Source organism: Benincasa hispida, unplaced genomic scaffold (genome assembly GCF_027475165.1).
Source record: "Benincasa hispida cultivar pf3 unplaced genomic scaffold, pf3_genome.v1.1 HicScf113, whole genome shotgun sequence".
NCBI classification, from domain to species: Eukaryota; Viridiplantae; Streptophyta; class Magnoliopsida; order Cucurbitales; family Cucurbitaceae; genus Benincasa; species Benincasa hispida.
Window position 1 is genome coordinate 1 of NW_028325444.1, and position 69,273 is coordinate 69,273.

The 69,273-nt window shown below is 34.4% G+C and overlaps 1 protein-coding gene and 1 long non-coding RNA gene across 2 annotated transcripts; both read right to left on the minus strand.

Moving 5' to 3' along the window:
• Positions 1-7,818: 7,818 nt before the first annotated feature.
• LOC150031567 (uncharacterized) lies at positions 7,819-41,915 on the minus strand. The gene is made up of 4 exons (XR_016525733.1): positions 37,912-41,915; positions 37,557-37,658; positions 15,090-15,706; positions 7,819-8,152 (listed from the first exon to the last, which is right to left on the minus strand). It is a non-coding gene; the product is annotated as an uncharacterized LOC150031567 (long non-coding RNA).
• Positions 41,916-52,235: 10,320 nt separating this feature from the next.
• On the minus strand, positions 52,236-53,097 carry LOC150031568 (small COPII coat GTPase SAR1-like). Its single transcript, XM_090308869.1, has 3 exons — positions 52,795-53,097; positions 52,548-52,679; positions 52,236-52,467 (listed from the first exon to the last, which is right to left on the minus strand). The coding sequence occupies exons 1-3, from the start codon at positions 52,906-52,908 to the stop codon at positions 52,453-52,455; spliced, it is 261 nt and encodes an 86-aa protein (XP_090164995.1). The 5' UTR covers positions 52,909-53,097; the 3' UTR covers positions 52,236-52,452.
• Between the last annotated feature and the right edge of the window lie 16,176 nt (positions 53,098-69,273).

Below are 69,273 nucleotides of genomic sequence, written 5' to 3' on the forward strand. Positions count from 1 at the left end.
TTAGAGGAATCAGTGGTACTTAAGGAGTGAGATGTAACTACAGGGGCAAAATGGTAAATTGGCGTAGTTGTACTTACGAGCATCTGTGAAGGGTCATCGTACTTGTGATTGGTTATATCTGATGGACACAGAAATATATCCGAATGGAATCACTGACAGTTAACGGATGGTGGATCTCGTTGCTAAAGAGTCTAGTTAGCTATTCACGTACCATTGGAGCTTCGAGCCACAGGTCCATTAGGTCACCTGGGTAGCTTGGATAAAGTAGAGAACCAGTGTTTTGGTTAATTTGAAATGTTCAAATTGACAAGAGAAAGTTCAATTATATATGATATAATTAGACTGGTTAATTATATATGATATAATTGGTTAAATGTATGAGGTACATTATTTTGGAGGAAATTAGATATAAATATGATTTATATCAAGTAGATGAGAAAATACTATAGTAGATATATGATATCAAAATATAGGATATATATATATAATATGATTCTATTTATTATTTAAATTAATCGATTAATTATTTGATAATTAACTAATTTGTCCACGTTTGGACATGGGAAGTGGGCTGCATAGGTTATGGTAACCGATGAATTAAAAATGAAAATCGTTTTCATTTTTCACAATCATGCATTCATATTTTCGTCTGCGCGTAATAGAATTCGTGAAAACGATTGCGAGAGCCTATACGATAGAAGCTCTTTCGTCTAAACGATTGTCTACCTCACCTTTTCTCAAAACGATCGTATATGTTTTTCTTAAACGACCGTTCAGCCTTTTATACGCGATCATGTAGCTATTCTATACGATAAGCATTTCCACTATACGATAGCACAGTTTCATCTCCCACTTTCTTGTCGTCTACACAGCGTATTGTCATTCGTCCTCTACCAAACTCACCAAAGCCCACTCATTGGGTTTTCATGCCGAGGATACCTGGGTTTCGTGGTGTCGTCCCTGCTGTAATGCTCGTGCTTGTACTGATCGTGCTGTTGCAGTCGACATACCCACCGAGTGTTGGTAGATCCGTTGGAGGGTTTTTGCTGCTTAGGGTTCAGACGTGCGAAGAGAGTCTTCAACTGGTATAAACCCTTTCCCTGTTAATTATTGTGTTCTGAGCATGCCGATAATTAGGTTTATATGCATAACTGTTAGTGTTGAATGTATATCTTTTGTGTTTCGATCACTGTGAAATCTGGGCGATCTGAACCCACTCATGGAACTCTCAGTATGAGATCCTTCAATTGGTATCAGAGCCAGGCTTCTGATACTCCGATTTCATCTGTTGCACTGAAATAACGTATACATTCATGGTGGTCGCATTTCTACACTATTTTCAATGTTAAATTTGTTATGGATGTGCCGGATTAATGGACGTTTTTGGGATGATTTGCCTCGATTTGTTTAATTCCTTTTACATTTGCAGTTGTTTATAAACGCCCCTGTGTTTTTAGGTATAAATAATTGTAATCGAGTCTTTATTCAAAATGTTTAAAGTTTTGAGTCATTTGTCGAAGATATGGGCAAAGGTTGCGGCTCTTCGAGGAAGGAGGCGATCTAGGGTTGATCGCATCGTGCAGAAGAAGTTCTACGCATCGTATTCCATCGCATCGTGAAGATGGAGTATGTGATCGCGGTTGAACACATCGGTTAAACGATGGGGTATGCAATCAAGAGTTGGTCGTATCGGATTGACAATCGGGCACGCAATCGCTGAGTATCGTTTAATGCTCGCGCTAGATGATCGGTTAGGTTAGCAAGCTTCATCGCTTAGTAACTGACTAAATGATCGCTTAGCATCGCAAGGTAAATTGTTTACCAAGTTGCACGCATCGATTAGACGATGAGACGCTCACGTATCGTTTAAAGCGCACTAGACAATCGTTTAGGTTAGCAAGCTTCATCACTTAGTAACTGACTAAACGATCAGGCTTCGCATGGACGATCAGGCTTCGCAGCCTCGTCATCGTCTACGTAATCGTTATCTTATGTTCCTATCGTCTACTGCGTGCTGAACGATCGTCTACCTGTTGGAGTTTGCTACACGATAAAGAACTCTTGGCGGTTCAAGACCTGGTTCGCCTGTGAACCAATTTGCTAGATGAAAAAAATGTAATAGATAGGGTTTTTCATTCTTGTTTTTGGTTTAACAGGCTCATCCCCGTCCATTAATCCTTTGTTTATTACATGCGATGTATGTTTTATATGTCATATGGTATGCACATATAGTAAATCCCACCTTAGGTTATGCAATGCTCATGCATCATCTCTTTATTGTATTTTTTGTAATTTAGAGAAGCATGATTTTAATTATGTAAGAGCATGCTCATGCATCATATAATATAACAGTTATATTTATGCATGCATAAAAAGCATTGACATGCATTATCTTTATATTATAATAGTTATAGTATAAGGGTGAATGTTAGCATGTTTGTTTGGTTATTACGCGTTATATAAAAGTTATAGTAATGACCAGACATTGCATGAAGCATGACACATAGGTTAATTTATAAATGTTATAAATACCTCGTTATGCTTAATATTTTTTAGTTGTTTCTTTTTAAGAGTTAAAGAGAAATTAGAACTAAAAGAAATAAGAAGACATGCATGCTCACATAAGTTTAATTCATGGTTTTAAAATGTTTAAAACATGGATCACATAGACCTAAGATCACGGTTCTAATAAGATTAGCAACCCTAAGGCTTTAATCTTTTAATCAGTTTAATAGGATTAAATTGGCTAATAAAAGGTTAAAGTGTAGCAAATCTATCTATAAGGGACCTTTTGTCTAAGGCGGGTTCTATCTAGGTTGGGGTATTTAAGTTGACGGAAACATAACACCCCTACCTGGGAACTTACCTGGAAAGATGAATTTAGATAGATTTGATGCATGCATGCAAGTTAAGGACAGTCCATTAAAGTGTTTAAAAGTGACTACTTGAACTTGTTCATATTTCATAAACAAACGTTGTTTATGAATAGAGTTTAAAAAGATGACTTAGACTAAAATCAGTAGCCAGATTGTCTAGGTTAATGAATCCCTAGGTAGAACATTCAGTAGGAGGTACTTGGAGCATAAGATGCTTCACTTAAACCTTTCACTTTTCTCTTAAATAGTCCACTCCGTGAGATCTATCCTCGGCCTCGTGGCACCTTTGGCGTGACCCCCCAACAGATGGTGTTTGGGTAGGTCAATATCAAGGTGGATGGAGAGAATGTTCATAGTAAGTGGGAGCGGGAAGTGTGATAGCATATCCTTCGATCTCCCTCGTTAGGTTGAATAAAGTTACTGCGCATCGCCTCGAGGCACCCTGGGAGTGTCCCTCTAAAGGATGACAGTTTTACGCGTTTCTATATATGATCTACTGTAAGAGGATAAGTAACTTAGTCTCTTGTCCTAATCTGTCTTTTCTCTACGGTAAGCGCATTAGGGTGGGACTCTGGACCAAAAAATGGTGGCTGTTAGGTTCAGTTCTAAGAGTTGGTTCTGCCTAATGGTTGAGAATGTCTCATCCCAGTTAAGGGGCAACTGATAAACCCACCGGTGGCATTTGTCCTGACTCATTGAGGCATCATTGCAAAATAGAAATCTATAACTTAGGGTACTTGAAACTGTTTTGCAAAACTAATTGGTTTAAAAGTGGTTTAGCAAAAACTAATAAAGTTTTGTTCGTATTTTCAGCAACTTTTTCAAATGGCTACAACCACTTTATCGTTGTTAAGCGCTAAAAAACTAACTGGCGACAATTTTTCAACATGGAAACACATGATCACGACGATCCTAATCATCGAGGATTTCATGTTTGCTCTCATGGAGGCTTGTCCTCCTATTCCAGCTCCAAATGCCACTCGAAATATTCGAGAGGCATACGAGCGATGGACAAGGGCTAATGAGAAGGCCCGAGCCTATATCTTGACAAGTCTTTCTCAAGTCTTAGCCCGTGAGATCATGAAGTCCCTGCGGAGGATTTTTGGACAACTATCTGAACAGTTTATGCATGTGGCTCTTAAATTCATATTCAACTCCAAAATGCAAGAAGACACCTCTGTTCGTGAACATGTGCTAAACATGATGGTCCACTTCAATGTGGTAGAGTTGAATGGGTCTACCATCGATGAGGGCAGCTAAGTTAGCATAATCCTGCATTCTTTTCCGGAGAGCTTCCTACTCTTTGTTAGCAATGTGATTCTTAACAAAGTGAAAATATAACCTTACAACTCTCCTCAACGAGTTGCAGACATACCAATATTTACTGAAAAGTAAGGAGAGGCAGATGGGTGAGGCAAATGTTGTTGCATCCTCTAGGATGTTCCATAGAGGTTCGACCTTAGGTACGAAGTCTGCACCTTTTACTTCTAATTCTGCAAAGGGGAAGAAGAAGAAGGGTGATAAGGGAAAAGGGAAGGCACCTGTTAATCCACTGCCTTCGCCCCGAGGAGGCGTCCACCAGTTGCTAAGGGAAAATGTTTCCATTGCAACCAAGATGGACATTGGAAGAGGAACTGTCCTCGGTATCTGAAGGAGAAGAAAGCAGCCAAGGGCACCCCCACGGGGCCCGATAGCCATTTGGGGCACGACTTTTTCTCATTGTTCTGAACCCCTGGGTCTGTTTTCAAATTTTCGCCAGCCGGAAAGTTCGCGCACAAAAATTGGTTCCCAGGGCACCCCCACGGGGCCCGATAGCCATTTGGGGCACTAAACGAGCTCCGTTTGCAAAACCGTCTTCACGCACGGCTTTCTCTCATTGTTCTGAGCCCTTGGGTCCGTTTTCAAATTTTCACTCGCAGGAAAGTTCGCACACAAAAATTGGTCCCCGAGGCACTCCTGCCGGGTCCGATAGCCGTTTGGGGCACCAAACGAGCTCCGTTCCCAAAATCGTCTCCGCGCATGGCTTTTTATCATCATTCTAAACCCCTGGGTCCGTTTTCAAATTTTCACCTGCCTGAGTGTTCACGCACAAAAATTGGGCCACAAGGCCATGGTATGTTTTCTAAACTTTTAATTCACTTGCTCTAAGTCCAAACATTGTATACTCATATCTCCATCTAGGAAGTTTTGGACTTTCAAGACAACATTGACTCAAAAGTTCATACTTCCATTTAAGGTCACCCTTGGTCTTGCAATTTCCTCCCCAACAATATTCTCATATAGAGCAAGATCAGTGGACATCGTTCGTCAATGAATGATTGAGTGAAGAATGGGATGTAAGTCATTCACAATAAATTAAATGTCAACATTATCATTAATTTGATAGGTAACTTCAACTAGATTTGTTGTACAGGAAATCAGTCGTCTTCAAAAAGAACGACGTGCGAAATGTGTATATAATCATCACATTTCTTGGAAGGGTTATGCGAATCTTGCCCAATAATTTGTAAGTTTTTCTACTTTAATTAAATCTTTTACTCTAATATGTTTATGCTAATTAAATATGTATGTTCATGTAGAACCTATCGAATGATCCTTCTTATCGGGTGACTTTATGGAAAGAAGCAAGAAAAGGAAAAAATAAAGAATACTTTGATGAAGCTACTTGAGAATGTGCCAATCAAATTGTATGTTTATATTGTGCAAAGTTAAGATGACATAATATAATGTTTAAAACTTGTGATGATATAGATATTGTGTGAAAATTGTAATATGGTTTACAAGATAAATCGGCTAAAGCCTATGAAGGTGAAGATGTTTTGACCAAAGCATTGGGTACAGAGGAACAGGTGGGACGTGTTAGAGGAATGGGTGATTTTGTTTCTCATTCCCAATATTTTAAATTAGTAAAACCAAAGTCCTTAATGAGCCAAGAAATTGAAGGAGGCTCTAGTGAAAAAAATGTTTGACATGGTAAATTGTCAAGAGAAAGAACACACAATAGACAATCTCATTAGTCCAAATCATTTGTTGGAAGTGTTGCACTAAGTGCATTTGAAGAAAAAGATACTAAGAAGATGCCTAAAGAAGATATAGAGATAATTTATTTGTTGTGACTTTTGAATTTTAATCATATTAGACGTGTTTAACCATGCATGACATAAGTTCTTTTAAATTTGGTAAGGGGACACCATGTCACTTGGCTATAGGAACTGTAGATAATATTATTGCAATAGCCACAACATTTGATGATGATGTGTCATGCTTAACTGTTAAAGTTCTGATTGACATTGCCATTGGAGAAGATTTGCCTATACCAATTCATGTGAAGGGTAAAATAGAGTCCTTACATCAAGCAATGGGCAACTTCGTAACATGGCCTTGTGAACTTGTAGTTATGGTTGACGAGAAAAAAAGTATGCCTCTTTTTCAGTATATGAGTTTGGTTATTTATTATTTTTCCTACTTTGAATTTTTGTAACTTTGGTTATGGTAGGACCATTCAACAATTAAGAGCTTTCGCCAGTCCTGCAAATATACTGATGCCAATGGTACCATCAAACTCTTGAATGGACATGCCATGCATAACATGAATGATGTAGACATGATCCGTATCACTTTGGACGAGCATATAACATGGAAGAGACAATTTATTTATTTAGGTTGCGATGATCTGATCCAATGTTGCAATATGGTTGAAATAGGCTACATGTGTATTTTGACATACATTGCGTAAGTATTACTCATCTAGATTCACTCATGTATACTTTGTTTCATGTTTAAATAATAACTTTTACTTTGTTTAGGTATCTTTGGGATGAATGTGGTCGTGATATTACGAAGAAGTTTTTTTATAATTGATCAAGCAAGAATACCGCCACATGTGAAGTCTCAAGATATTTGATCCAGAAATTTAGTCAATCAACTAGAATTGGCTAATTTAGACCAATTTGTCCTTATTCCATATAATACAGGGTAAGTAAATACAAGTTCTTAAGTTATTTTTAATTTGCATTATACACGTACTAATATTTCAAAATTGTTACTTATTATAGTTATCATTGGATATTGATTGTAATCAATCTACAAGAAAATTGTGTTTATGTTTTGGACTCTCTTCGAAGTAAGGTTCAAGAGGATTTTCATGGAGTTCTAAATATGTAAGTGTAATTGAACTTTCTTAGTTCTTAGTCGAAGTATTTATGTTTAACTAATGTTTTCAAACTACTTAGTGGATTGAAAACATGGCAAGCCAAACACGATCTCCAACACCATCGGTCTTCTCAAAAATTGAAACCTATATAGGTAAATTTGCATTCATTTGTTAACCATTTATCTAACCATGATCTGTTTATTGGAAGATTTATGTATAATATTTTTGTGTTTATGGGGTATTTGGTGTTAAGTATTCATGGAATTAGTACTAACTGATATTTGTGAATGAGAGAAATGATAGCTTGGTGTAAGTATTTTATGAAAGTCTGTTATTGTTATGCAAATATTGGTGATTAGTGTGTTTATTTCATATTTGATGAGTATATGTAATGGATTGGAAATATTGATTCTTGTTTGTAGATAAATTCATAGGTGGAAGACAAATATTGATGGCTTGCCATGCAAATTTTTGTTTATATACTTTTTAATAAAAAAACAATGACGGACATTTCCTGATCCAACACGAGACATATAATGTCGTTTTTAACTTCTTGACCGAAAAAATGGATTCGACAACGGAATTTAAAAAAAAGGACAATAATTGTTAAAACGGATAGATTCTGAGCTTCAATGTCAGTTTAAAAGGCTTCATTTGATTCTTGGTTTTCAGTTGCAATCGACATTAAAAGGATTTAATAACACTATCTTTAATGTAGGTAACAATGCGCTAAAAATGAAGAAGATGAAGAGGAAGAAGAAGTACACTAGTGTTTTAACATGGTTCGACTAAGGGAAAAGGCCTACTTCCATGGGAAGACGTGTTTTTGAAGAAAATGTGAGTACAACCTATTTGTTTTTTCTTTTCTATGTATAAAAACATTACGTACTGAGAGCTCCTTTTTATAAATGTCTAAGGGAGATCAGTTTTTACATGAATTGTATAAAAGAAAGAACACGTAGCCGTTGGATTTACTTTTTCAACTCTCCACCTTAAATCTAGCTTTATATTTTCTTCAAGTGTCTTCAGATCTGATCAATATTATCCTTTTCAGGTACGTCAAAGCCTATCAGCTCGAGGTACTTTTGGCGCTTTAACTTCGACACAGGTTTTGGGAGCCTGTCTGCAAGATTGTCAAAAGTATGATGTCACACCCCCTCCCTAGCCTTAGCCCCCAAGACTTGGAAAGGAGCATGAGGATATACCAGTAGTATTCCAAAACAACATTTTAATTTAACATTTCTCCCCTTATCTATTAAAGATTTTAACATGTTTACAATAATCTATCTAACTTTCATACATAGAGTTCAATTTCCTATTTTCTCCCCTTATCTAACTTTCATACCTTTTTTAAGCATGCTAACTTATGTAGTCCGGGTATAATCTCAGTTTCCATAGAAATTTCACAAACAATATCATGGTAAACAACATAACATCATAAGCATGCATTTTGCACTTACATATGCATTTATCCACATATCAACGCATAGAACTAAGTAAACACTCACCGCAAGCAAGTTTTTCCACTAAAATCACCTTGAGAATATTTTCCTGAGAAGTCCTCCATATCAATTAAAATTCCCCAATTAATACTTGTAATATCAATAGATAATGTCAAAATAGCCAAAATACCATTATATAATGAAAATACCAGCCTACTCTACTCCAATTTAGGCAAAATCCTAAAATTAGCAGGTTATTTGGACTGTGGTAGGCATATGGGCATTTGGATGTAGGCAGGGTAGGCGTGCTATGCCGCACAGAGGGCTGATGCGTTGGGCATGCATAATGGCCTGTTGCGCTGGGCGTGATGCGTCGTACGAGGGAGCAGCTGTGCTGGGCTAGCGCGCGGGATGCGTCAAGCGAGGCACGCGGACGGACGCAGCGCTGCAAGACATGCGCGTAGGGTGTGGGTTGGCTGTGCATCCAGGCTGACTCAATACCTCATCAACGCAACCTTTGTTTCTTTTGATCTTCAATTAACTTGGCAGCCTAAGAACTCAAATGTAACACTCTAAATATGCTCTCAACACAAGTTTTTTTTATGATGGTATTAATAAATCCCTTTCGTCCAACCCCTCTATTTATAGCCATTCCAAACTCACCTCTTTGTGACAACCCAACTCCTATTTGTCTCTGGAGCTGTCAACACTTAGCCTACCCAGCCTAGCCTTGAGTTGTTCTCATCTTAGCTTGCCAGCCAAAATTCCCTTTTTTGCATGAAATCTCCTTCACCCACCTTCTGCTTAGTGTGATAAGACTTTCATTGCATGAAATCTCCTTTGTCCACCTCCTGTTAGAACTTTGTGTGATCCTCCTTTTTCTACCTAAATTACTTAAATACTTAAACATATTTCTCTACTTAAATTGTTTAAGACTTATGCTCGTATAACTATTGGCATCTTTCCTTAGAGTTTTTCCACCAATTAGCCTTACCTTTTGTCCTTAACACATAGCAACTCACCCTTCCTTCATCAAAGTCCCATTTAGCCATCGCATGAGTCGGCCATCACCAACGCATAGAGTGGCCGCGCACCCTCGATGCATGGCTTGCTAGGTATGCTTGCTCGGCCTACTAAGCATGGATGCACGGTGTTGACCATCGACCCATAGGTGTGCTGCCTAGGCGATTGCGCGCTTGGCCGCATAGGCACGTTCGGTCGCATAGGCGCGCTCGGTCGCATAGGCGTGCTCGGTCGCGTGGGTGTGTCTCGCCGCATGGGTGTGCACTTGGCATAAGGCATCGACGCATGGCTGCTCGGCCGACTTGGTAGCGCTTGACGCATAGGATGGGCGTCCGACGCATAGGTAGGGGGCATACATGTTCGACGCATGGGCTGCGCGCTTGACCTCGACGCATGGCCTGTGCACTTGGCCTAGACGCATGGCCTGTGCGCTTGGCCTCGACACATGGCCTGCGCTCCTAGCATGCTCACTCGACGCATGCCTCCAACGCATACCGTGCTTGTGTCCGCATGCCTTTGCGTTTGTTGTATGCAAGCCCTTGGCCATTTTTCAAGTCTTCTTCCTTCCATTCTCCTTGCACTCTTGTGTTCAACATATTTAAGCCTCTCATATGCGTTTGGTCTTTTGGTCACCTTTTTGGATAATTTAGTATTAATGTTTTTCACTCTTTGTCCCAATATCCTTACTTAGGATTTTTCTTCTCTATTTAACCTTCCACTTTAGATTTAGTGTTAGGGTCTTACATATGAATCTTTAAAATTTGTATCTCTCCATTTTTAAGTAATACCTATGTAGAACCTATTGAATCACAAATTTAGCTGCAAATCTTCTCCAAATCTTCTTGTGAGCCACCTCAAGATCTTCCCTACTATTCTCTTGGAGTTTTAGATTGAGTTGCAGGACTCAAAATAAGCTTGAATGAAGGGCATTTGAAGAAGAACACACTAATGCACCACTTGAAGAACACTTTCTTCAACTCGAATTTTTTAACAAAAGCTCAACTGATGCATGCTTGAATTCCACTTCAATCTTCTCTATATATTATAGGACTATCATGCAAAGGAGAAGCCTGCATGAGATGCAGTTCATGCTTGGAGTATTGAAGCTAGAGTCGAGTGGGTTTGGTGTGAGCTACTTGAAGGTGAGTGGAGAAATCCAACTTTTCTCTTTTTTCTCTTTTTCGATTTTTTCAAATTTGATTTCTAAAATCAATTTGATTTTCAAAACTAAAAATTTTATTAATTTTACAAAATTAATTTCATAAATTAATTTTTCAATAAAAATAATAATAAATAATTAATTAAACAATTTAATTAATTCCAATTAATTCAATATCAAACGTTAAATTAATTTTACATAAAATCCACCTTCATGAATTTAATATTTAAATCATATTTAAATATTAATTAATTCTCTAATTGCGTTTAATTCAAAACTTAAACACACAATTATATCTCATATAATTACTAATTCCCTTAATTCTAATTTGAACATTTCAAATTAACTTATCACGCTGTTCTGAAGCTAATCCATTTACGAGCACAGAGGTATCTTGTGGACTACAAAGCATGGACTCCAACGATCCGAGATTAATTGACTAAACTTCTTACACCGAATTAACTCCAATTCGTTAACTAATGGGTCACTCCACTAAAGCCCATAGTTGCACTCTCTCCACTGTAGACATATTATGTCCATTCAATATAACCATGATTAGTAAGTTAACCCTTCACAAGTTATTCGTGATAATGGCTGGGTCAAATGTCCGTTTTACCCCCGAGATTACCTCTTGTTCTTTAAGTCCCACTAATCCTCTAATGAACAATTGGTTTATGATCCGATCAACAAACTGAGTCCCTCTCACGCCAATGAGAGGGTGGGACCCTTGTTCAAGACCCAGAGTCAGCACTTAAGGGAAGAATCTCTCTTATGTTAATTCAACCATTGAACCATTGCGTGTACTTAAAGGACCAATTATAAGAAGCAAGGCAAATAAGATTCAAGAGGAATTCACACTACATCTTCAAAAACTAGCAAATTCAAAGAACCGAAAAATTATTTTGAGAATTTTTTTTTATATAATATTACATCAATGAGTCAAGAAGAGAATGGCATGAAGATGGCACGGGAAAAGTCCTATATTTTGGAAGATGACACGGTTGTCAAAAAAAGTGTGTAAATTTTGTGAAGAAAATGCTGTCAAGTGTGCACTGCATGGGGAAATATGATGTCAAACTTTGTCAAACATGCATATCTACTTTGCCGCCTTCTAGAAGAGATATTTAAGGCAATTTGAAGCTTTCTACGTCCTAGTTTATCATTTAGACTTATAATTTAGTATGCAATTAAGTTTCAAGTTTCTAGATGTTATTTTCTACAATTTATAAATAATTGTATTTAAATGACTTTTGAATTTCTTGGTCTATCCACGACCATTTGGCCTATAAAATGGCTTGTAATGTTCTTCAAAACTCAGATTATCCATAGTAAAAAAGCTTGTACTTATTCAACCCTTTGATGTTGTCTTTACTTTCAAATATTGCTTTAGATTTGATGTTTAAATTAATTCATTGGATTAGTCTTTATTAGGCTAATTCTGTTGTCTTAGGATCTAAGAGTGACAAGAATAAGTCACCCAACCTTACTTATATACTATAGATCATTTTGACTATTTGCTTGAACCTGATCCACTTTTATGTCTCTACATAAAGTTCAAGTACTCATGTAATAGTCATGAATCTTTTAATTTATTGGATTTATTTCTAAAACGAAAATAAGCAATACATATATTCAATAACAACTATTGAATTTTCATAAATAAGTTTTATTGTTTACAAACCACGAGTTTTAAGACATAAAACCCAACACCCAATGCCTTTTGCCATGGTTGGACATATGTCTGCTCACAAGGCTAGCTAAGTAGGATAGATCAGGTCTTGTTGAGACCATGAGGTATATCAATAGGATGCTTGATTAATGCTTAGGGTAGATGAGCCTCTGTCTCTCATATTGTCAATGCCTCGGATTTTCCTTTATTCACCTAAGTCTTTCATGTCAAATTCTTTGCTCAAAAGGCCTCCATGCAAGGAGCATATCATCAGCATATAAAAGTAAGTAGCCATTTCCTTTATAGGTGGTAGAGTTTATATATGCATACATGTCATGAAAGCTCCTTTGAAACCCCGGGCTAGCAACATAGTCATTAAATCTTCTATACCAGCATCTAGGGACTGTTTAAATCCATAGATTGACTTGTTCAAGAGGCAATACAAGTCTTATTTTCCCTTAACTTCATAATCTTGAGGTTGTTGCATATAGATTGTTTCTTCTAGATACCCATGTTGGAATGTTGTTTTTACATCTAGTTGATCCAATTCAAGATCACGTTGGGCTACCAAAGATAGAAGAAGTTTGATTATAGTGTGTTTTACAATAGGAGAGAAGATTTCAGTATAGTCAATATCTCTGAGTAAAACCCTTAGCAAATATCTTGCCTTATATCTAGGCTTCTAATCTTTAGTGATACCCTCTTTTAGTTTGAAGATCCACTTTGATTGAATTAGTTTGCATCCTTTAGTAAGAGAAGTAAGAGACCAAGTGTCATTAACCTTTAAAGAGTCAATTTCCTCATTCATAGCCTCAATCCACAATCTGGCATCAAAACCACCCAAAGTTTCTTCAAAAGTGGTTGGTTATTGATCATTAGGAGCCACAGTGGCATTCAACACAAGATTCATGTAGTTTGTGTCTGCATATCTGGCTGGAGGAACTATATTCTTCTTTTTCTATCCCTTGCTAGAGAGTATTGACTTAGATTAGGAGGACATTCAACACCCTCTACATGAACACTTGATGCTTCCTCTATCTCTTCTATGTTAGAGTTAGGATCTTGTTCTGTAACATTCTCCACCTCAAAATTAATGGTATAAGTTGTTGTTTCTTCTTTAGGACTTTTCTAGGTATAAGTTGATGTTTCCTCTATCTCATTTTCTCTAAAGGTAACATCCCTAATGATTATAAATCTTTTCTCAGTGGGATGCCAAAGTTTGAGCCCCTTCACACCTTCCACAAAACTAACAAACATAAACATAGCAGCTCTAACTTTAAGTTTCCCTTGATTATGATGAGCATACCCAACACAACGAAACATCTTAAGGTCATTTAGATTGGGAGGGTGTTTGGTCCACTATTCTTCAATTTTAAGATATTTAGGGAGGTGTGAGGACTTCTATTTAGTGTACAGTAAATAGGTAGTTGCTTCAGCCCAAAACTTCTCTTCGAGGATGACATCTGACAAAAGAAACCTTACTCTTTCCATGATAATTCTATTTAGCCTCTCAGCTACCTCATTCTGTTGAGGGGTTTGCTTCATTATACTGTGTCTTGTTATTCCATTTTCTTTATAGAAAAGGTTTAAACTCCTCACCATAGAACTCCAGACCATTATCAGTTTTAGGGTATTTGATTTCCTTTGTTGCCTATTTTTCTATCATTGATTTCCATTCTTTAAATTTTCCAAAAACCTAATCCTTTGTTTTTAGAAAATACAACCAGCTTTTTCTTGAAAAATCATATGTAAAGGATGTATATACCTTGACCACTTAGGCTTGGAATTGAGGTTATCCCCCATAAGTCTGTATGGATGTAGTCTAGCATGCCCTTTGTTGTATGCTATGCTTTGATGAATGAATGTCTTTTAACTTTTTCCAACACACGGTGTTTACATAAAGACATTTTATTACTGATCTCCTTGGGCAAAATTCCTTGTTTGGATAGGGCATTAAGGCCTTTGGAGCTAATGTGAGACAATCTGTTGTGCCATAGGTCTGCCTCTGTTAAATCTGAGGTGAGAACAACATTAGCTTCTAAGTGTCTTTATATTTTCTTCAAGTGTCTTTCAGATCTGATCAATATTATCCTTTTCAGGAAAATCGAAGCCTATTAGCTCGAGGTACTTATGGAGCTTTAACTTCAACACAGGTTTTGTGAGCATGTCTACATGATTGTCAAAAGTATGATCTTTTAAAATTTGTATCTTTCCATTTTCAATTTTGTCTCTGATGAAGTGATATTTAACATCAATGTGCTTGGTTCTACTATGATATTTTGGACTTTTCGAGAGGTGAACGGTGCTCTTATTTTCACAGTAGATATTAACTACTGTTTGATTTAATATGAGATCATTCACCAATCCTTTAAGCCATAAACCTTCTTTGATTGCCTCTGTAAAAGCAATACATTATGCCTCTATTGTTGATAAAGTCACTATTGATTGTAGGGTGGCTTTCCAACTAATTATATTTCCCTTAGTAGGAATATATAACCCAATAAGGATCTTCTTTTGTCATTTTCCTAAGCAAAGTTCTTAGTCAACATTCCCAAACTAGGTTAAATTCAGATTCCTCTGACCTTTGATAGGTTATTCTAGCATCCTTTGACCATGTTAGATATCTTAGTATGCACTTAGTGGCTTCCCAATGAAGGAGTATATCAGCATGCAGCGGAAGCAACAAGGATCAATAAGCATTCTAATTCACTAATTTGGCTTTAAATAAAGCATGCTCATATAATAATAAGATGGTTTCAAGTAATACCTTTGTAGAACCTATTGAATCACGAATTCAGCTGCAAATTTTCTCCAAATCTCCTATGAACCACCTCAAGATCTTCCCTACTATTCTCTTGGAGCTTTAGATTTAGTTGTGAGACTCAAAATAAGCTTGAATGAAAGGAATTTGGAGAAGAACACACTGCACCCACTTGAAGAAAACCTTCTTCAACTCGAATTTTTTTAGCAAAAACTCAATGGATGCATGCTTGAGTTCTACTTCAATCTTCTTATATCGCAAGACATCATGCAAAGGAGAAAACTGATCGAACCAACTGATCTCGCTGGATCTCGCTCACTGAACTGATTCAATCTTACTGTTGGCTCATCGACTTGCTTGAATCTTGCTAAAACTCGATCTCTCGTTGAAAACCGGCTCAATAATCTCGCTCAAACTTGATCTTTCACTCCTTGCTCGAAATCTCGCTCGAAGTTGATCAAGATCTCGCTCGAACTCGATCTCTCCCTCGAAATTTCATTAGAATCTCGCTCGAACTAGAAATCTTGCTCAAAATCTCGCTTGAAAATTCCATCAGAATCTCACTGGAAATGAAATCTCGCATGAAACTTTGTCAAATCTCACTGCTCGATCATGGAATCTCGCTGGAAATATAAAAAATAAAATTAAAAGAAACTAAAACAATCTCGCCCAATAACATTAGAAAAACAATAATTACCAAACAATAGTAGGACACGAATTAAAATGTCTAAAAGAAATTTAATATATAATAATCTACTAAAAAAGAAAAGAGCTAGATAAGTGTAACAAAAATAAAATAAAATAAAAAGTAAAACTAGAAGATCACTCACATAAAAAAAGAAAAAAGAAAAAAGAAAAAAGGAGGAAAAAGAAAAAAAGAAAAAAAGCAATACATAATTTTTCAAAAGAGGTAAAGGAAAATTTTCCTGAAAAGCAAGGTGCAAATGTTTACTACAAGACAACAAGCATAAATATAAAGATGACCAAATCTAACCTTCATTAACCACCCTAAATTTCAACCACATACATAATAATAATCTTCATATGAAAATAAAATTAGAAAAACAGAAGGTACACATTATAGCTAAAAAAATAAAAAAACAATAAGGTAGGGATAAGATGAAATAGAAAATTTGATTCTCGATCAATTAATTTTTCTTACACCACCTCAAATTTACTGAATATAAGAGAGATAAAGGGCAATTACATTCTTAAAGAGACAACAATATAGAAGTAGAAGAATTACTGCTCAATAATATTTGAAATAAATAATGTAATAGAGAATTTACCTTAAGAGCACTAAAGTTAACTAACAAATTGAAATAACATATAAATTTTTAAGAGAAAAAAGTTTGAAATGTTTGACTACTTCTTTTATGAATTTTTTTAAAAAAAAATTAAAGAGAAAAAAAAAATTGAGAAATTATTTTTGAATGAGGTTTTGAAACAAAATTTAAAGTAAAAAAATTGGAAAATGTTTTTGGAAGAGAGTTTTCGATAAAAAAAAAAAAAAAAAGGAACAACAAAGTTTGAGAAAATATTTTGAAAAACAAAACCAGATTTGAAGTGGAAAAGATTAAGAATTTTTTTTTTTGGAATGGAGTTTTGCTGAAACAAAAATTGAAAAGAAAAGTTTGCGAAAATGTTTAAAAAGAGAGTTTTTCGAAGAAGAGAGTTTTTGAAAAAGAAAAAGGTTCGGGAAAATATTTGAAAACAAAAAATGTTTTGGAAAGAGTTTTTGCAAAAGGATTTAGGAAAATATTTTTGAAAGAGATTGAATGTTTTATGCAATGAATTTTTGCAAAAAAAAATAAAAAAATAATAATAATAAAGAAAAAATAATGATGAGATAGGGGTTTTGAAAGAAAACTTAAAAGTGGAAATAGTTTTGAAAGAGAGATTTTTTTCAAAAGAAAAATTAAATTGAAAAAACGAATTGAGAATATATTGTGAAAAAAAATAGTTTGCAGCAAATATTTCAGAAATAGTTTAAAACCCAATAAATAAATAAATAAAAGCTTCGAGAAAATATTTTGAGTAGAGTTTTTGAAAGATAACGCTCTTGAAAAAAAGGAAGAAAACAGTGTGAGAATATGATGAGAGTTTTTTTTAAGGAGAAAGATTTTGCAAACAAAAAAAAGGTACAAAATTTTTTTTGAAAAAGTATTTTGAGAAGTTTTATGAAAATGAATTTTTGCAAAAAAACAAAATTGAATCTAAAATGCTTTGAGAAAATGTTTATATGAAAGAGGGGTTTGAATGAGCAACAACAACAGCTTTATAGAGTACTACTCCAGATATGGGGAAGTGATGATTAGTCTTATCTCCATATAGTGCATTCTGAACAAAAAGTCAACTGATACTCTTGCATATGCAAAAGGGCGAGCGGTCACTTACAACAAAAATATGAAGAAAGCAAGCTAACTAAACTAATACAATACCTGACATGAAAGCATAATAAAAAAGGGGTTGGATCGGGCATGTAGCCATGGCCAACAGGCCCTGGACAAGATGACCGTGACACTCCCCCACTTAATTGGTTGACGTCCCTGTCAACTGACCCTGCTCGAACTCGGTGATTGCTGGAACTGCATTCTTCAAGTCTTCCACGCGCTCCTAACTGATTTCTTCGTCAAGGAGGTCCTTCCACTTCACTAAGAACTCTTCAGTTCTCGTCTCGGTCTTCCGATACGGTGAGTACATCTATCCATAATTTGTGTAACTTCCCTTTCAGCTGAATTCTTCATCGTGACAGGTGGGCGCATCAATATATTCCGTTGCTCATCATCGGGATCGGGGTGATAGGGCTTCAGGATACTCACATGGATGACAGGGTGGATCTTCATCCATGAGGGTAGCTGAACCCTATACAAGATTTTCCCGACCTTCTCAATCACTTCCACTGGCCCTTCTTATTTTCGTACTAGACGTTGGTCTCTTTGGCCTCAGAAACGGAACTGTTCTGGTCGCAGCTTGATTAGTACTTTAGCTTGAAACTCGAGGGGCCTCCGCTCTTATCAGCTCACTTCGTCATTTTTTACGCTCTTTCTAGACAGGTGCGAGCTATTTCAGAGGTTTGGCTCCACTCCTTGGTGAAATTGTGTGCCTGAGGGCTTTTGCCCGCATAGGGATGGTCCACTAGATGTGGCATGAGTGGTTGTCTGCCGTACACTACCTCGAAGGGCGTCTTTCTAGTTGCGGAACTTTGTTGGCTGTTGAAGCTGAACTGAGCAATATCTAACAACTGGACCCAGTTCTTCTGTCTAGCATCGATAAAGTGACACAGATATTCCTCGAGCATGTTGTAAAGCGTTCCGTCTGGCCGTCTGTTTGGGAATGGTAGCTAGAGGAAATGTTCAGTGCTGATCCCAATATCTTTAACAATTCTGTCCAGAAGGTCCCAGTGAATCTCCCATCCCGATCACTAACAATGCTCACGGGGACGCCCCATAATTTCACAATGTGCTTGAAGAACAGTTGGGTAATCATCACAGCTGTACACATCTTCGACGTTAGGATAAATGTGGCATATTTTGAGAACCGGTCGATGATAACAAGGATCGATTCAAACTCTTTAACCTTGGGCAAATGGGTGATGAAGTCGAGAGACACACTTTCCCATGGTCTAGAGGGCACAGTAGGGGCTCCAAAAGACCCGTTAATTTCGCCCTTCGACCTTATCTTGTTGGTAGACAAGGCAAGTCTTGGTAAATTGCATGACGTTGTCTCGAAGGCTCGGCCAATAGTAACCTTGTTTTTGATGGAACACGAGACATACGCAGTGGAGTAAGGATCTAATTATACTCTAATTGCTTTTAATTTAAAGAAAAAAAGCATGCAATTGAAGGAAAAAACAGTAAATTAAAGATTACTTTTGAAGCTCCCGAAAATCACTTTTCCTTGCTGAATCTCGACCTAAAATCTTTCAAACCACCACTAGATTTGATCTACTATTCTCTGGACTCAGAACCAAATTGTGGGACCCGGTTGATGAAGAAACCGGAGAGAAAAAGAGATGGAAAAGAAATGCTTTTTTGGGTTGGGTTTTGGGTTATGAATTTTCCTTAAAATAGTGTTTTTTTTTTCAGCCCAAATTTGAAAAATTTTTTGGCAAATGGGTAAAAATTTTAATCCAAATTCGAATCCCATATTTATAGAAAAAGGCCATGCAAAAATTGCATGAAATCAATTCGTAAAAACCCAACACCTAGAATCCACTATCTAAGTGGGCTTAATGTCTCCACTATAAGCCAACACCTAACCCACTATTTTGTTAGTGAAATTATCCAACAAAAGTTTGGATTTTCCCACTAACTTTAGTCAAAGGGCAAAATAGTCATTTTGTCAAAGTCAAACTTTGACCAAAAAGTCAACATTTTGACTTTTTATGATTTTTTCGTGTTGACTAATTTTGACCTCCCGAGCATGAATCCGCATTCATTTTCTTGAAATTAAAATCATATTTGAATATAATGTTGGTCAAAGTTTGACTTTTCAAAGTCAAAAGTCAACTTTTTGACTTTTTACATCTTTGACCATTTCCATTATTTTCGAGCTTCCGAATATGAACGTATCCACATTCTTGATATTTAAATCATATTTAAATATTAAAGCTATATCTCTAAACTATAAAACCGACTACTATATCACATATACTTGTCGGTTTCTCTCTCTTCACCTAATTCGAACAATTCGAATTATTCTATCATACTGTTCTAAGTTTATTCCATATGAGCTAGTAGGGGAACCTAATGGACCTATAGATCATGGGCTCCAACGATCCGAGATTAGCTGGCTAAAACTCTTTTAGACGGAGCTAATCAACATTCGTTAACTAACGGGTCATTCCACTATAGTCTCGTAGTTGCACTCCTCTCACTATAGATATATTTGTGTCCATTTGATATAACCATGATTAGTAAGCTAATCCTTCATAGGTTGTTCTTAATCTCAGCTGGGTCATAAAACCGTTTTACCCCCAAGACTACATCTTCTTTTTTAAGTTCCATTGATCCTCTAATGAACAATTGGTTTAAGATCCAACCTATAAACCGAAACCCTCTCGAGCCAAGGAGAGGGTGGGGCCCCTTGTCCAAGATCTGGATATAGTATTAAAGGGAACAATCTATCTATTATCCCTATAATGGGTAGGAGTGAATTCCGTCTTGCACCCTATGTTCCCAGCTATCCACCTGATCTTACCCCGGAAATGGGAGGCTTATTGGGCCAGCGATAATGAGCTGCCCTAACCTATGCAGATCTAAGGATAATTCTGAGTGAACAGGATTTCATAGTTAGCTCAGGATTAAGATTAAGTTACCTAGGTCATCAATTAACAAAATAGTTAGTTTTATACATTAAACGACATTTAGAACGTAAAAAGTGACTATTTCCTGGTTTAGTCTTATGTAAACTCTTTATATAGAACGCCTCAACTTTCATGTCTCCACATGAACGATTCAGGATCACATCGTTTGTTCTAACTACAAAGTGGGGTGCATCTATAGTGTCCCCAGAATAAGGCGCTCAACCTTATTCATATACTATAGACCATTTTGGCTATATATTTGAACTCTATCCACATTTATGTCACTACATAAAGTTCAAACTACATTAAATAGCCTCATGACCTTAGTTTATTGCATTCAAGATTACAATTTCAATAACAACTTTATCAAAAAATAAAATAGAATATGTTTATTAATTTACAAACTACAAGTTTTAGGACATAAAATCCAACAAACTCCCACTTGGACTAAAACTCCTAGTGGAGTATCACAATATTGAATTTAAGTGAGAAACAATATGAGTACAATAAACATATGAATACAATAAACTAGGGCATATTCCCAAAAGTTCTCCCACTTGTCCTAGTTTACAAACTTCGTAGACCTAGACTCTGTAGGTGACCTTCAAACACTTTAGTCGTGAGGGTCTTTGTAAAAGGATCATCAATGTTTTGCTCAGAAGATGTTTAGAAAATAAGTTCAAAAAGGGGAATAATACCTTTTTAGTCCCCAAGTTTTTACTATAGTTTCTATTACCTTAGGTTTTAAAATGTTATACGTTTAGTCTTTAAATTTTGAGTTTTGTTTCAATTTAATCCCTAAATTTCAAAATGTCTTTTCAATTTGGTCTAGGATTTCAAGATTTTACATTTTTAATCTCAAATTTCTATTCATTAATTAAAAACATAAAGTAGAATTTTAAAAACAATAAATAAAATAGTGAAACTTAATTAATTATAATCCTTTTAATAAAATTTATTAACATAAAGATAAAAGGTGAGTATTTAGTGAAAAATCGGTTTAAAAGTTTAAATCTTGAAACATAGGGATCAAATTAGAAATGAACTCAAATGTCAAGGGTGAAATTGTAGCATTTTGAAACCTTAAATACTAAATTAAAACAGATCTCATAACTTAAGGATTAACATTTTGAAACCATTGGACTAAATAAAAACTAGATCTAAAACCTAGGAACTAAAAAAGTTTTTTTTTTCCTTGAAAAATGTTTATGTGTAATAAATTTTGCAAAAATAAAATTTAAAAGAAAAAAGTTTGAGAAAGAGAGTTATCTAAACAAATTTTGAAGTGAAGAGTTTTGAGTAAATGTTGGGGAAAAAGAGAGTTATTTATTATTATTTTTTTAATAAAAAGGTGAGCTGAAAAAAATAAAATATTTTGAGGAGTTTTTTTTTTTTTTTTTTGGGGGGTGGGGGGGTTGTTTAAACAAAATTTTAAGTGAAAAAAAGTTAAAGAGAAAATGTTTTTGAAAAAGAGTTTTTTTTAAAAAAAATTAATTAAAGAAAAAGGAAGAAAAAAGTTTTGAATATTTATAGAAGTAAAAAGGAGAGAAAGATTGAAAAGATTTGAAGAAGGAAAAGTGAAGAGATCAAAGAAGTAGAAAAAAAGAGCATTTAAATTTGAGAAAAAACCCCAAATAAAATACCCAAAAAAAAAAGAATTCATGAGAGTTTTAGAGAATATAAGCCATTTGAAATGTTCTCATAGAAGCGAGCCCACTTTTACTCTCGTATATGGGTTGTGAGTCATCTGTAAATGTCATTTTTGTCAAAGTGATCAGATATGTCTATCATCGATAGACTCGACTTAGTAGTACAACAAAACAAGATTAAAAAAAAAGAAAGAAAGATAAAACTACTTTTTTTTTTATTTAGTACAAACCCATCTACTACCGTATGTCATTTGAATTAGGCTCTACTATCATATGTCATTTGAACTAATATGTCATTTGAACTAGGCTAACTTCAACAAGATAAAGCTATTAAAAAAACATATATAAAAGGTATATCCAACCAAACAAGAAAACTAAAATAATATCACACATCAAAGAGACGTTAAAAACTTGAACAGTTCAACCACACCAAAAGAACGAAAAATACCAAAGAAATAAAATATAACAAAATCTAGTAGAAGTAATCATCAAGAAATATATATAAAACTAACACAAATATACTAAATAATAATATATGACCAAATAAGATAATATAACAAAAGTGGAGTCAAAGAATGTCACATAATCAAACAACAAAAGAGAGAAAAGAGTGAGAAACATTTGAACAATCCATAGTCACTTAATAGAGAGGATGAAAAAATATTAAACCATAAATTCCACATTTGATCCCAAAGAAATAAAATAGGACCAAATGAGTTAAATAAAAAAATACAAAAATAATAAAACAGAGTATAAAAAAATGTCCACATAAAAGCATCCACTGTTAATACAAAAACTTCATTTGGTCAAAGATTTAATGTTTCAAAAAAAGACCAAATAAAGAAAAAGGAAAAATAATAATTAAAAAAAAAAAGGAACACAAAGGCTGAAGCAAGCCTAACAAATCAATATAAGAATAATGAACCAAAGAAAATAATACACAAAAAAATGAAACTATAAAAATGTCATAAAATGGACAGAAGAAAAGAATAGAAGACAAAAAATATACATATAATTTCATAAGAATAATTCATGATATTTTGTCAAGAAGGTAATAAGAAACTAATATAAAAAAGCAGAATGATCACTAAAAGGGAAAAATTATAATTATTTGATCAATCTATTCAAACAAACAAGTAATAGTAGAACTAAAATAATGTCCCATAAAAGAAACATATTATAAAAATATGATGTGTAACAATGCACAAATTAAAACTAAAAAGCAATATCAAATAATAATAGAACTAAGATATGATGTGCAACATTTAACTAAAGCAATATACCAAAGAAATATATTATAAAAATATTATGTGCTTGCACAAATTAACACTAACAAAGCAATATACCAACTATTACACACAAAGTAAAACAAAAATAGAAGAGAGAGTGAGGAATTAAATATTAGACCCAAAAAAGGATTTAACTAAGAGATTATATATAGTACTCCTAAAAAAATAATATGTAACATTATGCACAAAACTAACAAATCAATATAATAAATAATATAGTAGAACTAAGAAGAAAATAATATACAAAAGTAAAAGTTATAAATGGATATCACAATAGAAGAGAAAGAACGATAGCCAATTCATAGATCAATAAACAGACAAATGTACCAAATAAGATATAACTAAAAAAATTGTTACATAAAAGAGAAAAAAGTACTTAAATACATAAGTGAAACTAAAGTGAAACAAACTACAAAAATACCATCCATAATTTATAAAGAGATTTCATAAAATTTTCTCTAAAATCTAAAGTGAAACTAAAGAATGTGACATAAAAGAGAAAATAGAAGGGAAAGGGGAAAATTTGGATTATAACAATCCATATAGAAAAAATATACCAAACAAAATCCATAATAGAGAACCAAGCACAATTAAACTAGAAGAATAAAAATGTCACACAACAGAGAGGGTGTTTTTGTTTGAATAATTAATTGTGCAAATACAACCATTGTGTAAAATAATATATATATATATATACACCAAAAATAGTAAAATAGAGAATAAAGAAAGTGAAAAATTGTGAACAAACCATATTACCAAACTAGAACCAAATACTTCAATTGAATCAAAAGAGGGAAGAGAAAGATTGAAAAAAAAAAAAAACTATCCATCATGCCAAACAAAATAAATAGATAAATTCTACCTTGGGTCCAAAAGAAATATATAATATTTCTTACCTACAAAAATTCCAAATGTATAAAATAAAAATGTGCAAAGAATAATAAAATAAAAAAAATAATGTGAAACTATATGAAGATATTTGAAGAGTCTATGCACCAAATTATGGTAGAAAGCAAATAAAATAAAACTAAAAGAATGTGCCCATACAAAAAGACAACACAACATAGACTAAGGGTGAAAAAAAATAAATTTTATATTTGTCCAATACATAAGAATCTATTTCTAAAAATGACCAAATAAATAAAATAAAAACAGTACCAAAAATAAATAACAACACAAAAAATTAATACAAAAACTGAAGCTCAGATGGCACATAAAAAAGTTAGGAAAAAAAATCATCCATAGTGCAAAATGCAACTATGCCAAAAAAAATCTCCTAAAAATGACCAGATGGGTAAAATAAGGAAGTAATAAAAAATAAATACTAATATTAAAATGAATAGAAAACTAAAGCGAGAGACCATGACACAAAAAAAGTAAAAAAAATAATAAATTCAAATGGCAACTATGCCCCAACAAACAAATAAATGCTACATCCCAAAGATATATAATATAATCAAATAACTAAAAGAAGAAGGTACCAAAAATAATAAAACACACAAGAAAGTAATACATAATATATCAAGAGAGTTATAATAATGTGTAAAATGAAGCACAAAATTAATAAATCAATTAATAAATTTAAAAAAGTCAACTAATAAGGAGAAGAGAGAGAGTGATAAAAATTTGGACAATCCATAGTTAAAAAAAAATTCACAGAAAGAAAAAATAGTAAGACTTTTTGAACCCTTGTATAGTGCAAATACAATCCAAAATATCGGTAAAACTAAAAGAATGTCACATAAAAAGAGACCGTAGAAGAAGGAGGGGAAATTGGAACAATCTAGTGCAATAACATTAGAAAAACAATAATGTTGAAATAATAGTAGACAACGAGACAAAATAAAGCTAGAACTATAAAAACAAGCAAATAAAATATAGAAAAAAAAAGGAACTAATTAAAGAATGTCAGACACTAACAGAAGAAGAGAGAAATTCATCCATAGTAGAAACAATGTAACTAACAACCAAAAGAATGTCACAAAAAATAGAAACGGGAAAACAATTAAACCATCCGTGCAAAAAAGTATTAAAAAATTATATTTCTAGTCCCAAAGAAATTTAATTCAATATTCTACTTTAAAAGAGAAAAAAAATCTACCAAGAATAGCAATAAAGTGAAACTAGAACATCACTCATATAATTAACAATTCACAAATTAGAACAGTTCACATCTGAATCACATAAAATATAAAAGTGAAACTAGAAGAGAAAAATTAGAATTAGAAAACAATATAAAAAGCAACTAATGATGGACATTAGAAGAGAAAAATAATAATTATTTGAACAATCTATAGTTCAAACAATATACCAGATAATAGTAGAACAATAAAGTCCCATAAAAGAAACATATTATAAAAATATGAAGTGCAACAATGTACAAATTAAAACTATAAAGCAATATATCAAATAATAATATAACTAAGATATGATGTGTTGCACTATGCACAAATTAAAACTAAAGCAATATACCAAAGAAATATATCATAAAAATATGATGTGCAACATTATGCACAAATTTAACTAGAGAAAAAAATATACAAATGTAAAACTTATAAATGAATCAATAGAAGAGAAAGAATGATAGCTCCATTGATCATAGTTCAATAAACAATTAATTATTAGAACTAAAAAAGATAAAACTAAGAGAAATAATACAAAGTAAACTAAAATAGAAAAGAGAGTGACGATTCAATAAACAATTAATTATTATGCCAGATTCTCTCAAGTCTTAAGCTCAAAACTCCTCGCCGTTGAATCTGGGGATCCAAAACTCCACTGTGACCCCTAATTCAGGCAACCTCCAATCGAGCATGATTTTTTTTTTGTTGACTCTGAACTAATTTCAGCAACAATCGGAGTTCCACAATAAAATAAACAGTATTCAGTTCGAGTAACCCGTGATTTTATCAGATTTCAACTGATTAGTAGAGAAAAAATCCCATCGAACTTAGCTATATAAATACTGGCAGGACGCATGCTCTTCTTCATCTTGTAGTGTGATTTCCTTCATTCTTACATCCTTTCCATCCTTTGTCAATCAGACTTGGATTGCAATAGAAAGCTGTAAGTGAGGAGAAGGGAGAAAGAAGGAAAGATGGGGAATTAGGGCTTCCCTTTTCTTTTTTTTTTTTGCTCTTTATTATTATTATTATTATTATTTTACTAACTTTCCCCTACTATTTTTTTGTAGGAGTTACGGTGCAACTAAAGGAGTACAACAAAACATGTTTTTTTTTTTTAATCTCATCGACCCGTCTTTGGTGCGCTTATGTATCCTGATCGTCATGGAAGGGGCCCCGCAAAGGCTTACAACTCTCCCATTCGATCACCCTAGGTGGATCCTGAAAAGGTCTACTTTGTAGCACCGTTTGTACATTTTGATCATCACGGGAGAGGCCCTGCAAAGGCTTACAACTCTCCCATTCGATCACCCTAGGTGGATCCGAAAAGATCTGTAGCACCGTTCGTACATCCTGATCGTCATGGGAGGGGCCCCGCAAAGGCTTACAACTCTCCCATTCGATCACCCTAGGGAGGATCTCGGAAAGGTCTACCTTGTAACGCCGCTCGTGTATCCTGATCATCATGGGAAGGGGCCCCGCAAAGGCATACAACTCTCCCATTCGATTACCCTAGGGAGGATCCTCGAAAGGTTTGCCTTGTTATGTTACTCCTTGATCAAAATTTGAAGATAAGGGAAATATGCCATTGAGTATTTGAAGATGAGGCGGATATGCCATCAAACTTTGAAGATGAGAAGAATGTGCCATCAAGATTTTGAATGGAGTTAGGTTGGCTAGAGTCGATCTCGCGTACAAGGCGGAGCCAGACGGACCGGAGTTGTCCTCGCATATGAGGTGGAGCCGGATGGACTAAAGTCGTCCTCGCATATGAGGTAGAGCTAGACAAACCATACTTGATCTTGCATATGAGGTAGAACCACACCCACATTTTTGGAGAGGAAGCGAAGCTACACAAATTTTGGAGAAGAGGTGAAGTTGTACCAATATTTTGGAGAGGAAACCAAACCGCACCACAACTTTGAAGATCTTGAAGTCGCGTCATCAGTTTGGCGATGAAACGAAGCCACGCCACGACTTGGAGATGAAGCGAAGCCGCGCTATTTGTTTGGAGATGAAATGAAGCCACGCCACGACTTTGAAGATGAAGTGAAGCCGTGTCATTAGTTTAGAGATGAAACGAAGCCACGCCACAACTTTGAAGATGAAGTGAAGCCGCGTCATTAGTTTGGAGATAAAGCGAAGCTGCATCATGATTTTGTAGATCGAGTCATTGAAGATGAAGCCGAGTCATGCACACCGACCTTGAACTTGAAGATGGAGCGGAGTCATGCACACCGACCTTTAACTTGAAGATAGAAGTGGGGCCATGCATGCCAATCTTGAACTTAAAGATGGAGAGGCATCAACGAAACCTTTGAACTTAAAGATGGAGAAGTATTGATGAAGCCTTTGAACTTTAATATGGAGAAGCATCGACGAGACCTTCACACTTGAGTTTGACAAAACATCGACAAATTCTTTGCATTTGAATTTGATGAAGCATGAAGCTTTGGCATTAGTCTTGACTTTGTGACTTTGAGCATGAAGATGAAGCATCGATGGAGCCACTAAACTTGAAGATGGAGGAGAGTATAAGTTTACTTTTAAAGAAGAAGCGAAGCGCATTCTACGTGTGTGTGTTTTATTTACTGTGTTGGCTCCTTACATGGGATGAACATCTTCAACCCATTGTGTTGCCCTTAATAGGGATGAGCATCTTCAATCTGAAGTGTCATTCTTTGACGGGGATGATCAGCATTAATCTTGTAGTATTAGGTGGTTGTGGTACCTCTTTGATGGACTAAACTTAAATTTCTTTAAGTTTCCTTCGTACCTTTAAAGAAAGGGATCGAATCATTACGTAGTTCAAGTTTTTTTTTTTTTTTTTTAACTGGACTGAACTTGAAGTTTCTTTCGCACATACCCTTCTTATAGGGATCAAGTCATAATGTAGTTCAAAGAGATTTTTTTTTCCTTTTTATGTACGATTGAACTTAAATTTCTTTAAGTTGCCTACCCTGTATAATGGAAAGGATCAAGTCGTAACGCAGTTCATACAATTTCTTTTTTGGGTCGTTCACATTTTAAGCTCATGCTGGCTAGGAGCATCATGCTGTTTAGGTTCTTGCGATGAGGAGCTTTTTCATTTCCGTTGTTGGAGTTTGTCAGCTCCATCATGCTGACGGTGCGTCTGGTGCTGTAGAAACGATTCAAGAATTCTCTTTCAAGTTGCTCTCAACTGTCAATCACCTCAGGCTCTAAGTCTGTGTACCAGTCAAAAGCGTTCCCTTTGAGGGTTCTGACGAACTGTTTGACCAGTAGATCTCCTCTTGTTCCCGCATTTTTGCATGTTTTACAAAGTGGGCGATGTGTTGCTTTGGGTTTCCCTTTCCATCGAATTGTTAGAACTTTGGAGGTTGATACCCAGCTGGTATTCTCAGGTTGTCGATTCTCTTGGTGTATGGCTTGGAGTACATAAAGGAGGTTTGCAATGGTCCTTCGTACTCAGCTCTTATGGAGTTTGTAATCATATCCTTGAGTTGTTGAACTGACAGGGAGGCAAAATTGTGGTGGCTGACTTTCCTGCAAGACAGTCTTTCCTTTGTCATTGGCTTTTGTAGCATGGGATTGACTTGATTCAGTAGTATCTCGAGCCTGTATCTGATCTCTTAACGCAACGATTTCATGATTTCGCTCCTCTAAAGCCTTCATTAGGAGATTTATCTTTACCTTCAACTCTGCCATGGTCGACTTAGTCGTTACGTCAGTCATCATGACAGAGTCATCAAAATGTGAATCTTTCTCTAATAGATCAGTAACAGAAGCATAGTTTCAAACAAGGGATTTTCTCTGATGACGATCCTGCCTTTAGAAAATTCCATCAGCTAGCCATAGATTTCCTCCATGATGACAGAGCAAGTAAGTGTTGCTTGCGACGGTAGCTTTGGATGTAACTTTCTTTGGTGCCATCTGTAGATTTCTTGACTCGGATGACGAGAGAGAGATGAGAGGTAGAAAGGTCCCACTGGGCGTGCCAAAGTTCACATGAGGTTTCCTGAGAAATGTGTTTCGTGGAGTTGAACTTAAGTTGGTGATGTTGGAGTTGATTTGATGCGATATGGTTCGATCAGTACTTGATCCTCTGATTCTCTCTCGGTTGGGTGGATGCGCTTGACTTGAAGAAGGAAAGTACCAAACGTTCTTGTAGAAGAAGTCTTGGAAGCTTGGAGTAGAAGTCTTGGAAGATTATTTGTGTCTTCTTGTCTTCTGCCTTATAGAAGTGCAGCTTCAGGAGTCTTGGAAGCTTGAAGTAGAAGTCTTGGAAGAGTATTTGTGTCTTCAAAGGTCTTCTGCCTTATAGGAGTGCAGCTTCAAGAGTCTTGGAAGTTCTCGCTTGTTAGTGAATTCTCTCTGGGTTTTCTGAGTGTAGAAAAATGTTGCCCCTACAAATGAATAGAACTTCTCTATTTATAGAGTTCTCAAGTGGGCTTCGTGGGCTTGGTTGGTCTATGGGTCTGACTCTTGGGCTCAATTAATTTGTTTTGGGTCTGATCTGGAATTTGGGTCCAATTCAACTTTTTTTATAGTTTGGACTTTAAGCCCAAATAGTATTATCAAATTGGACCAATTTAATCTCATCTAATTCATCCACGTGACGTCATCGAAACTTGTCTTCAGTTTAATTTGAGATGTGTCAAAAATTGGACCCAACGTCAATGATTTAGAAATTCTTCGTTAATTTTGTTAACGACGTGGTGACTTGTGATTGGTCCAAAATTTCTCATTCAACAAATGCCCCCTTTTCGATATTTATGCATGTATGGGTGGATGATTTTGAAAAGAATGTAATTTGAGATCAAGGTATGATTTTTTTTTACTCTGTTAAATTGATGCCATCATGATCAAAATATGAGAATTTAGCTCAAAATTTTGATTTGAAATCTTGTTCGTTTGACACACAAGCCAAGTAAACTTTAATTTGAACTTTTATAATGTTCCACTTTAATTGAAAATTTAATTTAATTCGAATTTGGAATAGAATTTGGGGTGAAATTCAATCTTGATCAATTTTGGTTTTAGATAAAAATTTGGGATATGTTCAATTTTACTTGGAAATGAGTATAGAAACTAAGGCTGATTTAAATTTGAGATAAAATTTGGAATATAGCCAAATTTTGACTCGGAATTTTATTCATAACTCAATATCAAGGTTAACCATTCAAATATTCATAAAATTTGGGATATGGGCAAATTTTAATTTTGGACGGATTTGACATTTATCTCACCCGATTTGGCTGGCTCGTTGGAGAGAGCGAGATTTTGAGTGAGAAAGTGGGAAAGAGCAAGATTTTAGGAGAGAGCGAGATTGTGGGAGAGAGCGACATTGGAGAGAGCGAGATCGTGGGAGAGAGCGAGACCAACGAGAGCATTTCGAGCTAGAGTGGAGAGAGCGAGATTTTAGGAGAGAACAAGATTTTAGGAGAGAGCGACATTCGAGAGAGCGAGATTGTGAGAGAGTGCGAGATCATGCGAGATTCTCCTTTTTTTTATTATTATTATTAATTTTTTTTTTTTTATTTTTATCTCAGCAGCCATCTGCTTTGTGGTTAGCGATACCAGCCTTAGCGAGATTTCCTTCTCCATACTGTTTGCTTATGCCAGATACTCTCAAGTCTTAAGCTAAAAACTCCTCGCCGTTGAATCTGGGGATCCAAAACTCCACCGTGACCCCTAATTCAGGCAACCTCCAATCAAGCATGATCTTTTTTTGTTGACTCTTAACTAATTTCAGCAAGAATCGGAGTTCCACAACAAAATAAACAGTATTCAGTTCGAGTAACCCGTGATTTTATCAGATTTCAACTAATTAGTAGAAAAAAATCCCATCGAACTTAGGTATACTGGTAGGACGCATGATCTTCTTCATCTTGTAGTGTGATCTCCTTCGTTCTCACGTCCTTTCCATCCTTTGTCAATCAGGCTTGGATTGCAATAGGACTCTAAGTGAGGAGAAGGGAGAAAGAAGGAAGGATAGGGAATTAGGGCTCATTTTTTTTTTTTGCTCTCTTTTTTTTTTATTTTTTTTTTACCAACTTACCCCTCTATTATTTTTTTGTAGGAGTTATGGTGCAACCAAAGGAGCACAACAAAACAAGTTTTTTTTTTTTTAATCTCATCGACCCGACTTTGATGCGCTCGTGTATCCTCATCGCCATGGGAGGGGCTCCTCAAAGGCTTACAACTCTCCCATTCGATCACCCTAGGTGGATCCCAAAAAAGTCTACTTTGTAGCACCGTTCGTACATTCTGATCGTCATGGGAGAGGCCCCGCAAAGGCTTACAACTCTCCCATTCGATCACCCTAGGGAGGATCTCAGAAAGGTCTAACTTGTAGTGCAGCTCGTGTATCCTGATCATCATGGGAGGGGCCTCGCAAAGGCTTATAACTCTCCTATTCGATCACCCAAGGTCTACTTTGTAGCGCCGCTCGTATATCCTGTTCGTCATGGAAAGGGGCCCTTCCTGCATACAACTCTCCCATTTGATCACCTAGTGAGGATCCTCGAAAGGTTTGCCTTGTTATGTATCCTTGATCAAAATTTGAAGATAAGGGAAATATGCCATTGAGTATTTGAAGATCAGGCGGATATGCCATCAAACCTTGAAGATGAGAAGAATCTGCCATCAAGATTTTGAACGGGAGTTGGCTAGAGTCGATTTCACGTACAAGGGCCAGACGGATCGGAGTTGTCCTCGCATATGAGGTCTGAATGGACTAGAGTCGTCCTCCATATGAGGTAGAGCTAGACAAACCAAACTTGATCTCACATATGAGGTGAAGTTGTACTGATTTTGGAGAGGAAACGAACCCGCACCACGACTTTGAAGATGGAGCGAAGTCGTGTCATTAGTTTTGAGATGAAACGAAGCCACGCCACGACTTGGAGATGAAGCAAAGCTGCGTCATTAGTTTAGAGATGAAACGAAGCCACGCCACGACTTTGAAGATGAAGTGAAGCCGTGTCATTAGTTTGGAGATGAAACGAAGCCACACCACGACTTTGAAGATGGAGTGAAGACGCGTCATTAATTTGGAGATGAAGCGAACTGCGTCATGATTTTGTAGTCCGAGTCATTGAAGATGGAGCTAAGCCATGCATACTGACCTTGAACTTGAAGATGGAGTGGAGTCATGCATATCGACCTTTAACTTGAAGAATTAGTGAGGCCATGCATGCCAATCTTGAACTTAAAGATGGAGAGGCATCAACGAAGCCTTTGAACTTAAAGATGGAGAAGTATTGATGAAGCCTCTGAACGTAAATATGGAGAAGCATCGACGAGACCTTCACACTTGAGTTTGACAAAGCATCGACAAATTCTTCGCATTTGAGTTTGATGAAGCATGAAGCTTTGGCTGGCTTAACTTTGTGACTTTGAGCATGAAGATGAAGCATCGATGGAGCCTCTAAAACTTGAAGATGGAGAAGCGTATAAGTTTACTTTTAAAGAGGAAGCAAAGCGCATTCCACGTGTGTGCCTTTTATTTACTGTTTTGGCTTCTTACGAGGGATGAACACCCATTGTTTTGCCCCCAATAAGGATGAACATCTTCAATTTGAATGTCATTCTTTGACGGGGATGATCAACATCAATCTTGTAGTATTATACTTAGGTGGTTGTGGTACCTCTTCTAATGGACCAAACTTAAATTTTTGTAAGTTTTCTTCGTACCTTTAAATAAAGGGATCGAATCATGACGTAGTTTTTTTTTTTTTAACTGGACTGAACTTGAAGTTTCTTTCAAGCTACACATTCATGTCTTAATAATAGGGATCAAGTAATAATGTAGTTCGAAGGAATTTTTTTCCTTTTTATGCGCGAATTGACTTGATTCAGCAGTATCTCGAGCATGTATCTGATTTCTTAAAGCATCGATTTCATGATCTCGCTCCTCCATTAAGAGATTTATCTTTACCTCAGATCTGCCATGGTCGACTCAGTCATCACGTCAGTCATCATGACCGACACTACATCAAAATGTGATTCCTTCTCTGATAGATCAGTAACAGAAGCATAGTTTTCAAATAAGGGATTTTCTCTGATGACGATTCCGCCTTTAGGAAATTCCATCAGTTGGCCCCAGATTTCCTCCGTGATGACAGAGCATATGTAAGTGTTGCTTGCGACGGTGGTAGTTTTTTATGCAACTTTCTTTGATGCCATCTGTAGGTTTCTTGACTCGGATGACGAGAGAGAGATGAGAGGTAGAAAGGTCTTACTGGGCGTGCCAAAGCCATACGAGATCTCCGGAGAAACGTGTTTCGTGGAGTTGAACTTAAGTTGGTGTAGCTGGAGTTGATTTGATGCAATGTGGTTCGATCATTACTTGATCAGATTCTCTCTCGGTTTGGTAGATGCGCGACTTGAAGAAGGAAAGCACCAAACGTTCTTGTAGAAGAAGTCTTGGAAGCTTAGAGTAGAAGTCTTGGAAGAGTATGTCTTCAAAGGTCAAAAAGCCTTCCTGTGTAGCTTCTGGAGTCTTGGAAGCTTGAAGTAGAAGTCTTGTTGTATTTTTGTCTTCAAAGGTCAAGCCTTAGAGTGCACTTCAGGAGTCTTGGAAGCTTGAAGTAGAAGTCTTAGAAGAGTATTTGTATCCTCAAAGGTCAAGTCTAGGATACAGCTTCAGGAGTCTTTGAAGCTTGAAGTAAAAGCCTTGGAAGAGTATTTGTGTCTGAGTCTTCTGCCTTATAGGAGTGCAACTTCAGGAGTCTTGGGAGTCCTCGCTTGTTAGTGAATTATCTCTGGGTCTTCTCATCTGACCGAAAGTCAATGATTTTAGAAATTCGTCGTTAATTTAGCAAACGACGTGGTGACTTGTAATCAGTTCAAAATTTCTCATCCAACAGCTACATCCCAAAGATATAAAATATAATCAAATAAGTAAAAGAAGAAAGTACCAAAAATAATAAAACACATAGAAAGAACATGATAATGTGTAAAATGAAGCACAAAACTAACAAATCAATTAATAAATTTAAAAAGGTGAAACTAATAAGGAAAAGAGAGAGTGATAAAAATTTGGACAATCCATAATTAAAAAAAAAAAAAAACTCACAGAAAAGGAAAAGGGTAAGACTGTTCACCCTTGTATAGTCACACAAAAAAGAATAAAGCTAGAACTATAAAAACAAGCAAATAAAATAGAAAAAACAAAAAGTGCAATTTAGAAAATACAAAAAATAATAACATAAAGAATACAAAAAATGGAACTAATTAACGAATGTCACATTATAAGACAACAGAAGAAGAGAGAAAATGAAAAAATCATAGTAGAAACAACAAACAACCAAAAGAATGTCACGAAAAATTTACGGTGAAAACAATTACCATTCGGACAAAAAAAAGTATTAAAAAATTATACTTCTAGTCCCAAAGAAATTTAATTCAATACTACTTTAAAAGAAGAAAAAAAATCTACAAAAAATAACAATAAAGTGAAACTAGAACATCACACATATAAAAATCTACAAATTAGAACAGTCCACATCTGAATCAAATAAAATATAAAAGTGAAACTAGAAGAGAAAAATTATAATTAGAAAATAATATAAAAAACTATTGATGGACACTAGAAGAGAAAAATGATAATTATTTGAACAATCTATAATTCAAACAATATTGATAATAGTAGAACTAAAATAAAGTCCCATAAAAGAAACATATTATAAAAATATGATGTTCAACAATGCACTGTATTAAATAACTAACAAAGCAATATAACAAATAAAAATATTATGCACAAAGTAAAACTAAAGCAATATACCAAAGAAATATATTATAAAAATATGATGTGCTTGCACAAATTTAACTAACGAAACAATATCCCAACTAATAATACACAAAGTAAACTAAAATAGAAGAGGGAGTGACGAATTAAAAATTAGAACAAAAAAATGATAAAACTAAGAGAAATATAGTACTTCAAAAAAATAATATTTTGCAAAAAAATCAACAAATAATAGTCAAGAAATACATATGCTTATAAATGAATTATTTTGAAGAGAAAGAATGATAGCTCATTCATAGTTAAATAAACAAACAAATGTACCAAATTCATGTCACTCACACAAAAGAGAAGTGTGCATACAAAACTATATAAATACAACCATGCCAAAAGAAAAATAAATACTATATTTGATATAAATGAAACAAAATATAATAGTCTATTTAAACAACTAAATGAGTAATCATCCATAATTGGTCTAAATTTCATAAAGATTTCTATATGGATTAGAACAATCAATATAGAAAAAATATACCAAACACAATCCATAATAGAGAACAAAACATAATTAAACTAGAAGAATATGTCACACAACAGAGAAAGTGAGTTTTTTCAACCAATGCGTAAAATAATATATATATATATATATACACCAAAAATAATAAAATAGAGAATAAAGAAAGTGAAAAATTTTGAGCAAACCATATAATGCCAAAACAATAGAACCCAATACTTCAATTGAATCAAAAGAGAGAAGAGAAAGAGTGAAAAAAAATTAAACTATCCATGCCAAACAAGATAAATAGTTATTTCACCTTGGGCCCGAAAAAAATATATATAAAATATCTTCTGTAAAAAATACTAAATGAAAAGAATAAAAATGTACAAAGAGTAATAAAATAGAAAAGAATAATGTGAAACTGGATGAGGATATTTGAAGAGTGCGCACCCCACCAAATTATGGTAAAAAGCAAATAAAATAAAACAAAAACGACAACACAACATAGACTAAGGGTGAAAACAAATTAAAACCTTATCCATTAATGGAAAGGCATGTCTAAAGATAAATAAATTCTACATTTATCCAACACATAAGAATCTATTTCTAAAAATGTCCAAATGAATAAATAAAAACGTACCAAAAAATAAATAACAATACAAAAACTGATACTCAAGATGACACATATTGTTAGAAAAAAAACCATCCATAGTGCAAAATGCAATTATGCCAAAAGAAAAAATGACCAAATGGTTACCAAAGAAGTACAAAAAATATAATAATATTAAAAGGAATACGAAAAGAAAGATGAAAGATATAGTTGAACCATCCATAGTGCAAATGACCACTATGACAGTACAAATAAATTCTACATCCAAAGAAATACAATATAATCAAATAAGTAAAAGAAGAAAGTACCAAAAATAATAAAACACACAAAAAGTAATACATTGTCAAGAGACTTACAATAATATGTAACATTAAACACAAAACTAACAAATCAACTAAAGGTACTTTTTGAACCCTTAGCATACAACCCAAAATATTAAAAACTAAAAGACAAAAAGAGATCATAGAAGAGGGGGAAATTGAAACAATCCAGTAATAACATTAGAAAAATAATAATGTTGAAATTTACTAGTGGAACCGGACCAAATAAAGCTAGAAGAATAAAAACAAGAAAATAAAATAGAGAACAAAAAGTGAAATTTAGAAAATACCAAAAATTAATAAAATAAAAAATACAAAAATGGAACTAATTAAAGAATGTCACATTATGAGACAACAGAGAAATCGAATCCATAGTAGAAATAATGTAACAAACAAACAAAAGAATGTCACGAGTGAAAACAATTAAACCATCCGTGCAAAAAATATTAAATAAATTATACTTAGTCCCAAAGAAATTTAATTCAATATTCTACTTTAAAAGAAGAAAAAAAAATTCTACCAAGAATAACAATAAGGTGAAACTAGAACATCACTCATATAATTAACAATCCACATCTAAATCAAATAAAATATAAAAGTGAAATTATAATAAATTAGAACAATCTAAAAAGTCACATATTAAAAAAAATGAATGAGAGAATGTAACCAAATATAATTAACAACAAACCACATCTGAATCAAATAAAAGTGAACTATAATAATAAACAACAATCTAAAAAGTCACATATTAAAAAAAATGAAAGAGAGAATGTAAGAGGAAAAACCTAATTAAATCCCTCTTTCCAGGGATGTCGATATGAATTTAACATACTCTATATATAATTAGAATAATAATCACGATTAATTAAGCAAGGAAAGGCTTGGTGCAATAATTAAGGTTAATTAATTAAAATTGAAGACAATAAACAAAGGTAAATTACTTACCACCGGATGCGTAGGAATGAATGTTCCTCAATTTGTTGTGCATAATTTTGGGATTTCATCGCCTCATTTTGGTTGAAGATTGATTAGGGAATTAATTAGAACCTAATAATGAAGAAGAAGAAAATTAAGGAAGAGATCAAATAATTTTAATTACACACCATCCATACATCAAATGAAAGAAAAGAAAAATAGAGTTCCATAGATCAAACGGTCAACTCAATTATAAACCCTAATCCATAATTATTAACAAAAATAAGAAGAACATAATTCAAGCAATTAGTATTTTAATTAGAAGAAGAAGAAGAGGAAAAAGAAATTTGAATTTGAATTTTGAAAAGTAATTAATTAGTTTTACCTTGTGCCTGGGGAGATGAAACGAAGCCACACCACGACTTGGAGATGAAGCGAAGCTGCGTCATTAGTTTAGAGATGAAATGAAGCCACGCCACAACTTTGAAGATGAATTAAAGCCGCGTCATTAGTTTGGAGATGAAACGAAGCCACGCCACGTCTTTGAAGATGAAGTGAAGCCGCGTCATTAGTTTGGAGATGAAGCGAAGCTGCGTCATGATTTTGTAGACCTCATTGAAGATGGAGCCGAGCCATGCACACTGACCTTGAACTTGAAGATGGAGCGGAGTCATGCACATTGATCTTTAACTTGAAGATTTAGTGAGGCCATGCATGCCAATCTTGAACTTAAAGATGGAGAGGCTGATACGAAGCCTTTGAACTTAAAGATGGAGAAGTATTGATGAAGCCTTTGAACTTAAATATGGAGAAGCATCGACGAGACCTTCACACTTGAGTTTGACAAAACATCGACAAATTCTTCGCATTTGAGTTTGATTCAGCATGAAGGGCTGGCTTGACTTAAGACTTTGAGCATGAAGATGAAGCATTGATGGAGACTCTAAAACTTGAAGATGGAGAAGTGTATAAGTTTACTTTTAAAGAGGAAGCGAAGCGCATTCCACGTGTGTGCCTTTTATTTACTGTGTTGGCTCCTTACGAGGGATGAACACCCATTGTGTTGCCCCCAATAGGGATGAACATCTTCAATTTGAATGTCATTCTTTGACGGGGATGATCAACATCAATCTTGTAGTATTATACTTAGGTGGTTGTGGTACCTCTTCTGATGGACCAAACTTAAATTTCTTAAGTTTTCTTCGTACCTTTAAAGAAAGGGATCGAATCATGACGTAGTTCAAGTTTTTTTTTTTTTTTTTTAACTGGACTGAACTTGAAGTTTCAATCTACACATTCATTTCTTAATGATAGGGATCAAGTCATAATGTAGTTCGAAGGAATTTTTTTCCTTTTTATGCGCGACTGAACTTAAATTTCTTTAAGTTGCCTACGTACCCTTTATAATGAAAGGGATCAAGTCGTAACGTAGTTCATACAATTTTTTTTTTTTTTGGGTCCGTTCACATCTTAAGCTCATGTGGGTTAGAAGCATCATGCAGTTTAGGCTCTTGCGATGAGGAGCTTTTATTTAAACTTCAGAAGCTGTTATTTCGAGGTTTTGATTATCCTCTTCATTTGTAGGATTCATCAATACGATGAGTTTTGGCTTCACTATCAAGAAACCTTCTGTACTTATGTCAACAAAAAATTTCCTCTTGATGCGTGAATCTTTTCGTCGTTGTTTTCTTCATGGAATGATGTTGGCTTTAAGATTTTCATCCTTCCTTTACGTTGATCGCTAGTCTTGAGACGATCGAAAGCAGATGCTGGAGGTTGATCTTTCTTTGATGTGCATATACTTAGCCTTTTGAAGGTTGAAGTTCGAGCAGAAGTAGTCGTTGGACATTGGTATTCTTTTCCTACCGTGGCCATAATCGATCTTTGAAAGACTAAAGATCGAGCAGTTGAAGGCTTAATACGATCGAAGACTTGTTCTTTTCTTCATTTCTTCTGAATCTTTGACTTCTCCGGCAGTCACATGATTGTTGTCGAATTCCACTATGCTGACAGTGTGACATGCAATAATTTCTGATACTTTCTCTGGATGATTATTGAGAAAGCTTCTTGTGCGAAATTCTACCGAGGTTGCCGGCCGTCGGAATTGAAGGAAGTGGGTCTTTCCTCGATTCGTGGTTCAGAAAGTCCCTCATAGGTTGGCGATACTTAGCTCCATGTCGTGAGCGTGGGTCGCTAATTCTTCAAAGGTACGGGGTTTAATCCCTCGTAGGATATAGAAGAGTTCCCAGTGCATACCTTGCGTGCATATTTCCACAGCAGACAACTCGGTGAATCGATCTTTGCAATCTAGACTCAGAGCACTTCATCGATTGATGTAGTCGACGACTGGTTCCGCTTTTCGTTGTTTGGAGTTCGTCATCTCCATCATGCTGACGGTGCGTCTAGTGCTGTAGAAGCGATTCAAGAATTCTCTTTCAAGTTACTCCCAGCTGTCAATCACCTCAGGCTCTAAGTCTATGTACCAGTCAAAAGCGTTCCCTTTGAGGGTTCTGACGAACTGTTTGACCAATAGATCTCCTCTTGTTCCCGCATTTTCGCACGTTTGTACGAAGTGGGCAATGTGTTGCTTTGGGTTGCCCTTTCCATCGAATTGTTGGAACTTTGGAGGTTGATACCCAGCTGGCATTCTCAGGTTGTTGATTCTCTTGGTGTATGGCTCAGTACATAAAGGAGGTTTGCAACGGTCCTTCGTACTGAGCTCTTATGGAATTTGTGATCATATCCTGGAGCTGTTGAACTGACAGGGAGGCAACAGAGGTAGATTGTGGTGGCTGACTTTCCTGCAAGACAGTCTTTCCTTTGTGGGCTTTTGTAGCTGGGAATTGACTTGATTCAGCAGTATCTCGAGCATGTATCTGATTTCTTAAAGCATCGATTTCATGATCTCGCTCCTCCATTAAGAGATTTATCTTTACCTCAGATCTGCCATGGTCGACTCAGTCATTACGTCAGTCATCATGACCGACACTACATCAAAATGTGATTCCTTCTCTGATAGATAAGTAACAGAAGCATAGTTTTCAAACAAGGGATTTTCTCTGATGACGATTCCGCCTTTAGGAAATTCCATCAGTTGGCCCCAGATTTCCTCCGTGATGACAGAGCTTATGTAAGTGTTGCTTGCGACGGTGGTAGCTTTTGATTCAACTTTCTTTGATGCCATCTGTAGGTTTCTTGACTCGGATGACGAGAGAGAGATGAGAGGTAGAAAGGTCTCACTGGGCGTGCCAAAGCCATACGAGATCTCCGGAGAAACGTGTTTCGTGGAGTTGAACTTAAGTTGGTGTAGTTGGAGTTGATTTGATGCAATGTGGTTCGATCATTACTTGATCAGATTCTCTCTCGGTTTGGTAGATGCGCGACTTGAAGAAGGAAAGCACCAAACGTTCTTGTAGAAGAAGTCTTGGAAGCTTGGAGTAGAAGTCTTGGAAGAGTATGTCTTCAAAGGTCAAAAAGCCTTCCTGTGTAGCTTCGGGAGTCTTGGAAGCTTGAAGTAGAAGTCTTGTTGTATTTTTGTCTTCAAAGGTCAAGCCTTAGAGTGCACTTCAAGAGTCTTGGAAGCTTGAAGTAGAAGTCTTAGAAGAGTATTTGTATCTTCAAAGGTCAAGTCTAGGATACAGCTTCAGGAGTCTTGGAAGCTTGAAGTAGAAGCCTTGGAAGAGTATTTGTGTCTGAGTCTTCTGCCTTATAGGAGTGCAACTTCAGGAGTCTTGGGAGTCCTCGCTTGTTAGTGAATTCTCTCTGGGTCTTCTCATCTGACCCAAAGTCAATGATTTTAGAAATTCGTCGTTAATTTAGCAAACGACGTGGTGACTTGTAATCAATTCAAAATTTCTCATCCAACAGCTACATCCGAAAGATATAAAATATAATTAAATAAGTAAAAGAAGAAAGTACAAAAAATAATAAAACACATAGAAAGAACATGATAATGTGTAAAATGAAGCACAAAACTAACAAATCAATTAATAAATTTAAAAAGGTGAAACTAATAAGGAAAAGAGAGAGTGATAAAAATTTGGACAATCCATAATTAAAAAAAAAAAAAAAAAAACTCACAGAAAAGGAGAAGGGTAAGACTGTTCACCCTTGTATAGTCACACAAGAAAGAATAAAGCTAGAACTATAAAAACAAGCAAATAAAATAGAAAAAACAAAAAGTGAAATTTAGAAAATACAAAAAATAATAACATAAAGAATACAAAAAATGGAACTAATTAAAGAATGTCACATTATAAGACAACATAAGAAGAGAGAAATTGAAAAAATCATAGTAGAAACAACAAACAACCAAAAGAATGTCACGAAAAATTTATGGTGAAAACAATTACCATTCGGACAAAAAAAGTATTAAAAAATTATACTTCTAGTCCCAAAGAAATTTAATTCAATACTACTTTAAAAGAAGAAAAAAAATCTACAAAAAATAACAATAAAGTGAAACTAGAACATCACACATATAAAAATCTACAAATTAGAACAGTCCACATCTGAATCAAATAAAATATAAAAGTGAAACTAGAAGAGAAAAATTATAATTAGAAAATAATATAAAAAACTATTGATGGACACTAGAAGAGAAAAATGATAATTATTTGAACAATCTATAATTCAAACAATATTGATAATAGTAGAACTAAAATAAAGTCCCATAAAAGAAACATATTATAAAAATATGATGTTCAACAATGCACTGTATTAAATAACTAACAAAGCAATATAACAAATAAAAATATTATGCACAAAGTAAAACTAAAGCAATATACCAAAGAAATATATTATAAAAATATGATGTGCTTGCACAAATTTAACTAACGAAACAATATCCCAACTAATAATACACAAAGTAAACTAAAATAGAAGAGGGAGTGACGAATTAAAAATTAGAACAAAAAAATGATAAAACTAAGAGAAATATAGTACTTCAAAAAAATAATATTTTGCAAAAAAATCAACAAATAATAGTCAAGAAATACATATGCTTATAAATGAATTATTTTGAAGAGAAAGAATGATAGCTCATTCATAGTTAAATAAACAAACAAATGTACCAAATTCATGTCACTCACACAAAAGAGAAGTGTGCATACAAAACTATATAAATACAACCATGCCAAAAGAAAAATAAATACTATATTTGATATAAATGAAACAAAATATAATAATCTATTTAAACAACTAAATGAGTAATCATCCATAATTGGTCTAGATTTCATAAAGATTTCTATATGGATTAGAACAATCCATATAGAAAAAATATACCAAAAACAATCAATAATTGGTCTAAATTTCATAAAGATTTCTATATGGATTAGAACAATCCATATAGAAAAAATATACCAAAAACAATCCATAATAGAGAACAAAATATAATTAAACTAGAAGAATATGTCACACAAAAGAGAAAGTGAGTTTTTTCAACCAATGCGTAAAATAATATATATATATATATATATATATATACACCAAAAATAATAAAATAGAGAATAAAGAAAGTGAAAAATTTTGAGCAAACCATATAATGCCAAAACAATAGAACCCAATACTTCAATTGAATCAAAAGAGAGAAGAGAAAGAGTGAAAAAAAATTAAACTATCCATGCCAAACAAGATAAATAGTTATTTCACCTTGGGCCCGAAAAAAATATATATAAAATATCTTCTGTAAAAAATACTAAATGAAAAGAATAAAAATGTACAAAGAGTAATAAAATAGAAAAGAATAATGTGAAACTGGATGAGGATATTTGAAGAGTGCGCACCCCACCAAATTATGGTAAAAAGCAAATAAAATAAAACAAAAACGACAACACAACATAGACTAAGGGTGAAAACAAATTAAAACCTTATCCATTAATGGAAAGGCATGTCTAAAGATAAATAAATTCTACATTTATCCAACACATAAGAATCTATTTCTAAAAATGTCCAAATGAATAAATAAAAACGTACAAAAAAATAAATAACAATACAAAAACTGATACTCAAGATGACACATATTGTTAGAAAAAAAACCATCCATAGTGCAAAATGCAATTATGCCAAAAGAAAAAATGACCAAATGGTTACCAAAGAAGTACAAAAAATATAATAATATTAAAAGGAATACGAAAAGAAAGATGAAAGATATAGTTTAACCATCCATAGTGCAAATGACCACTATGACAGTACAAATAAATGCTACATCCAAAGAAATACAATATAATCAAATAAGTAAAAGAAGAAAGTACCAAAAATAATAAAACACACAAAAAGTTAACATTGTCAAGAGACTTACAATAATATGTAACATTAAACACAAAACTAACAAATCAACTAAAGGTACTTTTTGAACCCTTAGCATACAACCCAAAATATTAAAAACTAAAAGACAAAAAGAGATCATAGAAGAGGGGGAAATTGAAACAATCCAGTAATAACATTAGAAAAATAATAATGTTGAAATTTACTAGTAGAACCAGACCAAATAAAGCTAGAAGAATAAAAACAAGAAAATAAAATAGAGAACAAAAAGTGAAATTTAGAAAATACAAAAAATTAATAAAATACAAAAATACAAAAATGGAACTAATTAAAGAATGTCACATTATGAGACAACAGAGAAATCGAATCCATAGTAGAAATAATGTAACAAACAAACAAAAGAATGTCACGAGTGAAAACAATTAAACCATCCGTGCAAAAAATATTAAATAAATTATACTTAGTCCCAAAGAAATTTAATTCAATATTCTACTTTAAAAGAAGAAAAAAAAATCTACCAAGAATAACAATAAGGTGAAACTAGAACATCACTCATATAATTAACAATCCACATCTGAATCAAATAAAATATAAAAGTAATCAATAAAATATAAAAGTGAAATTATAATAAATTAAAACAATCTAAAAAGTCACATATTAAAAAAAATGAATGAGAGAATGTAACCAAATATAATTAACAATAAACCACATCTGAATCAAATAAAAGAGAACTATAATAATAAACAATAATCTAAAAAGTCACATATTAAAAAAAATGAAAGAGAGAATGTAACAGGAAAAACCTAATTAAATCCCTCTTTCCAGGGATGTCGATATGAATTTAACATACTCTATATATAATTAGAATAATAATCACGATTAATTAAGCAAGGAAAGGCTTGGTGCAATAATTAAGGTTAATTAATTAAAATTGAAGACAATAAACAAAGGTAAATTACTTACCACCGGATTCCGATGTGTAGGAATGAATGTTCCCCAATTTACTTACCACCGGATTCCGATGCGTAGGAATGAATGTTCCTCAATTTGTTGTGCATAATTTTGGGATTTCATCGCCTCATTTTGGTTGAAGATTGATTCGAGAATTAATTAGAACCTAATAATGAAGAAGAAGAAAATTAAGGAAGAGATCAAATAATTTTAATTACACACCATCCATAGATCAAATGAAAGAAGAGAAAAATAGAGTTCCATAGAAAATCCATAATTATAAACAAAAATAAGAAGAACATAATTCAAGCAATTAGTATTTTAATTAGAAGAAGAAGAAGAGGAAAAAGAAATTTGAATTTGAATTTTGAAAAGTAATTAATTAGTTTTACCTTGTGCCTGGGGAGATGAAACGAAGCCACACCACGACTTGGAGATGAAGCGAAGCTGCGTCATTAGTTTAGAGATGAAATGAAGCCAAGCCACAACTTTGAAGATGAATTAAAGCCGCGTCATTAGTTTGGAGATGAAACGAAGCCACGCCACGTCTTTGAAGATGAAGTGAAGCCGCGTCATTAGTTTGGAGATGAAGCGAAGCTGCGTCATGATTTTGTAGACCTCATTGAAGATGGAGCCGAGCCATGCACACTGACCTTGAACTTGAAGATGGAGCGGAGTCATGCACTTGATCTTTAACTTGAAGATTTAGTGAGGCCATGCATGCCAATCTTGAACTTAAAGATGGAGAGGCTGATACGAAGCCTTTGAACTTAAAGATGGAGAAGTATTGATGAAGCCTTTGAACTTAAATATGGAGAAGCATCGACGAGACCTTCACACTTGAGTTTGACAAAACATCGACAAATTCTTCGCATTTGAGTTTGATTCAGCATGAAGGCTGGCTTGACTTAAGACTTTGAGCATGAAGATGAAGCATTGATGGAGACTCTAAAACTTGAAGATGGAGAAGTGTATAAGTTTACTTTTAAAGAGGAAGCGAAGCGCATTCCACGTGTGTGCCTTTTATTTACTGTGTTGGCTCCTTACGAGGGATGAACACCCATTGTGTTGCTCCCAATAGGGATGAACATCTTCAATTTGAATGTCATTCTTTGACGGGGATGATCAACATCAATCTTGTAGTATTATACTTAGGTGGTTGTGGTACCTCTTCTGATGGACCAAACTTAAATTTCTTAAGTTTTCTTCGTACCTTTAAAGAAAGGGATCGAATCATGACGTAGTTCAAGTTTTTTTTTTTCTTTTTTTAACTGGACTGAACTTGAAGTTTCAATCTACACATTCATTTCTTAATGATAGGGATCAAGTAATAATGTAGTTCGAAGGAATTTTTTTCCTTTTTATGCGCGACTGAACTTAAATTTCTTTAAGTTGCCTACGTACCCTTTATAATGAAAGGGATCAAGTCGTAACGTAGTTCTTACAATTTTTTTTTTTTTTTGGGTCCGTTCACATCTTAAGCTCATGTGGGTTAGAAGCATCATGCAGTTTAGGCTCTTGCGATGAGGAGCTTTTATTTAAACTTCAGAAGCTGTTATTTCGAGGTTTTGATTATCCTCTTCATTTGTAGGATTCGTCAATACGATGAGTTTTAGCTTCACTATCAAGAAACCTTCTGTACTTATGTCAACAAAAAATTTCCTCTTGATGCGTGAAGAAACACGACTGTGAATCTTTTCGTCGTTGCTTTCTACATGGAATGATGTTGGCTTTAAGATTTTCATCCTTCCTTTACGTTGATCGCTAGTCTTGAGACGATCGAAAGCAGATGCTAGAGGTTGATCTTTCTTTGATGTGCATATACTTAGCCTTTTGAAGGCTGAAGTTCGAGCAGAAGTAGTCGTTGGACATTGGTCTTCTTTTCCTACCGTGGCCATACTCGATCTTTGAAAGACTAAAGATCGAGCAGTTGAAGGCTTAATACGATCGAAGACTTGTTCTTTTCTTCATTTCTTCTGAATCTTTGACTTCTTCGGCAGTCACATGATTGTTGTCGACTTCCACTATGCCGGCAGTGTGACATGCAATAACTTCTGATACTTTCTCTGGATGATTAGTGAGAAAGCTTCTTGGGAGAAAATCTACCGAAGATGCCGGCCGTCGGAATTGAAGGAAGTGGGTCTTTCCTCGGTTCATGGTTCAGAAAGTCCCTCGTAGGTTGGCGATACTTAGCTCCATGTCGTGAGCGTGGGTCGCTAATTCTTCAAAGGTATGGGTTTAATCCCTTGTAGGATATAGAGGAGTTCCCAGTGCATACCTTGCGTGCATATTTCCACAGCAGACAACTCGGTGAATCGATCTTTGCAATCAAGACTCAGAGCTCTCCATCGATTGATGTAGTCAACGACTGGTTCCCCTTTCTGTTGTTTGAAGTTCGTCATCTCCATCAGCTGACGGTGCGTCTGGTGTTGTAGAAGCGATTCAAGAATTCTCTTTCAAGTTGCTCCCAACTGTCAATCACCTCAGGCTCTAAGTCTGTGTACCAGTCAAAAGCGTTCCCTTTGAGGGTTCTGACGAACTGTTTGACCAATAGATCTCCTCTTGTTCCCGCATTTTCGCACGTTTGTACGAAGTGGGCAATGTGTTGCTTTGGGTTGCCCTTTCCATCGAATTGTTGGAACTTTGGAGGTTGATACCCAGCTGGCATTCTCGGGTTGTCGATTCTCTTGGTGTATGGCTCAGTACATAAAGGAGGTTTGCAACGGTCCTTCGTACTGAGCTCTTATGGAATTTGTGATCATATCCTGGAGCTGTTGAACTGATAGGGAGGCAACAGAGGTAGATTGTGGTGGCTGAATTTCCTGCAAGACAGTCTTTCCTTTGTGGACTTTTGTAGCTGGGAATTGACTTGATTCAGCAGTATCTCGAGCATGTATCTGATTTCTTAAAGCATCGATTTCATGATCTCGCTCCTCCATTAAGAGATTTATCTTTACCTCAGATCTGCCATGGTCGACTCAGTCATTACGTCAGTCATCATGACCGACACTACATCAAAATGTGATTCCTTCTCTGATAGATCAGTAACAGAAGCATAGTTTTCAAACAAGGGATTTTCTCTGATGACGATTCCGCCTTTAGGAAATTCCATCAGTTGGCCCCAGATTTTCTCCGTGATGACAGAGCTTATGTAAGTGTTGCTTGCGATGGTGGTAGCTTTGGATGCAACTTTGTTTGATGCCATCTGTAGGTTTCTTGACTCGGATGACGAGAGAGAGATGAGAGGTAGAAAGGTCTCACTGGGCATGCCAAAGCCATACGAGATCTCCGGAGAAACGTGTTTCGTGGAGTTGAACTTAAGTTGGTGTAGTTGGAGTTGATTTGATGCAATGTGGTTCGATCATTACTTGATCAGATTCTCTCTCGGTTTGGTAGATGCGCGACTTAAAGAAGAAAGCACCAAACGTTGTTGTAGAAGAAGTCTTGGAAGCATGGAGTAGAAGTCCCTTGGAAGAGTATGTCATCAAGGTCAAAAAGCTTCCTAAATAGCTTCGGCGAGTCCTTTGAAAGCTTGAAGTAGAATTCTTGATGTATTAGTTTATTTGTATTTTGTCTTCAAAGGTCAAGCCTTATAGAGTGCATTTCAGAGTCTTGGAATCATGAAGTAGAAACTTAGAAATATTTGTCTTCAAAGGTCAAGACTAGGATACAGCGTTCAGGAGTCTTGGAAGCTTGAAGTAGAAGCCTTGGAAGAGTATTTGTGTCTGAGTCTTCTGCCTTATAGGAGTGCAACTTCAGGAGTCTTGGGAGTCCTCACTTGTTAGTGAATTCTCTCTGGGTCTTCTCATCTGACCCAAAGTCAATGATTTTAGAAATTCGTCGTTAATTTAGCAAACGACGTGGTGACTTGTAATCAGTTCAAAATTTCTCATCCAACAGCTACATCCCAAAGATATAAAATATAATCAAATAAGTAAAAGAAGAAAGTACAAAAAATAATAAAACACAAAGAAAGAACATGATAATGTGTAAAATGAAGCACAAAACTAACAAATCAATTAATAAATTTAAAAAGGTGAAACTAATAAGGAAAAGAGAGAGTGATAAAAATTTGGACAATCCATAATTAAAAAAAAAAAAAAAATCATAGAAAAGGAGAAGGGTAAGACTGTTCACCCTTGTATAGTCACACAAAAAAGAATAAAGCTAGAACTATAAAAACAAGCAAATAAAATAGAAAAAACAAAAAGTGAAATTTAGAAAATACAAAAAATAATAACATAAAGAATACAAAAAATGGAACTAATTAAAGAATGTCACATTATAAGACAACATAAGAAGAGAGAAATTGAAAAAATAATAGTAGAAACAACAAACAACCAAGAGAATGTCACGAAAAATTTACGGTGAAAACAATTACCATTCGGACAAAAAAAGTATTAAAAAATTATACTTCTAGTCCCAAAAAAATTTAATTCAATACTACTTTAAAAGAAGAAAAAAAAATCTACAAAAAATAACAATAAAGTGAAACTAGAACATCACACATATAAAAATCTACAAATTAGAACAGTCCACATCTGAATCAAATAAAATATAAAAGTGAAACTAGAAGAGAAAAATTATAATTAGAAAATAATATAAAAAACTAATGATGGACACTAGAAGAGAAAAATGATAATTATTTGAACAATCTATAATTCAAACAATATTGATAATAGTAGAACTAAAATAAAGTCCCATAAAAGAAACATATTATAAAAATATGATGTGCAACAATGCACTGTATTAAATAACTAACAAAGCAATATAACAAATAAAAAATATTATGCACAAAGTAAAACTAAAGCAATATACCAAAGAAATATATTATAAAAATATGATGCGCTTGCACAAATTTAACTAACGAAACAATATCCCAACTAATAATACACAAAGTAAACTAAAATAGGAGAGGGAGTGACGAATTAAAAATTAGAACCAAAAAATGATAAAACATAATATTTTGCAAAAAAATCAACAAATAATAGTCAAGAAATACATATGCTTATAAATGAATTATTTTGAAGAGAAAGAATGATAGCTCATTCATAGTTAAATAAACAAGCAAATGTACCAAATTCATGTCACTCACACAAAAGAGAAGTGTGCATACAAAACTATATAAATACAACCATGCCAAAAGAAAAATAAATACTATATTTGATATAAATGAAACAAAATATAATAATCTATTTAAACAACTAAATGAGTAATCATCCATAATTGCTCTAAATTTCATAAAGATTTCTATATGGATTAGAACAATCCATATAGAAAAAATATACCAAACACAATCCATAATAGAGAACAAAACATAATTAAACTAGAAGAATATGTCACACAACAGAGAAAGTGATTTTTTTCAACTAATGCGTAAAATAATATATATATATATACACCAAAAATAATAAAACAGAGAATAAAGAAAGTGAAAAAAATTGAGATGTCACAATTATGCCCCCAAACAATAGAACTAAAACTTTCAATTGAATCAAAAGAGTAAGAGAAAGAGTGAAAAAAATTAAAAACAACCATGCCATCAAAAATAAATAGTTATTTCACCTCGGGTCCGAAAGAAATATAATATAAAATATCTTCTGTAAAAATACTAAATGAAAGGAAAGAATAAAAATGTACAAGAGTAATAAAATAGAAAAAAAAAAGATATGTGAATCTGATGAGGATATTTGAAGAAGTGCGCACACCCACCAAATTTTATGGTAAAAAGCAAATAAAATAAAACAAAACGACAACACAACATAGATAAGCGGTGAAAAAAAATTAAAACCTTATCCCATTAATGGAAGGGCATGTCTAAGGTACAAGATATATAAACTTCTACAATTATCCAACACATAGAATCTAATTTCTAAAAAATGTCCAAATGAATAAATAAAAACGTACCAGAAAAATAAATAACAATACAAAAACTGATACTCAAGATGACACATATTGTTAGAAAAAAACCATCCATAGTGCAAAATGCAATTATGCCAAAAGAAAAAATGACCAAATGGTTACCAAAGAAGTACAAAAAATATAATAATATTAAAAGGAATACGAAAAGAAAGATGAAAGATATAGTTGAACCATCCAAGTGCAAATGACCACCATGACAGTACAAATAAATGCTACAATATAATCAAATAAGTAAGAGAAGAAAGTACCAAAAATAATAAAACACACAAAAAGTTAACATTGTCAAAGAGACTTACAATAATATGTAACATTAAACACAAAACTAATAAATTTAAAAAAGTGAAACTAATAAGACAAGGGAGTGATAATGTTACACTCTAAAGGAAAAGGTACTTTTTGAACCCTTAGCATATAACTCAAAATATTAAAAACTAAAAGACAAAAAGAGATCATAGAAGAGGGGGAAATTGAAACAACCCAGTAATAACATTAGAAATAATAATGTTGAAATTTACTAATTAAAGAACAAAAAGTGAAATTTAAAAAAAAGAAATAAAAAAAAAGAAATTAAAATAGAGAACAAAAAGTGAAATTTAAAAAATACCAAAAATTAATAAAATAGAGAATACAAAAATGGAACTAATTAAAGAATGTCACATTATGAGATAAGAGAAATCGAATCCATAGTAGAAACAATGTAACAAACAAACAAAAGAATGTCACGAGTGAAAACAATTAAACCATCCGTGCAAAAAAATATTAAATAAATTATACTTAGTCTCAAAGAAATTTAATTCAATATTCTACTTTAAAAGAAGAAAAAAAAAATCTACCAAGAATAACAATAAGGTGAAACTAAAACATCACTCATATAATTAACAATCCACATCTGAATCAAATAAAATATAAAAGTAATCAATAAAATATAAAAGTGAAACTATAATAAATTAGAACAATCTAAAAAGTCACATATTAAAAAAAATGAATGAGAGAATGTAACAAAATATAATTAACAACAAACCACATCTGAATCAAATAAAATATAAAAGTGAACTATAATAATAAAGAACAATCTAAAAAGTCACATATTAAAAAAAATGAAAAATGTAACAGGAAAAAACTAATTAAATCCCTCTTTCCAGGGATGTCGATATGAAATTAACATACTCCATATATAATTAGAATAATAATCACGATTAATTAAGCAAGGAAATGCTTGGTGCAATAATTAAGGTTAATTAATTAAAATTGAAGACAATAAACAAATGTAAATTACTTACCACCGGATTCCGATGCGTAGGAATGAATGTTCCCCAATTTACTTACCATCGGATTCCGATGCGTAGGAATGAATGTTCCTCAATTTGTTGTGCATAATTTTGGGATTTCATCGCCTCATTTTGGTTGAAGATTGATTAGAGAATTAATTAGAACCTAATAATGAAGAAGAAGAAAATTAAGGAAGAGATCAAATAATTTTAATTACACACCATCCATAGATCAAATGAAAGAAGAGAAAAATAGAGTTCCATAGATCAAACGGTCAACTCAATTATAAACCCTAACCCATAATTATAAACAAAAATAAGAAGAACATAATTCAAGCAATTAGTATTTTAATTAGAAGAAGAAGAAGAGGAAAAAGAAATTTGAATTTGAATTTTGAAAAGTAATTAATTGTGCCTGGGGAGCGGCCCCTCTACTTCACTCATATGAGAAGCCGTAAAAGGTACAAGCATTGAGAGGTAGTTCTTCTTCATTTCATAGGAAATTGGTTTCTCAACAGAAGCTAACGCCCAAAATACTGACCACAAAAGCAAAGAAATCAAACAGAAATGGAAATAGAAAAAGCTTGAGTTTGAGAAGAACAGCGTTGTCGGTTACCTTGGCATAATAATCCTTCCAGACTCTACGAGCGATTTGATGTCCACCCAAATCAAAGGCCTTGAATTTGATTTTTCCAATACCCCTCTCCTCGGAGGTGGGGTACTGGGTAGGCTGGTGCTGAACTAACCTCTAGAACAAGCAAAGAAAGAAACAAAGAACAATATATGAAACAAAACAGATGGTTTATACCCAGATCGTAAAAACAGAAATGGAATAAAGGGAAATGGAAGAAATGAATTGAAACCTCTTCTTTCAACATATGGAGGAGGGTGGTTTTTCCGGCATTATCGAGGCCGAGAAAGAGGATCTTGGCCTCCCTCGGTCTCAAGACGCCATAGAACCAGTCAATGAGGAACATTGGAGGAGCGGATTGAAAGCAGATCGGAGAGGATCTACGTCGGCGATTGAGGAATCTGAATGCTTTAAGGTCTTCGATCTGCTGCACAGAAAGGAATTTGGAATTGGGAATTTGGGGAATTTGGAAGGAGAAGATGAGAATACGAAAGGGATAGAAAATAGAATACAGCTTTCTCGTATGAGTGAAAAAAAATTTAAATTATATGAGTGAAGCAGAGGGGCCGCTCCCCCTTTTCACCGACCACACTAAAAAAAATAGCCGTTGCCGGTTGCCTCATAGCCGTTGCTGGTAAAAATAAGAGGAATCATTAACCGCTGCTTCAAGTTTAATTTGGTTAATTATTATATTTTCATTTATTTAATTTCAAATAAACACATTCATTTCAAATAATAATAATAATAATTTGTTACTCAGGTTCATAAATTAATTGAAAAAAGGGTTGAGATGGGTTTTCTAAATTAAATTACAGGAAGTAAAATTAAAGTGATGAGATTAGTTAATCCAAAAATTAGAAAAGAATTAAATTTTGCAAGGCATGAGAGAATTGAGTGATTATTATTGGAGTGTTAAATAAAACAAGATGGTAATTGGTAGTAGCTCTTACTTAGATTACAGAGAATAAAAAGTTTGGTAGCTTGCAAGTGAGAGTGAAGCTGCTCTGCAATTGTTTTTTTTGTTTTGATTGAAGAAGAAGAAGAAGTTGCATGGTTACTGTTTGGTGAGAGAGAAACATTATATTAAAATTTCTAAATATTATATTAAAAATTACAACAAAATGACACCTACTCCCATCCATTAACACCACATAATTCCACTCACTCACACCTTTTACAACCAACAAAATGCCTAAATACAATGAAATTATTAACCAATTTTCATCTCCTAATTTTATTTACAAATCTACGGTTTTTTTTAATTAATTGTGTCCAAAACTTAATTGAAATTATTAACCAATTTTCATCTACTTTGCTTTTTATTGACATTATTATTAAGAAGTGTAAGCCTCCACATCCACAATTAGTTGAATGGTTTTCTCTTTTTGGATATTAGGAGTCTTTTAAGATTTGTAACTATTAATCAATTAAGAAAGTAACGGAAATACAATGACAAATAACCTAATATTTGATGGAAAATGAAAGCTGACTTACTTTATAAAATCTATTTGGTGGAAAATGAGATCTGATTTACTTTCTAAGTTTTAAGACTTTTACCCTTTTACATAAGTCACTATATGAATGGACAACGTGCATACAGATTTGGCCTCTAAATGTCTTTCTTCGACACCCTTTTTTGGTGATTTACTTTCTTCCATAAACAGTAACAAGATGCCACCAAAAAGTCTAGCAAGGACCAATTTGTGAGAACTGCCTTTTAAAAGAGATAAAAAGGAATTGAATTTCTTCCAAGAGTTTTTACAAAGAACTCGCTTCTCTGTTAAATTCATTGAGAGAGAGGAGAAGAACATGTGGAGGAGTTTTTCTGTACAATAACCAACAACACAAAAAAAAAAAAAAAACTTCCTCTCCCAAAAAACCACCAACATCACATTTTCTCTATTTAAATTAAATTATACTGACTTAAATTAACGAAAATAATTATCCTTTCCAAAGAAACATTAATGCTAGCTTTAGTTAAATTAATTTACAAAATTAAATATCTAATTCAAATACATTTAATTTAAATATTTGAATCTTACTCAAATATATATCTCCTTCATAACCTGTAGATTATTTTAATATGAATCTCATTCATATTAATTCTAAATATGAATCTAATTCATATTTGAATCTTATTCAAATACAAAAAGTCTCCTTTTATTATAAATTTAATTATGAATCTTATCGAAAATTAAGTTTACATAATAATGGATCTGTATATATTATTTTAATTATATCATTTATAATTAATAAATATCCCTTTAATAAATTTGAACATTTCAAATTCTTTCAAAACTATTAGTTCTTCTTTACCTATTACAAGCTACAAGGGAGACCTAGTTGACCTACAGATTAGAAGCTCCAATGATCAAAGATTAACTAATTAAACTCTTTAATTATATTAATGTCGTACATTAACTATGGGTCACTCCATTAAAGACCTACAACTACATTCTTTGCATTGTAGAATATATTTGTGTCCCTATTTAACCACTATAAGTAAGTCGATTCTTCACGAGTTTTTCGTAATTATAGCTAGGTCAAATTATCGTTTAACCCCTGTAATTACCTCTTACTCTTTAAGTACCACCGATCTCTCTAATAAACAATCTATTTATGGTCCTACCATAAATCCTAGTCCCTCTCAGGCCAATGAGAGGGCAAGTACCCTTTTTCCAAGACTCAGAACTAGCATTTAAGGGAACCATTCATCTACTTATTCTAAAGACAACAAAGAGTAAATTCCATCTTGTGTACTTATGTTCCCAGTTCTGCACTTGGACAAGTCCTCAAAATGGTAGGTTGATTGAGTCGGCAACTCGAGCCATCTCTCATCATACAAATCAAAGGATAGCCTCATAGACATGAGTCCATAAATCACTCAGAGAGATTGAGTTACATACGGTCATCCTATGAAATATTAATCTCTTTAGTCAACAGTGTTACTATTGGGTTGTATGTCCTAAAACTTGCAGTTTGTAATATTTAAATTATTATATTTACAATAAAGTTGTTATTAAGGTTCATTTAATAATGTTGTTATTGTACATGTAAACTAAACGAACCCTGACTAGCATGAATACTTAAACTTTATGTAGAGACATAAAAGACGATCAAGTTTGAGTATATAGCCAAAACAGTTTATAAGTAAGAGGATAAAGTTGAGTACCTTATCTTGGGGACACTATGGATGTGACCTGGAAGTATTTGATACAAACGATGTAATCTTGAAATCATTCATGTGGAGACATGCAAGTGGAGGCATCCTATGGAAAAGATGTTTGCATAAGACTGGACCATGAAATAGTCACTTTTCTTTATATCACTGTTTACGGTTAAAACTGACCATTTCAACTCGATGACCTAAGGTAACTCGATCTCAATCCTGAGCTAATTATGAACTCCTAGTTATTCGAAATTATCCTTTAATCTACAATGCTGAGAGTGGCTCAACATAGCTGCTTAATAAGTCTCACATTTTAGAGGTAAGACCGGGTAAATAACTAGGGATATAGTCTTGCAAAATTGAATTTGCTCCTACCCGATTTAAAGGATGGTAGATAGGTTGTTCCCTTAAGTATTTTATCCCAATCTTGAATAAGGGGCCCACCCACTCTATGGCTGAGAGGGACTCGGTTTATCAGTAGGACCATAAACCAATTGTTCATTAGTAGATCAGTGGAGACTTAAGAAGTAAGATGTAACATGGGTAAAACGATAATTTTGACCCAGTTATAATTTCGAACAACCTGTGAAGGATCGATTTACTGATTATGGTAAATCAAGTGGACAGAAATATATCTACAGTGAGGAGAGTGCAACTACTGGGCTTTAGAGTGCCCCAATAGTTAACGAGCATTGATTAATTTGGATTAAAAGAGTTTAGCCAATTAATCTCAAATCATTAGAGCTCATGATATGTAGGTTCATTAGGTTCCTCTACTAGCTCGTAAATAGATTAAACCTTAGAATAGTATGTTGAGAGAATTTGAAATATTAAATTCAAATTAGGGTTTGGATTATTATATATGTATAATTAACATTTAATTATCAAATTAAATGTATTTGGAGAATTGAAAATATTTAATTTTCCCACTATTACTCTCAATCCAAAAGAATAACTATCCAACAATTTACAAAGCTTACCGATCTTCACTAATTTTCTACAAAACAAAATGGTATCTAGCTTGATGGTCAATTCCTCAAAACTTCCAAAACTTGAATCTAAGTTTAAAACCAAAGAGAGGTTACTAATTTAACCCAAAATCAAAGGGATGAACTTCACCACCCAAATTATAAGGAAACATAAGTCTTACCCAAGGTTTTCCTCAAAATTCCAGAAAAGATCGGGGCAATGGTGGCCAACGGCGTGTCGACTTGTGGCTACCATAGATAGGCAGCGTGTGTTGCTTTCGGACGGCGTAAATTGTTTAGGCTAGCGGCCTGGTAGTGAAGGTCTTGTATGAGGAGGGTTTGCAAGAGTGGAAGAGAATGGGAATTTCTAGTTACGATCAAACCGTCCAAAATGAAACTCTATATGTCTCGAACAAACTGACCAAATTTGAGCACGATCCAATGGTTCAAACTCTGGCAATTGACAATTTTGTGGAAGCTGTCACTAAAAAACCGAATTGTTTTCTCCCTAATTTTTTTACCTCTTTTCACTCTCATTTAATTTAAAAAAAAATCTCAATTCTTTTATTTTTTCCAAATTTTGAAAAGATAAATAAAATATTTTATCACAATATCTCCAAAATCTCCAAAGATTTTATTAAATTTAGAAATCAATTAACTTTTCAACTTCAAAAACCAAAATTAAAGGGGCATCCATCAATTTGATATAAATTAAATCCTTCTAAATATTTAAATCAATTCAAAATCACATGACATTAATTATCTCTTTTATTTTATTTTTTTTAAGTTGGCCCTAAAATCCAAAATCAAAGGGAAGCAAAATTCAATATTTTCAAGATAATCAGTTCGAATATCTAATCAATTAAATTCAATTTAACCAATAAAAGTTTTTCAATTATTTCAATTTAACCCTCAATTTTCCAAATGAAAGGAAAATTTAAACTCAATAATTTTAAATAATTAACTTAAATTTTCTTGAAATTCGGGATGTTACAGGTTCCACCACCGAATTTGGGATACTTTGAAACTGCTTAAGCGACCTTTCGATGAATTGATGCTAATAGAATTTCGATAGCTCCAAGACACCACAAGATAGTGATGACCTTGCACCGATCAACTTCTCAATCTTGTCTACATCCACACCCTCATAGATGTGATGGCAACCAAAATCCTTGTAAACAGAAAGGAGGGGTCACTCTCCAGACACAAAGCTTTGCTTTGGGAAGCACTTTTGCTTTCCAAAGAGAGATAGCGGGAGCCTTAGAGGAAGAGAAAGTCCATTGCAAGAGGCCATAAAAGTAGCAGGATGATACACGCTTTTGATCTGTAGGTCCTCTTTGAAGTGATTAAAATTGCTTTCCAACAATTTTGATCATTTACAATTTAATTCCTAAATTTTATATTATAAAGATTTTAGGTCCTCTTTGAAGTGATTAAAGAAAAAAGTGTTTTTAAATAAAATCATTTTTATTTAAAATTTGTTGATAAAAAATGGTTTAAAATACACACTTTGGAAGTGTTTTCAAAACTATTTTGACTTGTTGCCAAAACACTTCAATTTTTTTCCAAAATGATTTATCTTCAAAAGTAAACACATGAAAAGTTAAATCAAACACACTCTTAATTTTTAAGTTTTTTTATTTTTTTTTTTTTTTTTTTTTTTTTTTTGTTTTTTTTTTTTTTTTTTTTTTTTTTTTTTTTTTTTTTTTTTTTTTTTTTTTTTTTTTTTTTTTTTTTTTTTTTTTTTTTTTTTTTTTTTTTTTTTTTTTTTTTTTTTTTTTTTTTTTATTTTTTTTTTATTTTTTTTTTTTGTTTTTTTTTTTTTTTTTTTTTTTTATTTTTTTTTTTTTTTTTTTTTTTTTTTTTTTTTTTTTTTTTTTTTTTTTTTTTTTTTTTTTGTTTTTATTTTTTTTTTTTTAATGTTTTAATTTTTTTTTTTATTTTTTTTTTTTTATTTTTTTTTTTTTTTTTTTTTTACTTTTCAAATTTGTAACAATAATGTAATTTCTATAACAATTTAGTTCATTTACTTTAAAATTTAACAATATAGTCCGGACGATGTTTTTTTTTTAATTAATTATCAAAATTTTTATTAGGAAAATTCTAAGAGATAGAAAAAATGACAAACTATTTATAAAAGTAGCAAAAAAAAAAAAAAGACACGGATAGATTTCATAGATTTCTATTAGATTAAATTTTGCTATTTTGTGTAATTAATTTTCCTTATTTTCTATTTTTGAATTCGAATTCTTTTGACACATCACTTCATATAGATACTTCCCTCTACAAAATTGCATCACTTTGACACATTCCATCACATTATAATTGCCAAATTTTGAAATGATAAATACAAACATTTCTACTTTTCTTTGACACCATCTATTCATTTTCAGAATTTTATGGAAAGAATTTAATAATGAAGTTTTTGTTCTCCATTTCAAGATGGTCTCCATCCTCCTTCGTATATCTGTGGTATCGGTTGCTTTTTTCAGCGAGTTTCTATCGTCGCTAACACCCAAGGCTCAAATAGGAAGTCTTTTATGGATCAAAGTGAGTTTATTCTTCTTCTTCTTCTTCTTGTTTTTTCCATTTTATAACGGTCTCGATCCTCCTTTGTATATCTATCTTCTTCTTTTCTTTTTTCTATTTTATAATGGTCTCGATCCTCCTTCATATATCTATTGTATTGGTTTCTTTATGCAGTGGATTTCTATTGTCACCAACACCCAAGGCTCTCATAATGAAGTCTTTTATGGATCAAGGTGATTTTTTTTTTTTTTTTTTTTTTTGTGAAAGAAGGAAACCAAGGGAGGATATTTAGTAAAAAGATGGGAAAAAATGGAGAGATATAAATTTTTATGGTGGCCAATTATTAACAACCAAAAAAGAAATTGCACTAAATTGTTAGGGTGGACTTGCTTTGAGATTTCATTGGCAATTTAGATATGATATATATATATATATAAATTGTTAATGTAAATATATTTTACTAAATATATGGGTTGTGTATCTACAAAATATATTGTATTTAGTTTTTTTTTCTTCTCTTCGTTGTCTGGTTCAGCACAAGCTACATCACATCGGTCCCCTCTCTTCCATTGTCATGACGCCGTCGATTTGGTCCAATTATCAACAGTATTTTTAGACTAGCTAGTTATATTAAATGGGACAATATGGGAGAATCTTTGTTTACCGTCCTTTTATTTTTTTTATAATTACTATTTTACTCTTCCATTGCTCCTACGGTTAATTGCCTAATTTAAATATTCCATGTAACACACGAAAAAACCCATAGTAACTTCCTTAAAAACAATCTCAACTAACTTTTCTTTTTGAAAAAAATAGAAATAATAAAAATGAAAATAAATATTTTAAAAAACATTGAATGTTAATATAAATTATAAAATCAATTAAACAAGTATGGTATTTTACTTTCTTTGTTAAATAATTTAGAGATGACATCTGTATTACAATTTAAAATATAACATACATCATTTCTATAAATATATGATAAAATTGTAAAAAATATATAATAATAATAATCATTTTTTTACAAACAAGAAAAAAATTTGCAAATTCTTAACTAACGTACCCCACCCATGTAAATTAAATAGAACAGTTACGGACCTAGCCATTTATACAAACTTAAAAGAATAATAACAACAAAAAAAAAAAAAAATACAATGACTTCTTAACTTAAATAGAAAAATCTAATAAATATACTTTAGTTGCAATTACATCATATATATGAATTTTAATTTTATCCATCCATCTATTTTTTTTCATTTTTATATAATTTCCTTACTTTTAAATTTAAGGTAATCAGATTACATTTAAACATAATGAAAAGTCTATTAAATCAGAATATATATTTTACCCTACAATTCATGTTAAGAGATTTTCATCTTACATTACAAATTTAAAATATCAAATCTTACTCATTGAAATGAATAAAAATATTTCATTTAGTAGTATTAAAATTTTACGTTAAAAAATTATGTCCACAAAATCACGTGCGATGCAGTGTCTGATCACTAGTTATAATTAAAAGTATGAGAAAATAACTTTATAAATAATCGACTAAAAATCACTTCATTAATAATGAAATAACAAAATTCCAAGCAACCTTAAAAAGTATAAATGTCCGATTGATTTTTGAAAGGTCACGAAAAAGTAATTATCTGAAGAAAAAAAAAATCTTAAAAAACAAATGGTTATTAATAGTTCATTTTAAATTATAATTAAATTAAAAAAAAAAACACTTTATAATAATGAATCACGATTTTTCGGAGCATTTTAAAGAATGTAAAGGTTACATATACTTTTGAAAGGTAAAAAACTTCAATTAATTAAAATAATAAATTAAATTAACGAAAATATTATTATAAATATTACAAAAATAAATAGATATCCATTGCTTAGTGTCTTAAAAGTCACGTGTTAATTTTCATGTTGTCTATGTGTCTTGTACTTATTCATACTTGGTGTATATACAAAACCACATCCTACTTGTTACTTTGCCTATAAATAGTGACATCTGGTGGATGATAAAAATCACACACATTGGTGAGAAATCCACTTCAAATTTTCATGAGATTTTCATATTATTAAATTTTCATAATTTTAGTTATTTTATTTTATTATTATGTTATAATTATTTATTTGGTTATTGCTATATTTATATATAATTATATTATATTTTCTCCATATTCGTTGTGCTCCTCAATTTCACAAGACGATATCAGTACGAGCTCATGTTGTTTCCATCGCTAAAGGTAGGTCATAAAGTGTTGTCATGACAAACCTTATCAATTTGAATTCGCAACCCTTGACATTAATGGCAATCATTATTTGTCATGGCTGCTCGATGCCGAAATTCACCTGGATGCTATGAACTTGGGAGAAACAATTAAAGAAGAAAATATGACATCCAGTCAGGACAAAGCAAAAATTATGATTTTTCTTCGTCATCATCTCCACGAGGGATTAAGAATAGAGTATCTTACAATAAAAAAAGCCTCGTATCTTGTAGAAAAATTTGAAAGAAATGTATGATCATCAAAAAGCAGTTATTCTTCCTAAAGCTCATTATGAGTGAATGCATTTAAGGCTACAAGATTTTAAATCAGTAAGTGATTACAATTCCACATTATTTAAAATCAGTTTAAAATTGTTGTTATGCAGAGAGAAAATTACTGATGTTGGTATGTTAGAGAAGACATTTTCTACATTTCATGTCTCGAATATGCTCCTACAGTAGCAATATCGAGAGAAAGATTTTAAACAATATTCTAAACTAATTTCATGTCTTCTCGTGGCCGAACAAAATAACGAGTTATTGATGAAGAACCACGAATCTCGACCAACTAGAATAATACAATTCCCTGAAGTGAATGCTATGAATGTTAATAATCGTGATTGAGATCGTAGTCGTGGTCAAAGTCGTGACCGTGGCAGATGAAGAAATAATTATTATTTTCGTGGTGGTCGTTCTAATCATTCAAATTTCAAAAGAACCACACAAAATGATGATCACAAAGGAAAAACTCCACAAGATAAGAGTTCAAAGAGTGTTGAAAATAAATGCTTCCGAAGCAGAATGACTGGACATTGGTCACGTACTTGTTGTACGTCAAAACAATTATGAATAAAAGTTCATAATTGGGTCCCTAGTTATGAATAAAAGTTCATAATTGGCGCTCCCCGGAAAGTTCATGAATAAAAGTTGGGTCCCTAGGCACCCACTTCGGGCCCGATAGTCGTTTGGGTTACCAAACGAGCTCCATTCCCAAAACCGTCAGCGCGCACGACTTTTTCTTATCGCTTTGAATCCTTGGATTCGTTTTCAAATTTTTGCCCGTCAAAAAGTTCGCACACAAAAATTGGGCCTCGGGGCACCCCCATCGGGCCCGCTAGCCGTTTGGGGCACCAAAGGGGCTCCGTTCCCAAAATCGTGTACGCATACGGCTTTTTCTCATCGTTCTGAAGCCCTGTGTCTGTTTTTAATTTTTTGCTTGTCGGAAATTTTGCGCACAAAAATTGTGCCCTGGGGCATCCCCGCCGAGCCCGTAGCCGTTTAGGGTACCAAATGAGTTCCGTTCTCAAAATCGTCTGCACGCACGGCTTTTTCTCATCGTTTTGAACGCCTGGGACTGTTTTCAAATTTTTGCCTAACGGAAAGTTCGCACATAAAAATTGTGCATCGAGGCACCCCCGCTGGGACAGATAGCCGTTAGGGGCACCAAACGAGCTCCGTTCCCAAAATCGTCTGAGCGTAAAGCTTTTTTTCATCGTTCTGAATCCATGGGTCCGTTTTCAAAATTTCGCCTGCCGGAAAGTTCGTACACAAAAATTGAGCCCTAAGGCACCCCCGCCGTGTCCAATAATCGTGCTTCGTTCCCAAAACCATCTGCGCGCACGACTTTTTCTCATCAGTTTGAACCTCTGGGTTTGTTTTAAATTTTTGCCTGTCGGAATCCACGCACAAAAATTGGGATCCGAAGCACCCCCGTCGGGTCTGATAGTCGTTTGGGGTACCAAACGAGCTCCGTTCCCAAAATCGTCTGCACGCACGACTTTTTCTCATCGTTCTGAACCCCTGAGTTCGTTTTCAAATTCTCACTTGCCAGAAAGTTCGTGCACAAAAATTGTGTCTCAGGGCACCCTCGTCGGGCCTAATAATCACGCTCCATTCCCAAAAACGTCGATGCGCACAACTTTTTCTTATCATTCTGATTCCATGGGTCCGTTTTCAAATTTTCGCTCACCGGAATGTTCGCGCACAAAAATTGGTCTCTGGGGCACCTCGCCAGGCCCGATAGCCCTTTGGGGCTTCAACCGAGCTCTGTTCCCAAAATTGTTTGCGCGCACGACTTTTTCTCATCGTTCTGAATCCTGGGTCTGTTTGCAAATTTTCGCCCGTCGAAAAGTTAATGCACAAAAATTGGGTCTCGGGGCTCTCTCGTCGGGCCTGATAGCCGTTCCACCAAACGAGCTCCGTTCCCAAAATAGTCTGCGCACATAGCTCTTTGTCATCAGTCTGAACTTCTGGGTTTGTTTCTAAATTTTCGCCCGTCGGAAAGTTCACGCACAAAAATTGGGCTCCTAAGCACCCCCGTCGGGTCCGATAGCCGTTTGGGATACCAAACGAGCTCCGTTCCCAAAACTGTCTGCGCACACGACTTTTTTTTCATCGTTCTAAACCCCTGGGTCCATTTTCAAATTTTCACCCGATGAAAAGTTCGTATACAAAAATTGGGCTTCGAAGCACCCTCGCCGGGTCCGATAGCCGTTTGGGGCACCAAACGAGTTCCGTTCCCAAAACCGTCTGCACACACGACTTTTTCTTATCGTTCTGGAACCCTGGGTCCGTTTTCAAATTTTCGCCCGCCGGAAAGTTTGTACACAAAAATTGTGCATCGGGGCACCCCCACCGGTCCCGATAACCGTTTGGGGCACCAAACGAACTCCTTTCCTAAAATCGTGTGCGCACACGACTTTTTTTCATCGTTCTGGACCCCTGGGTCCGTTGTCAAATTTTCGCCCGCCGGAAAGTTCGCACACAAAAATTTGATTCCGTGGCACCCCACCGAGTTCGATAACCGTTTGGGGCACTAAACGAGCTCCTTTCCTAAAATTGTGTGCGCACACGATTTTTTTTTCATCGTTTTGGACCCCTGGATCTGTTTTCAAATTTTCGTACGGCGGAAAGTTCGTGCACAAAAATTGGCTCCTGAGGCACCCCTGAAAGGCTCGATAGCTGTTTGGGGCACCAAACGAGCTCCATTTCAAAAATCATCTACGGGCACGAATTTTTCTCATCATTCTGAACCCCTGGGTTCGTTTTCAAATTTTCGTCCGTCGGAAAGTTCTCACACAAAAATTGGGCCCCGGTTCACCCCCATGAGCCCGATAGCCATTTGGGGCACAAAACGAGCTCCGTTCCCAAAATTGTGTGTGCGCATGGCTTTTTCTCATTGTTCTGAACCCTTGGGTCCGTTTTCAAATTTTCGCTTGCCAGAAATTTCGAACACAAAAATTGTCTCGAGGAACGCTCGTCGGGCCCGATTGTCGTTTGGGGTACCAAACGAGCTTCGTTCCCAAAACCGTCTAAGCGCACGACTTTTTCTGATCGTTCTGAATGCCTGGGTCCGTTTTTAAATTTTCGCCTGCCAGAAAGTTCGCGCACAAAAAATGGGCACCGAGGTACCTCCGCCAGGCCCGATAGTCGTTTGAGGCTTCAATCATGCTCCGTTCCCAAAATCATCTGCGCGCACGACTTTTTCTTATCGTTCTGTAGCCTTGGGTCCGTTTTTAAATTTTCACCCGCCGGAAAGTTCGCACACAAAAATTGTCTCGGGGCACCCCCGTTAATTTCGATAGCCGTTTGGGGCACCAAACGAGCTTCATTCCTAAAACCGTCTGAGCGCACGGCTTTTCCTCATCGCTCTAAATCAATTTCAAATTTTCGCATGCCAGAAAGTTCGCGCACAAAAATTGGGCCCCGGGGCACCCCCAGGCCTGATAATCGCACTCCGTTCCCAAAACCGTCTATGCGCACGACTTTTTCTCATTGTTTTGCATCATTGGGTTCGTTTTCAAATTTTCGCAAGCCGGAAAGTTCGTGTATAAAATATGGGCCCGAGGCACCCTCACTAGGCCCGATAGCCGTTTGGGGCTTCAATCGAGCTCCGTTCCCAAAACCGTTTGTGCACGACTTTTTCACATCGTTCTGAACCCCTAGGTCCGTTTTCAAAATTTCAAGCCCCGAAAAGTTCGTTGAAAAAAATTTGGTCCCAGAGCTCTCCCGCGGGGCCCGATGGCCATTTTGGGCACCAAACGAGCTCCTTTCCTTACCTTGTGCGTGCACGACTTTTTCTCATCGTTCTGGACCCCTGGGTCCGTTTTCAAAATTTTGCTCGCCGAAAATTTCGTGCACAAAAATTAGGCCTAGGGCACCCTTGGCGGGCCCGGGTCTGTTTTACAATTTTCGCTCGTCAGAATGTTAGCCCACAAAAATTGTCCTCCAAGCACCCCCATTGGTCTCGATAGCAGTTTGGGGCTTCAATCGAGCTCCGTTCCCAAAATCGTCTACGCGCACGACTTTTTCTCATCGTTCTGAACCCTGGATCCATTTTCAAATTTTCGCCCGCGGGAAAGTTCATGCACAAAAATTGTGCCCCAGGGCTTTCCCGTCGGGCTCGATAGTCGTTTGGGACACCAAACGAGCTCCGTTTCCAAAACCGTCTACGAACGCGGCTTTTTCTCATCGTTCTAAACCCCTGGGTCCGTTTTCAAATTTTCGCTCGTCATTTGGGCTCCGAGGCACCCCTGACGGGTCCGATAGTCATTTGGGGTACCAAACGAGCTCCGTTCCCAAAATTGTCGGCGCGCACGACTTTTTCTCATCGTTCTGAACCCTTGGGTCCGTTTTTAGATTTTCGTCCGCCGGAAAGTTCGCACACAAAACTTGTGCCTCGGGGCACCCTTGTTGGGCCCGATAGTCGTTTGGGGCACCAAACGAGCTTCATTCCCAAAATCGTTTGCGCGCACGACTTTTTCTCATCTTTCTGAACCCCTTGGTTCGTTTTCAAATTTTCGCCCGCCGGAAAGTTCGCACACAAAATTTGTCTCGAGGCACCCCCGCCGGGTCCGATAGCCGTTTGGGGCACCAAACAAGCTCCGTTCCCAAAACCGTCTGCGCATGCCTTTTTCTCATCATTTTGAACCCCTTGGTCCGTTTTCAAATTTTTGCCTGCTAGAAAGTTTGCACACAAAAATTGTCTCGGGGCACCCCTGCTAGGCCCGATAGCCGTTTGGCAGTCGAAACAAGCTCCGTTCCTAAAATCATTTGCACGCACGGCTTTTTCTCATCGTTTTGAACCCGTGGGTCCGTTTTCAAATTTTCGCCCGCCGGAAAGTTCGCGCACAAAAATTGGGCCCTAGGACACCCCCGCCGGGCCCGATATCCGTTTGGGGCACCAAACGTGTTGGATTTTATGTCCTAAAACTCGTAATTTGTAATATCATATTTTTGTTCAATAAAACTATTATTGAAAATCTTTAGTAAATTTAAATGCTATATTCATGAATCCAATAAACTAAGGTTCCGAGATTATTAAGTTTAAGTTTGAACTTTATGCAGTGACATGAATGTGGATCAAGTTCAAATATATATAGCCAAAATGGTTTATAGTATATAAATAAGGTTGGACGCCTTATTCTGGGGACACTATGGCTGCAGCCCATTTGGTAGTTAGTACAAACGATGTGATCCTAAACCGTTCATGTGGAGATATGAAAATTGGGGCATCCTATGTAAATAGTTTAGATAAGACTGAACCATGAAATAGTCACTTTTACGTTCTAAATGCCGTTTAATGTATAAAACTGACTATTTTGTTAATTGATGACCTAGGTAACTTAATCTTAATCCTGAGCTAACTATGAACTCCTGTTCACTCGGAATTATCTTTAGATCTGCATAGGTGAGGGCAGCTCATTATCGCTGGCCCATTAAGCCTCTCATTTCAGAGGTAAGATCAGGTGGATAGTTGGGAATATAGGGTGTAAGACGAAATTCACTCCTACCCATTATAGGGATAGTAGATAGGTTGTTCCCTTTAGTACTAAATCCAGGTCTTGAATAAGGGGCCCACCCTCTCATAGGCCCGAGTGGGGTTCGGTTTATATGTTGGACCTTAAATCAATTGTTCATTAGAAGATCAGTGGAACTTAAGGAATAATATGTAGTCTCGGGGGTAAAATGGTTTTTATGACCCAACCGAGATTACGAACAACATGTGAAGGATTAACTTACTAATCATGGTTATATCATATGGACACAAATATATCTATAGTGAGGGGAGTGCAACTGCGAGATTATAGTGGAATGACCCATGAGTTAACGAATGTTGATTAGCTCCATCTAAAGAGTTTAGCCAACTAATCTCGGATCGTTGGATCCCATGATCTACAAGTCCATTAAGTTCCCCTACTAGCTCATATGGAATAAACTTAGAACAATATGATAGAATAATTAGAATTGTTCGAATTAGGTGAAGAGAGAGAAACCGACAAGTATATGTGATATAGTGGTCAATTTTTTCAGTTTAGAGATACAACTTTAATATTTAAATGTAATTTAAATATCAAGAATATGAATACGTTCATATTCGAAAGCTCGGAAATAATGGAAATGGTCACAGATGTAAAAAGTCAAAGAGTTGACTTTTGACTTTGAAAAGTCAAACTTTGACCGACCTTATATTCAAATGTTATTTGAATTTTGAGAAAATGAATGCGGATTCATGCTCGGGAGGTCAAAATTAGTCAACACTGAACAAATCATAAAAAGTCAAAATTGTTGACTTTTTGGTCAATGTTTGACTTTGACCAAATGACTATTTTGCACTTTGACTAAAGTTAGTGGGAAAATCCAAACTTTTGTTGGATAATTCCACTAACAAAATAGTGAGCTGGGTGTTGACTATTTTAGGTGTTGGGATTTTATGAAGTTTTTTCATGCAATTTTGCATGACTCTTTTCTATAAATATGGGCTTGTGATTTTGGATTAAAGACTTTTGGACTTTTTACCAATATAGTTTTCTAAAATTGGGCTAAATAAAAAACTCGACATCCCAAATTTCAGGAAAATTTAAGTTAATTATCTAAAATTATTGCGTTTAAATTTCCCTTTCATTTGGAAAATTGGGATTAAATTGAAATAATTGAAAAACTTTTATTGGTTAAATTGAATTTAATTGAAATTGATTAGATATTCAAACTGATTATCTTGAAAATATTGAATTTTGCTTCCCTTTGATTTTGGATTTTAGGGCCAACTTAAAAAAATAAATAAATAAAAATAAAAGAGATAATTAATTTCATGTGGTTTTGAATTGATTTAAATATTTGGAAGGATTTAATTTGTATTAAATTGATGGATTTTATGCCCTTTAATTTTGGAATTTGAAGCTTAAATTAAGATAATTTGAAAGTTAATTGATTTCTAAATTTAATAGAATCTTTGGAGAGTTTGAAGATATTGTGATCAAATATTTTATTTATCTTTTCAAAATTTGGAAAAAATAAAAGAATTGAGATTTTTTTTTTTCAAAATTAAATGAGAGTGAAAAGAGGTCAAAAATTGGGGGAGAAAGCAATTCGGTTTTTCAGCGACAACTTCCACAAAATTATCGATTGTCAGAGTTTGAACCGTTGGATCGTGCTGAAATTTGGTCAGCCTGTCTAAGACATATAGAGTTTCATTTTGAATGGTTGGATTGTTGTTTGAAACTCTGGTTTGTTTGTAATCGCTGCTGAATAAAATCTGTCAACTAGAAATTCTCCTTCTCTCCTACTCTCTCAAACTCTCCTCATGCAAGACCCTCACTACCAGCCGCTAGCCTAAACAATTTATGCCGTCCAACAGCAACACACGTTGCCTATCTATGGAAGCCACGAGTCAACCCGCCGTCGGCCGCCATTGTCTCGATCTTTGCCGAATTTTGAGGAAAACCTTAGATTCAAGGTTTGAAAGTTTTGAGGTATTGACCATCAAGTTAGATACCA

Excerpts from the sequence above, each read along its gene's own strand:
- LOC150031568 (XM_090308869.1), bottom strand. The coding sequence starts at position 52,908 with ATGTTCCTCATTGACTGGTTCTATGGCGTCTTGAGACCGAGGGAGGCC. Across the intron at positions 52,680-52,794 it reads TCCATATGTTGAAAGAAGAG|AGGTTAGTTCAGCACCAGCC; the intron begins GTTTCAATTCAT and ends TGCTTGTTCTAG.